This window comes from Tasmannia lanceolata, unplaced genomic scaffold, assembly GCF_043159265.1.
Source record: "Tasmannia lanceolata isolate RefF3 unplaced genomic scaffold, GAP_Taslan_0.1 ptg000016l, whole genome shotgun sequence".
Classification (NCBI taxonomy): domain Eukaryota; kingdom Viridiplantae; phylum Streptophyta; class Magnoliopsida; order Canellales; family Winteraceae; genus Tasmannia; species Tasmannia lanceolata.
Genome location: NW_027518693.1, coordinates 18,169,173 through 18,227,444, shown reverse-complemented (window position 1 = coordinate 18,227,444; position 58,272 = coordinate 18,169,173). Strand labels below are relative to the sequence as shown.

At 39.6% G+C, this 58,272-nt stretch overlaps 3 protein-coding genes and 1 long non-coding RNA gene across 7 annotated transcripts; 1 reads left to right on the top strand and 3 right to left on the bottom strand.

Moving 5' to 3' along the window:
- Nucleotides 1-16,129: 16,129 nt before the first annotated feature.
- LOC143849094 (protein SODIUM POTASSIUM ROOT DEFECTIVE 2-like) lies at nt 16,130-21,395 on the top strand. The gene is made up of 3 exons (XM_077358147.1): nt 16,130-20,000; nt 20,137-20,212; nt 21,010-21,395. Exons 1-3 carry the CDS (start codon nt 19,506-19,508, stop codon nt 21,171-21,173), a joined length of 735 nt encoding a protein of 244 aa, XP_077214262.1. The 5' UTR covers nt 16,130-19,505; the 3' UTR covers nt 21,174-21,395.
- A 6,946-nt stretch (nt 21,396-28,341) lies between these two features.
- LOC143849143 (dirigent protein 25-like) lies at nt 28,342-29,292 on the bottom strand. The gene has a single exon (XM_077358197.1). The coding sequence runs from the start codon at nt 29,290-29,292 to the stop codon at nt 28,342-28,344; it is 951 nt and encodes a 316-aa protein (XP_077214312.1).
- Nucleotides 29,293-33,700: 4,408 nt separating this feature from the next.
- On the bottom strand, nt 33,701-40,178 carry LOC143848155 (uncharacterized). Of its 4 annotated transcripts, none has more exons than XM_077357003.1 (6): nt 39,696-39,822; nt 39,078-39,123; nt 38,637-38,725; nt 36,426-38,447; nt 35,104-35,278; nt 33,701-35,018 (listed from the first exon to the last, which is right to left on the bottom strand). In XM_077357003.1, the coding sequence occupies exons 3-6, from the start codon at nt 38,700-38,702 to the stop codon at nt 34,366-34,368; spliced, it is 2,916 nt and encodes a 971-aa protein (XP_077213118.1). In that variant the 5' UTR covers nt 38,703-38,725; nt 39,078-39,123; nt 39,696-39,822; the 3' UTR covers nt 33,701-34,365. The 4 variants fall into 4 exon arrangements, with proteins under 4 accessions (XP_077213118.1, XP_077213119.1, XP_077213117.1 ...); XM_077357004.1 differs by having other exon boundaries at nt 36,426-38,430; XM_077357002.1 differs by lacking the exon at nt 39,078-39,123 and having other exon boundaries at nt 39,696-40,178.
- Nucleotides 40,179-45,376: 5,198 nt separating this feature from the next.
- LOC143848253 (uncharacterized) lies at nt 45,377-53,967 on the bottom strand. Its single transcript, XR_013235347.1, has 2 exons — nt 51,776-53,967; nt 45,377-51,667 (listed from the first exon to the last, which is right to left on the bottom strand). It is a non-coding gene; the product is annotated as an uncharacterized LOC143848253 (long non-coding RNA).
- Between the last annotated feature and the right edge of the window lie 4,305 nt (nt 53,968-58,272).

Below are 58,272 nucleotides of genomic sequence, written 5' to 3'. Positions count from 1 at the left end.
TACCAGATTCGCATCCGCTAAGAGCCGGATATCTCATAAACAGAATCGGATAATATCCGCTTGAGACGGATTCAGATAATATTCGCTTTAAACGGATTCGGATGCGAACGGTAATCGAATTTCCGAATATCCATTTACACCCCTAATCATTACATCTCTCTCTCTCTCATACTATCTATTTTGGTAATGACACCCCTACATTTTCCACATGGTTTGAGACCCAACCAAACAGGTAAACACTCTACCACTCTTCCCCTATTCTCCTCTAGATAACTTTACACATCTCCCATCCTTGTCACCTCTCTCTTGACTACTACCTCCACTACTCTCCCAGCAAACCAAACAGGGCCAACGGTTTGATGAATAAATAGGCAACTTGATCAGTTGCTGAGAGAGGTGGTTTTGACAAGACCGCTCTCAATTTTCTTCCTAATTAAATGATTATATTTTGTTCTTTCATGGAAGATTGGATTGACTGCATATGTGAAATGCAACTTTATTACCACAAAAAGTGTGATAGGTTGACAATGTATGATGCCGAGATCATTCATAAACTGGCTTTGATTATAAATCGAATAGAGAATATTGAGTCTTGTGATAGTGACATAAATGAGTCTCCCAACCAATCTCTTGTAGGACGTTGGATCAGCAAGCAGGCCTCCATCACCATAAGATAGCTTGATATGTTGTTTAGTTGGAAAATCAGAAACATGAGATCCTAACATCCTTATATCTTGTAAAATATCAAGAGTATATTCCTTTGAGTGAGGAATATGCTTTGTTTAGAGCATGCATCTCGTCAGGTTATTCTCAATCTAAAAGACCCGCACAAAGAAAGTGGCGTGGAATTGTTGCTTTGTCCATTGATGCATGAGTCTACATATAAAGTGAAACATTGAGATTTATTCCCTTTACACAATCTATACGACGGTGTATGTACAAAGAAAGAAATAAAGAAGGCAGGAACATCCAATTCATTCTTTCCTTTCATAAGATGAGTCACATAAGGCAATAGCATCAATCTTTCCTCTATTAGAAAAGAGAGTCCTCACGGAGGGTGAGTGTTGAAGTATAAATGATTAAATAACACCAACTCTAACATCTTAAGCTTCTGCAGTAATGGGTTGTTTCACACTTTTTTTCTTTCTTTCTGAGGGATGTGTTTATTGACGAATAATCACGTACAAATCTATAGAAGGGTGATTAATCAAGTGAAAAGATTCACCAATAATCCTATTACCTTTATGAGAGCATAGTGGTTGAGATAACCAGTCTCAAGACATCTACGATTTATTATTATTTTTTAGATATTTCCTCTTCACTATAGGTATTAAAGGATCTTGAATTTCCATATGGTGGGTGATAATATAGATGGGCCATGATACAAATTAATCAGACAATCTTAACCATCCAACTGATGCCGAAGGCCTATCCCTTAGATGTAACCCTCTTCCTTCTATTCACTCTCCGGATTCCGATCGATGCTTCTTTCATAACAATGAAGAAAGACAGACTTTCACCTCTTGAATGCGGGGAATTGACAGTTCTTTTCGTTTCTAGCCTTCCCTTAGAAGGTCATTTTTCATAAGATGAGGATACCATGAATGGTGCAGTTTTTATGGAGGGTTCAGATTGGCCATTACAGGTGTAAATACTAGAGACGATGCTGCAAATAAAAATATATTTACAACAATGACAATTGATTAGATAGTTAGGATCATTTGATCCAATACTTGAGCTGGGGTCAATACACTAGGAGCATATCGTAGTTACTTGACTCATCAGTGGGCGTTGAACGTAGTTACGTGACTCATCGTTAGGCGTTGAACGAATACAAGTTCATGGTGCGCAAGTTCATTACTCAAGGATTAGAACCAAAAATTGTATAAGCTTAGTTGGTTCTATCGAACTAGATCAGAGTAACTAGATTGGGGTTTGCATAAACAAAATTCTAAGTTAACCTAAATGATCTAGTTATAAAATAATTAGATCTTAATTACATAGAATTGCAAGAGCACAAAACAGGATTGAAAACTTAATCTGGGCTGGATCTTCTACCGCCTCTCCGATGACTTATATCTGATGGCGAAGATCATCTTATGGTCAGTTAGATGACATCATAGACTAGGGCTGCAACAGGGTCGGGTTGGGTCGAGTTTTGCAAAACCCTAGCCCAACCCTAGCTGCCATTATCTTAGCCCTGACCCACCCTGACCCTGAGTCAGGGCTGAAAATCCTCAACCCAAAGCCCGCCCTACAGGGTTCAGCCCAACCCTTGCCCGCCCTGATTGGCCATGATTGGACAGGGCCAGGCCGGGCCGTCCCTGATTGGGCCGGGCTGGCCCTGCTTGGTTCAGACCGAGCCGGGCAATTTTACATGTTTTCGGTCTGTTTTATTGTCAAAAGTCAAAATACTTCCACACAATCTATTATTCTAATTGATATATGATTTTTGGTGATAAATACATAACCAAAACCCAATAGATGGAGAAATGAAAAACAGAAAGGCTCAAGGGTGGGCCGCGGGTAAAGTGTAAACAGGGTCGGGTCGGTCAGGGCGGGCCGGGGTAAAGTGTAAAGGGGTCGGGTCGGGTCGGCCCGGGGTATCAACCCTGAACCCGACTTGACCCTGAGTCAGGGCCAACAAAATGTACCCAAACCAGCCCTCAGGGTCAGATTTTCCAACCCTGACCCTGCTCGGGCTCAGGGCGGGTCAGGGCTCACATGGCCAAACTTGCACCCCTAGACCAACCCCTCACATTTATAGAAAAAAGACATGCTAGTTTTTCATAATTTTACTAATAAGAACTCTAACAAGTTTAATCGATTTAATTAACCATTAATCTTGATGTAGTTGATTTAGGACTATACTTAAACCCCCCTGTCTAACTAGGAAAAGATGCAGTTGAGAGACACTGGGGAAGCTCTAATACCAAGCTTGATGCAGTATAAGTTACAGCGGATGGCATAAATGTCCAACGCCCCTGCCAATCGCCCTTCATTTGGATATTTCTTTATTTTTATTTTTATTTTTGTAAATTGTTGATTTACAATAAGCATTAGATCATTTTATAACTCCATTTCCCAACGCATAAAAAAATAGTATGTCATATGATTTCAATTATAAGTGGGGGTCGTACAGTGGGGGATAGTAAGCCAGGCTTTATTACCCTCTCGGTACCATCCTATGATTTTTTTGGATAAAATATTGCCAAAATAAAGATGATGAATAATGGAAAAGATAAGTTTATTAAAATATTATAGCCAATCCCAAGAATAGCTTATCCAAGGACTAAAAAGGTCGACGGAGTTCACAACACCAGAATATCCGCTCCTTGGGTAGGAAAACCAAAGTTCACTCAAGATCCACAACCAAAAGTGAAGAAGAATAATCACTCAAGAAGATATATATATATATATATATATATAGGGGAAAGTGATTGTGAGCGGCCCCTCATATAAGCTTATATGAGGTGACCGCTAAAAACATGGTGGGCCCACATTTTTTGGGTGATCCGAACCGGTCATTTGATAGGCCCTGACTTAGATAGGGGGTGCCCAAAAAATCAGCTACATAGGATCATCCCAACCCTTCAAACTGTGGAGGTGAAAGAGGGGGAAATGGGCGGGTATAAATTTGCCCACTTACCCGTCCATTTTCCCCCTCTTTCACCTCCACAGTACGAAGGGTTGGGATGATTCTATGGAGCTGATTTTTTGGGCACCCCTTATCTACGTCCGGGCCTATCAAATGACCGGCTCGGATCACCCCAAAAATGTGGGCCCGTCATGTTTTTAGCGGTCACCTCATATAAGCTTACATGAGGGGCCGCTCACAATCACTTTCTCCATATATATATATATATATATGAGGAAACTGTTGGTGATCCTATAATGGAGGGGTTAGGATGATCCTATGAAGCTGATTTTTGGTACACCCCCCATCTATGTAAAGGACTTTCAAATGAATGGTTTGGATCATCCTAACAAAGTGGGCCCCCATGTGATTGGGCAAGCTAGCTCACCATAAGTTTGGTGAGCTTAATATACACACACACACTAGTAAAAAACCCCGTGCGATGCACGGGCCGACAAAGAACTGTACGGACCACATCATAGGTTGATCCAAACTGTCTATGTGATGGAACACAACATCAATAGGTTGTGCCCATAAAATCATTTCCATAGGCTGATCCTAGCCCTCCAATCTATAGAGGTTTCCATAATTAAAAAAGCATAAAGGAGGAGGGTAAGATTAAAATTATGTGGCTTGAATGGGTGTCTTTGTTAAAAAGCATAAATGAGGGGGTATGATTGAAAATATGTGGGTTGAATGGGTGCCTTTGTTTAAAAAAATCAAAACAAGTTTTTGCCGAAATTTCGGTGGTCCGAAACGGGTACCGAAACCAGAATTTTAAACCATGGTCACTACCATATTTTGATAATGGCACGAAATCACATACTGGTTCCATTGCCTGATTGTGGCAATCCAAACAAAGGCATAAATCATTTTGTATTTCTTGAATAGCGTGGGAACATCCAAGCAAGATTTAAAATTTCGGTTTCGGACCTGGAAATTTTGAAATTTCGACCGAAATCTGGTACAAAAATCGAAACCAATATTTTATTCAATATTAAATTTCAGTGAAATATTAAATTAATTAAAAATACAGATTTTTTGGGTCAAATTTCAGAAAAATCGAAATTTCGACCGAAATTCCAAAATTTTGGCCGAAATAAATGACCATTTCGGTTTTTGGTGGTTTCGGTGTCGGTCTCCACCGAAATCCGAAATCCAAAATTTCGGTTCGAAATTTAAAACCATGCATCCAAGTAACAACGATGGTTTCAAAATATATATAGTGCTAATGTCCTCACTACCATATTTTATAATGGCATTACTCACCGTATTTTTATGATCGCACTCCTCACTTTATTAAAATGTACGGTATGGCCCGTACCATAGGATGATCCAAACCGTTCATTAGATGGGCCACTGCCTAAATAGGTTGTGCCCCAAAAAGAATTTTCATAGGTTGATCCTAACCCTCCGATCTATAGAGGGTTATAGGTTGATCCAAACCGTCCATGCGATGGAACACAACATCAATCGGTTGTGCCCGTAAAATCATTTCCATAGATTGATCCTAGCCCTCCAATCGATAGAGGTTCCAATAATTGTTGTTCCTCTTCAGGTGCCCGGAATTTGTCAATATTTTGCAAGTTGTCCGAAATGCGAAATATCAAGTAGTTTTGTCGTCATTGTCATATGTCTATACCTCTTTTTGGTAGTTTTTTCCGTAATTGTCATAGACAGGTACCCTGTGTCGGTACTTTTCGTATGTATAAGACAAAAAAATTGTGAGAAAAGCGTAGAGACGTAAAATATCAGGAATATATTGACGATTTTACCCTCAACTAATTTCTCATAGATATAGATGTTAGATAGCAGCAAAGGGGTTAGTGGTAAAAGAGTAATGCTGACGTGTAAATCTCAGATAAAAAGAAAAGAAATTTCTTTTTCCTCCCGCTATATTGTAGTAGATATAGCACTAGAGAAAATGAGAGAATTATTTGAATTTCTCTCAAAATTTTATGAGAATTACACATAACTTTTTTTTACTTTTTTAACAAAGACACCCATTCAACCCACATATTTTCAATCCTACCCCCTCCTTTATGCTTTTTCACAAAGGCACCCATTAAAGCCACATAATCTCAATCCTACGCCCCTCCTTTATGCTTTTTTAATTATGGAAACCTCTATAGATTAGAGGTTTCCGTGCGATGCACGAGCCAACAAAGAACTGTCCGGACCACATCATAGGTTGATGCAAACCGTCCATGTGATGGAACACAACATAAATAGGTTGTGCCCGTAAAATCATTTCCATAGGCTGATCCTAGTCCTCCAATCTATAGAGGTTTCCATAATATGTTGTTCCTCTTAAATCGGATGGTTAAGATCACCTTATAGATTTTTTATTAAAAAATCATAAAGGAGGGGCGTAAGATTGAAATTATGTGGCTTTAATGGGTGCCTTTGTTAAAAAGTATAAATGAGGGGGTAGGATTGAAAATATGTGGGTTGAATGGGTGCCTTTGTTAAAAAAAGTAAAAAAAAAGTGAAGTGTAATTCTCATAGAATTTTCAAATAATTCTCTCCTTTTCTCTTCTGTTATATATAGTGCTAATGTTCTCACTACCATATTTTATAATGACACTACTCACCGTATTTTGATGATCACACTCCTCACTTTATTAAAATGTACGGTATGGCCCGTACCATAGGATGATCCAAACCATCCATTAGATGGGACACTGCCTACATAGGTTCTGCCCTAAAAATAATTTTCATAGGTTGATCTGAACCCTCCGATCTATAGAGGGTTATAGGTTGATCCAAACCGTCCATGTGATGGAACACAACATCCATCGGTTGTGCCCGTAAAATCATTTCCATAGGTTGATCCTAGCCCTCCAATCGATATAAGCTGATCCATAATTGTTGTTCCTCTTCAGGTGCCTGGGATCCGTCATTATTTTGCAAGTGTCCTAGTGTCCTGCATGAGTAATATAAAGTAATTCTTTCGTCATTGTCATATGTCTTTACCTCTTCTTGGTAGTTTTTTTTCGTAATTGTCATAGACAGGTACCTTGTGTCGGTACTTTTCGTATGTAGATTAAGATTTTACCCTTAAATAATTTCTCATAGAGATAGATGTTAGATATCAGCAAAGGGGTTAATGGTAAAAGAGTAATGCTGACGTGTAAATCCCAGATAAAATGAAAAGAAATTTCTTTTTCCTCCCGCTATATATATATATATATATATATATATATATATATATATATATATATATATATATATATATATATATATATATATATATATATATATAGAGAGAGAGAGAGAGAGAGAGAGACAGAGAGAGGGAGAGAGAATAGAGTTCCTAAGGTGTCACCTCATATAGCTTATATGAGGTGGCGCTCACAAAACATAAAGGGCCCACATTTTTTAGGTGATCCAAACCACTCATTTGAAAGGCCCTTAGATGGATATGGTACCTACAAAAAATCAGGTCCATAGGATCATCCTAACCCTTTCATTTATGGAGGTTAAAAATGGGCAGATTTATGGAGGTTTATACCCATCCATTTCAACCTCCACAAATGAAGGGTTAGGATGATCCTATGAAGTTGATTTTTTGGGCACACCCTATCTATGTGAGGGCGTATCAAATGAATGCTTTGGATCATCCAAACAAAGTGGGTCCCTTATGTTTTTAAGCGCCACCTCATATAAGCTATATGAGGTGACACCTTAGGAACTCTATTCTCATATATATATATAGTCTTATCTTATCTTCTTATATAATAAAGAGGGAGGGAGATTTACTATTCACTGCTGATGTGGCAGCCCTCCCTTTTTTTGAATTTCTCCCAAAATTCTAATAGAATTACACATCACTTTCTTTGACTATTTTTTAACAAAGGCACCCATTCAAGGGGGTTTACTAGTCACTGCTCGTGTGGCAGCCCTCCCCTTTTTCTGAATTTCTCCCAAAATTCTAATAGAATTACACATCACTTTTTTTGACTTCTTTTTAACAAAGGCACCTATTCCACCCCCATATTTTTAATCCTACCTCCTCATTTATGCTTTTTAACAAAAGCACCCATTAAAGCCATATCATTTCAATCCTACCCCCCTCCTTTGTGCTTTTTTAATAAAAAATCTAGAGGGTAATCTTAACCATCCGATTTAAGAGGAACAACATATTATGGAAACCTCTATAGATTGGACAGCTAGGATCAGACTATGGGAATGATTTTTGGGGCACAACCTGTTTATGTTGTGTTCCATCACATGGACGGTTTGGATCAACCTATAATGTGGTCCGTACAGTTCTTTTTGGCCCGTGCATCGCACGGGATTTGTTACTAGAATACTATATAGCAGAAGAGAAAATGAGAGAATTATTTGAATTTTTTCCAAAATTTTATGAGAATTACACATCACCTTTTTTGACTTTTTTTTAACAAAGGCACCCATTCAACCCACATATTTTCAATCCTACCCCTCCTTTTTGCTTTTTAACAAAGCACCCTTTAAAGCCACATAATTTCAATCCTACCCATTTTCGGAATTATTTGAAAAAACAAATCATTATTTGCTAGCCACCTTCTCCAAAGGCTACGTCTCGCCCATCCTTTGCAATTGTATGTGGTCAGAGATTTGTATTATTAGACGTGGTTAAAAATTGCACGGAAATACTATTTCTTGAAAGGTGGCTAGCAATAATAAGTACCGAAAGAAGCTAGCAATAATAATCATTACGTTGTAAAGTTTTGTAGGGAAACTACGGATAACAACGGGTACCTGTATATGACAATTACAGAAAAACTACAAACAAGAGGTATCGAAATATGACAATTATGAAAAAACTACTTTTTCTTAGTAATTTTTTGAGGATATTACGAATTCTGCACACCTTTAAAAATATTTACAAATTCCGGGCACCTTAAGAGGAACAACATATTATGAAAACCTCTATAGATTGGAGGGTTAGGATCAACTTATGGAAATGATTTTACTGGCACCACGTATTGATGTTGTGTTCCATCACATGATATATATATATATATATATATATATATATATATATATATATATATATATATGGGGCAAGTTGGTCAATCACAAGCTTGCATGCAAGAAAAGTTTCAATGGAGGTCTTCCTAGTTGAGAATCTCTATAAAAATGAGTAAAATGAGTAAATGAGAATAGGCTTAGTCAATGAAAAGTGGAGACTTAAATGCTTTTGGAAGTGGTGGTGGGTTTAGAGTTTTTGAATTTGAAATAGGTGCGTAGTGGGAAAAGATGGAGCAAACATGTGAATGTGTGAGTCACACATATGCAAGCTAGGCCAACAAAATGACCAAAATGCCCTTGGACGTAAAATTACAATATTATCCTCACTACATCTTTCAAAAGTAAAAATAAAATAAAACTAAGCTAAACAAAATTAGCTTCCGAAAAATACACTTTAAATTTTAATATTTAGGTGGGCCGCCCATTTTTTTATCCATGTGGTGAACAGCCCTGATATGGTTTCAACTTGGGTTGATTATTGAGTATTTTGTTGAGGAATTTGTCTTGAAATCCGGTCAGGTTCGGGTTGAATCAAATTCATTTTTCAGAGAAAACCTTTATCAGACAACCCAAGTTCCACCCCTACTTGCAAGTTGGGCTGCACTTCTCTAGAAAATTTTATAAAACCAACACCAAGCTTTAGAACTCCAGATCTCTCCTACATCAACAAAAGATTCTAAGAATGTGTGGGGAGTTCTTGATTTTCTCCCTCAATCAACTTCTAAGTTATGAAAGGAGAAAGATTATTTTTGTATACTTTGTTCTTTTCCTCACTGGTAGTTTAAGCTAGATCGATCTCATATTTTGGTGTCTAATGTGTATTTGTCTAAGGACCTGTTCTGCTTGCTCTCAACTTTCTTTGTTTCATGATCCAAACTGTTCATCCCTTAATTGGGTTGTTTATGATAGAAATCTCCCCAGTTAGATGATCCTAGCCCTTCAATTTGTGGCCTATAAATGAACAGTTAAAAATCAGAAGGCAGGGTTAGACATTAATTAGGAAAATTGCCCTAAATTATAGGGAAGACTTTCAGTCTGGTTTTGTTTTTCGTTTAGTGTGAGATTGTTTTGTAATAGTATTGAGTCCCATGGGTTTTTCAAGATCAGTGTATTGCCCTTTTAAGTATTAATAAAATTAAATTTTAGGTCGGCACCGGGTCTCTGTGCACAATTCCTGGTTGAAAAAAAAGGAAAAAGAAAAAGGCAAAGCACAAAACGCCAAAGCCAAAATAGACCCACAAGATTTGCTCACAAGCATTGGCTGCTAGCTTGCATTATGATTTCATTATCCCAATAATCTTGTACAAAACTTTCAAATCGTGAATATTAGAAAATAGAATAGAATTTTACAATTTTTTCCTAATGAAGCCAAAAGGCAACTTAGACCAAAGTGCCTTCTCATTTTGTAAATTTCTATACCTACCCTCTCATGAAACTTTTACATGAGAAATAATTAACTTCCTTATACCTGCCCCTTAGTTTACTTTCCATGAGAAATATCTCTTCAAAAGCAAAGCCACTGATAGTGGCAATGTAAAGTGTCTAAGGGGTGTACAAAAGAAAAAGACATCCTTAATATGTGGGCTATGTTCAACAAAACAAGGGGCAAAGAGAAAAAAAATGAAGATAAAAGAGACTGAAGACTAATCCATCCACTAACAAAAGCAGTCTCTCTTTAAACCCGTGATTGAGATATAATTTTGTTTCTTTGTTAGACCCACAAGACATTAAAGTTAAATAAGCAAAGAGTAGTCTTAGAAAAGTTAGAAGATTTATGGTTGTGAAGAGGTTATGTTTTGCATGAGACCCACAAACCATTAGAAATGAAGGGAGTTGAAAAAGGTGCTAAAAATATGGGTGATGGAGAAATTATGGTTTTGAAGATCGAAGTCCCACAAAAGAATAGAGATGGTAATGGAGAAGTGTTAGAAAAGTTTGGAAGAGTTATATAGATAGATAGCTGATGTAGATGTCGTGGTTATGATGAGACCCACTGAAGATTAGAAAAGGCTGAGAAGAGAGGAGTTTTTGGAAAAGTTGAGAAGGTAGTAGAGGTGCTGAAGAGACCCACAAAGCAATATAAATGAGTAAGGAGAAAGGAGTCTTTGAGTTATTTAGAGAGAGGGTTGGTCAAGAGAAAGATGAGTAAAGAATTTGGATACTGTGAGTAGTGTCAAAATAGAAGGGATATAAAGGAAAAAGAAGCTATGAAAGGCATCAGATTCTATCCATTTGAGGTTGAGAACAAAGAGATAATGGGGGAAGGAAAGTGGGTTCCTGTCTCCATCTAGAAACTTCAAGTCTCCTATCTAGAGGGGATTTGTTCTCAAAGAATCTAATTAAGTGTTGTTATTTTTCACTGATACACATATTTGGCTTTTGAGATTGAAGAATTTTCTTTCTTATCCAAATTTAAAAAAGAGTTCAGGGTTTGGCAACATGTTTTAGATTAAATTAAACTGTGAGAAGGAATCATCTAATGTGAGATAAGCAAATTTGTCTCTCTCCCGACATCGTGATGTTCTAATCTTGATAAGATGTTACTATGTACGGGGATTAATATTTGAAAGACGCCATGTGTGACCAGGGGCGATGCCAGAAATTTTGCACAAGGGGGGCAAAAATTATAGTAATTTTTTTTCTATCTTAAAATTAAGATAGAAAAAATTTCTATCTGAAATTTTGCACAAGAGGGCAAAAATTATAGTAAATTTTGCACAAGGAAGGGAGATAAAAATAGTAAAATTAAAATTTTAAACTTATTTTCTATCTTAGGGATGATCGAAAAAGGGGGCATATTTTTTTAAAAAAGAGGTAAGTATAAAAAAATATTAAAAAATAAAGGCGTATCTTTTTTTTTTCCAAAAAATTAAGGGGGGCAATTGTCCCCCTTTCCTTTCAAGTGCCATCGCCCCTGCATGTGACGACTTGGGGTAACCCGACATGACCCAAAAATTGCACCCTCACCTATATATTTGATAGTTTAAAACTCTGAAAACTCGACTAGGAAGAGGGTCTATTCGAGCCAACTCGATTGAGTCAAGACTAGGTGCATTTTTTTAATTTAAGTTAGATAAAATTATTTCTTATAGCATAACTATAGCAATAAAAGGCATAGTGCTTAAGGAGATTTTATACGGTGCCCTTCTCATGGTTATGAATGTCTGGCATATAGATTTTTAGCCAGCGTAATTCAACTCTTTTGTATTTCCATTACATTATGATTCATGAAGGTTACAAATTAGACGAGAGCTCATTTGTTTTCTGAGTTAATTAAGTCAACTTGGGAGAGTCTTTGTGTCGACTCAGTGAGTTTCAACAACCTTGGCGCACCCAACTCAATATTGAGCTCATCTCAACCTACTATTTTGTAATGTGCACGAGAAAAAAAGGAAATATTATCAGCACTACTGTATTTTGATGAGCGCACTCCTCACTTTATTAAAAGTATGGCATGGCCCGCACCACAGGATAATCCAAACCGTCCATTAGATGGACCACAGCCTAAAAAGGTTGTGCCCCAAAAATCATTTCCATAGGTTGATCCTAACCCTCCGATCTATAGAGGGTTAGGATAAACCCTCAAACATACAGATCGGAGGGCTAGGATCAACCTATGGAAATGATTTTTGGGGCCCAACCTATTTAGGCTGTGGCCCATCTAATGGATGGTTTGGATCATCCTGTTGTGCGGGCCGTACCATACTTTTAATAAAGTGAGAGTGCCCGCATCAAAATACAGTAGTGCTGATAACATTTCCCAGAAAAAATTATCAAAACACACGTATATACGATTAGGTGGATTTGTTTGACTGTCTTTTCATTGTACGATCAAGATAGAAGGGAAGTGGAGCCCACATCTTTTGAATTTTTTATTAGACAATGACGTGGTTAACCTAAAATAAACATTAACTTTAGGGGTCACAAAACCAAGAGAAATTTTAATTTTTGTTTCTTAACTTTTAAGCATATCTTTAGATACAAAAATACCAATTATTTGAGTTGATCGTTTCTTTATCAAGTAAGCTGATTCTAATTTTCTGGTTCATCAAACACTTGCCCTCGTGCCGCCTCATATTATATTAGGGATTTATTAGGCAATTTTGCATAAAGCCATTTCGCGGCTCGCTGCTGCGGGTGAGAACAGTTACCTCAGATGAATTAAATGAATAGGACAATCCGCTAAAAAGTGAGCCTGTGTGGATGTTCTCTCCGGCAAAAGTGTTCCATGAAATAGCTTTCCGCAAAATTGCCTAGCAAATCCCATTATATTAGTTAGACTATATTTACCTTGTCTGCGGTGAACAGGAATATTTAAAAGATAAGATAGCAATTAATAAATAATTAATCTTAAAGACATGAGCTTTTTAATTTTAAAATCTTAATCTATGTTTCATGTGAGAGAATCAATTTTCAATTAAAATAAAATATAACTTTATTGTTGCCAACTCTCTTTTTGAGGTCGATCCTGAAACTAATCCCTGAAGGGGGCCCAATTCTTTAACTTTATTATTATTTAGTAAATAAATAGAATTGATATCTGCACTCGCTTGTTTTGATAATGGCACTCTAATCTTTAGTTTAACTTCTCTTACTTTGCTTTAATGCTGTTTTATAGTTCTCAAGAACTTTCAATGGCCAATCACAAAATTGGTCAATAAAGAGTCGAGCGCCATAATAAAAAATGAAAGTATGGATATCATTTTAATAAATAAAATAAGGATATAACATTTTCCTAAATTAAATAAGGATATTAATTTTGTTTATTTTATGGAGCTCTCATTTCCACACCCATTTTAGAATCTCGCAAACCTAGAGATAGTAAATTTAGACCAGACCCAAGGACAAAAATCCAGCCCCCTTAGGGCCTTAACTACATAAAATATGACTAAAGGCCAAGAACAAAGATATAGTTATAATTTCATCTCTCTCTCTCTAGATAGATATAGATATAGATATACATTCCGGTTCCGCGGCCCCTTTTTTTGGGGAGAGAAGACCCACGTAATAGCAGGTTTTACGTAACTCATTTAGAGTCCACATGATGTAAAAAGGGCACTGATAAATCGACTCCCAAATATCTTAAATCGACTCCCATGTGTCTTTCTCTCTCCTCTGGGCTAGAGAGAGAAAGTGGAGAGAGAAAGACACATGGGGAGTCGATTTAAGAATATGGGAGTCGATTTATCAGTCCCCTATAAAAATGATCAAAATATACGATATTGGGTAAAAATGAACCGATTAGCTTATTGCCATGGAAACTGACTAAAATACCCTTATATCATGTGAAAATGACCAAAATACTCATAAGTCATGGAAAATGAGTAAAATATCCTTATGAAGAAAAAATGATCAAAATACCCCATATAGGGTAAAAGTGACCGGAATTCCCCAAGTCATGGAAAATGACTTAAATACCTCTATATTGAGTGAAATGGCCCAAATACCCCTAAGTCTTGGAAAATGACTAAAATACCCTTATGACATAAAATGATCAAAATACCCCATTTAGGTAAAATTGACTGGAATACTCTCGAGTCATGGAAAATAACCGGAATACCCCTATGTTGGGTAAAAACGACAAAAATACAATTGAGTCCTGGAAAATAAATAAAATAAATTCATGATACAAAATGATCAAAATACGATAAAAATGATCAGAATACCGTTAAGTTATGAAAAACGACCAAAATACCACTAGTCGTGGAAAATGACTAAAATAACCCCATGACATAAAATGATTCAATTACCATATATAAGGTAAAAATGACTGATGATGCCAAAATCCGGATCTGGTCGTCGGGCGAGCGCTATCGGCAAAACCAGCAGCTTAGGTTGGTAGAGCTCCTATTCATGGGTGCCTGTGCTAATAGAAAACAACGTTAGAAGGGCCCCAGAGTGGGGACTCGGGGGCACCCTCCGACACTCAAGTCAGGTATCGGTATCACAGATATCTAAGCAAGACTAATAGAGATAAACGTGCTTATGGGGGGAAGAAGAGTCCTCTACCATTGAGCAAGGGGGTGCCTTTTATAGGCTTAGAGTTCTTACACCATGTTTTGGTGTATAAGCCATGTGTCCTTGTGCATGGCAAGCTTTTAGCATGTTTGCCACTTGTCGTAGTGCTTGCCATGCATTAGCATGTATGCCATGTGTCCAAAGTAAAAGGGGAATTTATTTAGTTTTCCCCCAACACTTGTCTTTATACTTTTTTTTATCATAATTAGATTCCTTTGGTATAAGGGTGACACGTGGCAGGCTCTAACGGTCCTACCGTATTTTCTCCCTATCATATAAAGGGTGGCGCGCGGACCTTTTCATCATTATGGAGGGAAAACCTTCCTTGGCGGGATTGGGCCATTCCCCTGCCTGGACGGCGTGCGGACCTTTCATCATTGTAGAGAGAAAACCTTCAATGGCGGGATTGGGCCGTTCCCCTGTCTGGACGGCGCGCGCGGCTTCGCTGGATAATCCCTTTCATGATTTGTGATGATGAGGTTCGGGCGGCGAGAAGTGACACATGTCGTGCTCGTACGGTCTTGCCGTTTCCCATCGCCTTTCTTCATGACGGTTAGGCGCTATTGGTGCATGGGCGACACATGGCGAGATTTGAGAACAGCACCGTATTTACGTCCCATCATAGCACCCCCTTACTCCTTTGGTCCATTGAATGGGCCAAGGGAGTAATGTCTGGCCAAGCGACGCCATGGTGAGGGCATTTATGGAGGCTCCGTAGTACGAGGAGACGTGCCGTTTCATCCGGCAGTTATCCCTGGGAAATGGTAGCGTTATTATGAGTCGCCTTGTTTCAAGATACAAGGTTTTCTTCCTTGAGCTTGAAAATGAGGACTACCCCGGCGCTCTGTCATTGCCTCTTTTTTTTTCTGAGATAGGTGTTTCTTCGCGCCTTTTTCCAACAGTATGTCCGGTTCCCCTGCGCGAGTTAGGGGCAAAGCCCCTCTTTCCTAGGAATCGTCGAGTGACTCCGACCTGTCTTCTGACTCGGAGGGGGACCTTACGGCCCGCCGGAAAAGGGCTAGGACGGATTCGGGCCCTTCCTCGGGCCTTCCCCCCTTCGTCATTCCTCCTTGCCTAGGAAGGACAAGTCGTCTCGTTCCCGTGTTGCCAGGGAGTGGTCTTTTTTCTCCCGGGCCTATCACCAGGGGATGGAACTGCGCGGCCGGGTTTCGAAGATGGGTAAGGAGATCGAGGATTTGAAGCGGGAGAATGAGGCGTTGCAGGGAAAGTTTCACTCTCTCAACGAGCAGCTGCTTGAGTACGAGGTGGACCCCTTGCTGGAGAGTTCCTAAGAGGAGGAGGGGAACCCTTCGGGAGAGGAGTCTTCTTCCGATTAGTTTCTGGTTTCTTCTGTTTTCCTTTTTTTTTTCCCCCTTTTTTGTCAGGGATTTTTGGGGCCTGCGCTCCCTACGTTTGGTTTCTCATCCCCCCTTTTTTGTAGGCCCGCGGGCCAAGAGGATGTGAATGGATGGTTTTTATGAACTTGTGCCGTGTTTCTTATGTTGCTTTTTCCATCTGTTTGGTTGCTTTTCCACTGTGTTTGGCGTAAATTATCTTTGTTGCGAGGAATTGTGGCGTTTTGTTCGAACTTGTGCGGGATTCCGAGCCTTTTCTTAGCGCGTTTAGTTTCCTCCGCCTGTTGTGTTTGTGCGTCGTGGTCTCGTGCCGGGGCTCTGGGCCTGGGCGCTCGTTTTTCCTCTAGTGGAATTCCGGTGGAGACAAATATCTCCGACGCATTGATCGTAGCCCCGTTCATGTTCGGGTCAAAACCTCCGGGTTTGTGTACAACTCACCTGATCTTCACGCCCACTATGTTGTCCTATGCCTCGGTATCTTTGAGAAGTCCAACACCGGTTTTGTTGAAACCTCAATGTTTCATGACCTCCATGAAAACAACGTTAACTTGGTTGCAAGATGGGTTGGGATTCGATTGTTGGTGAAAGGAGTGCCACCGGCAGCGATCACTATGAGAAAACCAAGGAGTTGCCGATCACTTGCCCTCCAGTGCTTTTCAGAATGGAGATTTGAGAGAGAGCTCTGGTCTTTGCCCCCAGTGCTTTTCTGAATGGAGATTTGAGAGAGAGGTCCAATCTCTTCTCCCAGTGCTTTTCTGGGTGGAGATTTGAGAGAGAGAGAGGTCCGATCTCTCCCCCCCCCCACACACCCTTCTTTAGAACTAGTATGATGCTTGATTTAATTTTTCTTTCGTGTCCCACGGATGACGCCAATCTGATGATGCCAAAATCCGGATCCGGGCGTCGGGCGAGCGCTATCGGCAAAACCAGCAGCTTGGGTTGGTAGAGCTCCTATTCATGGGTGCCTGCGCTAATAGAAAACAACGTTAGAAGGGCCCCGGAGTGGGGATTCGGGGGCACCCTCCCACGCTCAAGTCAGGTATCGGTATCACAGATATCTAAGCAAGACTAATAGAGATAAACATGCTTATGGGGGGAAGAAGAGTCCTCTACCATTGAGCAAGGGGGTGCCTTTTATAGGCTTAGAGTTCTTATACCATGTTTTGGTGTATAAGCCATGTGTCCTTGTGCATGGCAGGCTTTTAGCATGTTTGCCACTTGTCGTAATGCTTGACATGCATTAGCATGTATGCCATGTGTCCAAAGTAAAAGGGGAATTTATTTAGTTTTCCCCCAACACTTGTCTTTACACTTTTTTTTATCATAATTAGATTCCTTTAGTATAAGGGTGACACGTGGCGGGCTCTAACGGTCCTACCGTATTTTCTCCCTATCATATAAAGGGTGGCGCGCGGACCTTTTCATCATTATGGAGGGAAAACCTTCCTTGGCGAGATTGGGCCGTTCCCCTGCCTGGACGGCGCGCGGACCTTTCATCATTATGGAGAGAAAACCTTCCTTGGCGGGATTGGGCCGTTCCCCTGTCTGGATAGCGCGCGTGGCTTCGCTGGATAATCCCTTTCATGATTTGTGATGATGAGGTTCGGGCGGCGAGAAGTGACACGTGTCGTGCTCGTATGGTCTTGCCGTTTCCCATCGCCTTTCTTCATGATGGTTAGGCGCTATTGGTGCATAGGCGACACGTGGCGAGATTTGAGAGCAGCGTCGTATTTACGTCCCATCAATGACAAAATAACCCTAAGTTGTGAAAAATGACAGAAATACCCTTATATTGGGTAAAATGACCAAAATACCCTTCCGTCGTGTAAAATGACTAAAATACCCCATAACACAAAAATGATCAAATTACCACATATTAGGTAGAAACGGGAAGAATACCCTAGGTCGTGGAACATTGCTAAAATAACACTATGGTATAAAATAATCGAAACAAACAATATCAGGTAAAAATGACCAACATACCACTGATGATGAAAAATGACTAAAATACCCTCATGACATAAAGATCAAAATACCACATATCGGGTAAAATCACTAGACTACCGAGTTATGTAAAATAACTCAAATACCCCTATAACTGGTAAAAATGAGAAAAATACCCGACTCAAGGAAAAGGACTAAAATATCCCATGACATAAAAATTATCATATCCTGTAAAAATAAATGACCAGAATACCACTGAGTCATGAAAATGACCAAAATACCCCATAGTCATGGAAAATGACTAAACCAACCTTATGACATAAAAATTGATAAAAAAATGGGGTAAAAATGAGCAATGAACCTAACCTTCTGATCTATAGAGGGACTAGACATTATGGAAACCTCTATAGATTCATTTTTGGGGCACAACCAATTTATGTTGTGGCCCAACAAATGAACGATTTGGATCATTTCAAGAAAAAAAAAATGTACTGCAGATATATATTGCCAACCACCATAACCACTGTAACAACTGGTCATTCAAACATGGGATTTGGACTTACTGGAATTCTAGAGCTGAAGGCTACTGATAGTTGTACTACCATGTTTTGATAATGAGACAAACTCACCTTGTCTTTTCCTTTTTAATCGGCTGCTGAAAGCTTTTAAATTCGGGAATTGTAGTAGCTTTTTACAGCTGATTAAACAATAAAAGAAAAGATGAGTTGGTCTCATCATCAAAATTTGGTTGTGAGAATAGCAGTTGACTATATTTACAATTGGAAATTTCAATTGTTTTAGGCTTTTCTTATTGGATGTTGATAGCATCTTGAGAATTTTAACAGCCACTAAAAGCTAATTATAAAGCGTAAAACAAAGTGAATACCGGTGATATCAAATAATGGTAGTGCTCCTCTATGAGTATGTACATGTGTTTAGTGAAGTGATATATTGACTCCCTTTTCTTTCCCTGGGCACCCCTTTACTGTAATTATGACTGCTCTTTTACACTACAAGGGGTGGTCCAAAGAAGAAAAGGGACTGAATATATCATTTCCCTTCTCTAAAACCTATCAACAACTCATAACAAGGCGTTTATAAAAGTAAAGAGTGCCATTATCAAAAGAACTGAGGAGTGCAGATATCATTTCCCTATATACATTATAAACTAATGATCAATGTAATGATAACCCATCAAAGCAAAAAGATAATGGTAATGATAACCCCAAGACTAACGTTTGTGGTCGTAATAATAGCAATACAATGAAAAGTTGTAGTGTGTGAACATTTGGGTGTTAAATACTCAAAATGCGAAGTGGGATGAGATTTATCATGTCTGTGTCCTATTCTTTAATTCTGTGGGACAACCCATTTTTTACTTTTCCTTCTCTTTTCATCTCTTACTCCAAGCTTAAAAGCACACTATGTAACCTCTCTTGGAAGTTCTTCTTCTTCTCCCCCTCTCTATCTTTGTAACAAATGCAATTTTATTAGACAATATACACCCCTTAGTTCAATCTTACTCAAGAAGAATGAAAGGAATAGATCTCTTTTGTACATCTCAAGCCTCAACTGCCATATGTGTGAGCATGGATCATAAGTCCATGGTTCGCCACGGCAATCGAGCCCTTGATCGCCAGACCCCTCGCCTGATCGACCGACGAAGAACCAAAGCTCCCCACCCATGTTCTCAATCCCCTTCAAAACCAAAATCTACTAGGAAAAGCTCAGCAAAACAAACTGACCTAATTAGCCCCCCAGGTTCCTCTAGATATCTCTTGACTGATACGCCTTTCTTCGATGTGCTGTCGGATTTTGATCCCATCTCGGCATTGGTTCCGGCAGAGGCACCGGTGAGGTCTAGATCCGTTAAGGCAGTTGAATCAAGTGGTTGGTCTCGATCTATCATTCCTGCGGAGCCCACAAGGTCTAGATCTCTCAAGGCAGATGAATCTACTTTTCGATCTCGCCCTATGAGGGCTGGACAATCTGCAATTTTAAAGCCTTCTCTTAGATCACATGAACAGGTCTCTCTCTTTCTCTCAAATAATATATATGTATATTGTCTGTTTTGGCTGACCCCAACTAGTTTGGGACAAAGGCTTTGTTGAGTTGAGATTGTTTGTTTTGGTTTTGATGTTGAATTGATTATTTTTTTTGCAGGTTGTGGTTTTGAAAGTGTCTTTACACTGCAAGGGTTGTGAAGGAAAAGTGAGGAAACATATCTCTAGAATGGAAGGTAAAAAAAAAAAAGAATTAGCTAGCACTGAACTAACATGCTTTCTTCATTCATAATTTCCAGGTTTTAAGCTACTGTTTATGGAAGAAATTGAGATAAAACAATAATTCTTTTTCAAAAACTGTTTAGTTCTGTGGGTTTTTTTAAGAGTGTAGGATAGAATTTGCATCTATACCCAAAAACCAGGGGCATAAATGGAATTTTATCCAAGGAGCTGTCAATACTTTGTGAAAAACAAAAGGGTTGCTTTAAAAAAAATTCTTTAATTTTATGCAAGGAGCTGTCAATCCCAAAGAGGACCTGAGTTTTCAATTGCAGATTATTTATTTGACAGTAAGGACAACTCTCTCTCTCTCTATGTGTGTATGTTGTGGCTCCTATTAGTGTGCAAGGTTCACATGGCGTATAAATATTGATGATTTGTTTGTGTGAATGGGTCGAATTACTTATCTCTCGGTCTATTAGTGAACTATCTCTTTAGAGATTGTGAAAGATGTTTCACTAGAAATATTCCTATTAGGGAAATGGTATATTTCCCCCTTTTCTTCCCCGGGCCACCTCTTGTCATGTAAAATGAGTAGTCATAATTATACAAGAGGGGGCGGGCCACGGAAGAAAAGGGAACGAATGTATCACTTCCGAACTTTGACTCTTGTTCGAAAAAAAGTGATTCCCTCTCCAATATCTCCGAATAAGTTTAAATATATGCATTAAGATATGAAGGCTTCTTATTCCACACAAACAAAAGCATTTTTTTCATATAGATTACTGAAAAAAAGGCTTGTCGTGGTGAGCAGGGGTGACATCTTTCAATATAGATTTCTCGACGAAGAAGGTGACGGTAATCGGAGACGTGACACCTTTGGGGGTTCTCACAAGCATTTCAAAGGTAAAGAAAGCAGAGTTCTGGCCGCCATCATCCCCGTCGTCGTCGTCATCATCCTTGTCTTCTATTTCTTGATAAATTAAGAGTAAAAATAAATGTATCCTTAAAACAATTGTAAATTAGAGTGTGAAAGATTAAAATCTCTCTCTCTCTCTCCCTCTCTCTGTGTATATGTGTGTGTCTGTGTGATCTTTTTTCGAGAAGAAGCGATGCTTGTCTTTTTGGGTGTTTCCTAAAAACCTCTGTTGGACCATTAGATTGCAAATTAAATGGCTTTGTTTTGAGCCTTTACTATTATTACAAGGTATCTGAGCACATGAGGTGCACATCAAAGCGAAGAGTACTATAGAGTTATAGAAGTGGGGGTAAAATATTTCATTTTCAAATTGTGGGTTTGTTTGCTTGTATCTTTTGCTTAGCAAATTTGTAATCTAGAAATTAAGGGCACTTCGGTAATCTGAAGACTGATCTAATGTCTACTTGAATCTAATTCTGAGAAATAATCACCCCAGACCCATTACCAAACCACTCATTTTTTTTAATATCTGTACCATTTGTTACCAAATTACCCCCAACCCATTACATTACAATCTTAAACACCTCATTTAAATCACCATTTATCCTTAAACATACTGTCCTGTGAATAGAGAATGTTTCCACTTTGCACCTTCTTGTTTTAAAAGCCTTTGATAGATTCTCTATTTTGTTTTGGTTCTGGGTCATCTTTGTCAACCTTCAATGAAATTGGCGACAGCAAAGGACTGTTATTTAAAACCTCTTTCATAACAACACCACGTGTCTTAAAGGCTTGGGGGTCAGGGTAGGCCCCACCTATTTTCTACCAAAAGCAACCGACCTGAGAACTTTAGTGCATTGATGAGGACCATTGGCCAGCTTGTCTTTTGCCTCTTATGTGCCTTTTTTCTTCCTTTACAACCTTCAAATGGAGAAGACAAGAAATGGATAGGACATGGTCGACTGGTGAGGGAGAAGAAGTGGCCTTTGTAGGGTCTAGAAGTTGGTCTGATAGATCTGCTTTTCTCTTTTGAGATGAAAAACCCAGACTTGTGGGTCTTTCTTTATTTTCAAGTTAGTTTAGACTTTTCCAATCACATGCTATTAGAATTGAGTAGCTGAGGTCTGGGGGTTTCAATGGTAATCTAAGCTACCTGGAATGCACACAACCTAGAGGGGTAATTTGGGAAGGGGGCATTTTAGGAAGGAAAATGTTATTTCCACCCATGTAAGGATAATTTAGTCATACCAAGATTAGTAAGGGCATTGGTTAAAAAAATCCAATTTGGAGGAAAAGGTTGGGTGGGCCCGCAGAGGGGCCCATCAAGAGAACCAATAGGGAGTAATTGTTGCAACAAGTATACATAGTAGAAGTAGGCATCTAAGCTTGGAACTAGACCCAGATTGAGACTCAATTAGTCACTGGGTCGAGTCGGCTGGGGTGACTCAGTGGGTCAAGTAATGAGCCAATTAAATAAATTTTAAATCAATTTCTATTACAAAGGTTACGAAATAGTTGGAAATAATAATCAGACACTTTTCTGAACAAGGTTGACTCAGCCTGAGAATCACCGAGTCAACTCAGTTGAGTTGAGGAAGATCCACAAGGTGAAATTTTAGGGTTTTCTTGATCTGTCACCAGATTAATGACTAAGTCATGTTGTGATAGATGTGTTGTGTTCTATTGGTGAGTGATCACATATTGTAGCAACCACAGTTTTCTGATGTCCCACAACTGGTTTTGAATTGGATTTAAGGAAAGTAGTAAAATTTCACTTGGTTAACAGTTCATTAAGATTATTGAGCCTACTATGCAGAATTTCATTCTGTGAAGAGTGCCTAGGTGATTAAATATTTGTAGACACCCCAATTTGCCTAGATTCAAGTGATTATAGTCCGACTACAACAATAATATGAGTCCCGGCCCTTTGTAGCCTCCAAACCCTGGGCATTTTTTGCATGAAACTTGAAACCCACAGCCTACCCGGAGAAAATCCATAATCAAAAGACCTCAAATCCCAAAAATAACACATAAATGAAAATCCATGTGATTATATGTTGGTGGGCTGTTTGGATGCATGGAAAATGAATTTTCTAGCATTTGGTAAATTCGTTTTCAAGGAATGCCTCTTCCAAAAAAAAAAAAAAAATTCTTTGTTTTCTGGCAATATTGCAAACCTATATAAGACCATTGAATTTTTTTCATGATTTTTTTTTTGTCATAATTATTTTCCCTAAATCCAAAAGGTCCCTATATGGGTCTCAACAGTCTTCTCTGAGCAAATGTTTATCTTGTAATTGGGCTGGGCCTGGACTTGGGATATTTTTCATTTCCTTCTTTTATTTTTATTTTATTCTCTTCATTTGTCATTGCTTGTGAAGTTAATCGGCCTGGATGAGGCTCATTTCGGCCTCTAACCAAATGCTAAACAGAAAATTGTACAAGAGAAGATGATTAATGATCTCTCCAAGAAACAAATGCAATGACATTTTCACCAACCTTTCAGAATTTCCACCCCCTTTTACTTGTCTTTTCATAAAAATGACTGCACTTCCACTCCCTTTTGTTGTGCTTTTCAGGAAAAGGCAAACAAAAGGGAGTGAAAATTCTGTGAAATGGGTGGCATTTACATCCACATTTCCAGCATTTTCACTCCATTTTCTTGTCTTTTGTTCATAAAAAATAAACAAAAAGAGAAATATTTCAGTATCATGGGCAGTCATCACCATACATGACATAAATTTTTTTTTAAAAATGATACCCAACCATATTCAGAAATTAATCAAAGCACTAGTACAATAGATTTTCATAATAACAACTGGAGAGAGAGAGAGAGAGTTATGTGAAATGATATATTCGCCCTATTTTCTTCCCAGGGCCACTCCCTTGTAGGTAAAGTGTGTACTCATAAATACACTAGAGGGGTGGCCCTGGGAAGAAAAGGGGGTGAATATATCACTTCACTTATATATATATATATATATATATATATATATATATGTTATTTGCTAGGGACCATCGCAGAAGGCAGTTCTCGGACGGGCTGTTGCATGAGAGAGCAGCCACTTCAGATGAATAAGACAAAATCTGAGCTATGTGGCTGCTCTCTCATATGGAAAAGTCAGTCTGCGAAATGCCTTCTGTGATGGTCCCTAGCAAATCCCTTGTTTATATAGTAGTCAATGGAGGCGGAGAATGGCCAGAAGGACCAGATGGGGGAACAGGTGTTCCCTTGGGCAACATTCCATATATCAACCCTCCTCTTGTGTTTCCTCCAAAACCCACAAAAGATGAAGCCTTGCTACCACCAGACGCGACTGGATTAAAAGATCTCAACATCATCCTATGGTGCCTTGCCAAGCTACTCTGAAACAAGAGGACCAACACTAGTACTACTAGCAACGGCTTTTGTAGAGCCTTAAAACCCACTCCTCCCATTTCTAAAACCCTTCTTAATATTCTTCTTCTTCTTCTTCTTTAAATACTTGAGCTGGGTATTTAATTCCTTTCACTATTTTAAGCTGCATGCAATAGAGGTTGCCATTTGGAGATTGGAGTTGCCACCTTGCCACAATGAATTTGGATGAAATGCTACACCCTCTTGTTTTTATAGGTAACCCCCTCTATTTTAACCAAACGCCTGGTAAGTGGGAAATGGGGACAGAAATACTGACTGGATGTCAATATCAAAATGGGATATAATATCAATAAATAAGGTCGGACAAAAGTATAGATAGTGTGATCTAGATCGTTGAGCAATGCTTTCTAAAGCTTTCATTTAAGGGATTTACATTTTGCTTTCCTCCGTACCAAGCTTCACAACCTGAGCCCGCACAAATCTTTGGGTGCCATTCTCTTAACATAGGTCTTGCAGTTGAAACTAGTGTTTAAAAATGTAGAATGCGGCTCAAGAAAATCTTAGTTGACTCGGCAAGACGTGGTTGAGTACTTGATTGACACGGCTGAGTACTTAGTTGGCACAATCATCATTCAGGAGTGTCAACTGAGTCTTTATTGGAGAAATTATATGATGCCCAACCGTGATTTCCCGTCAAGGTGGTACGTCAGAGGTACCACCCTTGATATTTGATCCAACAGCATCCTCTTAAAAAGTGGTCTGCTGTTGGATCAAATATCAAGGGTGGTACCGATTTGACGGTACTTCACGGTCGGGCATCATATAAAAACTCGTCTTTATTGAATCTGTAGGGCAAAATGCAGAACGCAGCTAGGGTAAAAGGGAGTCGACTCAGGGAGTTTTAAAACTATGATTTCAACAATTCTCTTGTTCTCCTGTCTACAACTCCATTTTGTTGTGGTCAACAACTCCCTTTTGTTGTGGAATGATTCTTATTGTGAGTTCTATATGTATTCCTACAATTTTAAAAAGAGTACAAAGTTTATTAAAAGTGAATTCAAAACCTCCATCAGTACGCAATGTTTTGAGAGAATAATCACTTTGATTCTCACCAAAAGCCTTTGATTATTAAGGCCATGTTCGTTTTAGGTTTTTAGAGTGTGAACCGATTGTGAGGGCCCTAGTTGCGGAGCTCCATCTCGAAAAAAGTGGGTTTTGGTCTTTTCAACTACAACCCTTTATTAGAAGTTGATCGATGGTTGTGCTTGATTTTACAATAATAAGGCTGATCTCATATGATCTCAAGAATTTAGCCTTTTACATGCATATATGAAAACAATTTTTCCAAAACCTAATGTTTGAAACAATTCTCTCCATACAATTTTAGACTTCATATCTCGTGATCCTATGGAGCTGATTTTTTATGGACACCCTATCTATGTGAGAGCCAATCAAATGAATGGTTTGGATCACCCAAACAATATGCCCTCCACTGTATTTTAAGTTAGTGTATATATATATATATATATATATATATATATATATAGAGAGAGAGAGAGAGAGAGAGAGAGAGAGAGAAAACGGTTCCTACACACGTGTAGATAAGTTATCTACACACTAGCTTAAAATACAGTGGGGGCCACATTATTTGGGTGATCCAAACCATTCATTTTTAAGGCCCTCACATAGATAGGGTGTCCACAAAAACTCAGATCCAGAGGATCATCCTAACCATTCGAACTGTGGAGGCAAAAATTGGACTAATTTGTGAAGGTTTAAAGACATCCATTTTACCTCCACAAATCGTAGAGTTGGGATGATCCTATGGATTTTATTTTTTGTAAACACCCTATCTATGTGAGGGCCTTTAAAATGGATGGCTTGGATCACCCAAACAATGTGGGCCCCCACTGTATTTTAAGCTAGTGTGTAGAGAACTCTCTGGACATATGTGTAGGAACTGTTTTATATATATATATATATATATATATATATATATATATATATATATATATATATATATATATATAGAGGAAAGTGAAGCTACACCACCGATGTAGCTAACTTAGCTACACCGCCGGCTTAAAATACAATGGGCCCACATTGTTTTGGTGATCCAAAGAATTCATTTGATTGGCCCTCACATAGATAGGGTGTCCACCAAAAATCAGCTCCATAGGATCATCCCAACCCTACGATTTGTGGAGGCAAAAATGGACGTGTAAAAACCTTCACAAATTTGTCCATTTTTGCCTCCACAGTTTGAAGGGTTGGGATGATCCTATGGAGCTGATTTTTGGTGGACACCCTATCTATGTGAGGGCCAATCAAATGAATTCTTTGGATCACCAAAACAATGTGGGCCCATTGTATTTTAAGCCGGCGGTGTAGCTAAGTTAGCTACACCGGTGGTGTAGCTTCACTTTCCTCATATATATATATATATATATATATATATATATATATATATATATATATATATATATATATATATATATAGAGAGAGAGAGAGAGAGAGAGAGAGAGAGAAGGTTTCCTACACACTTGTGTAGGTAAGTTACCTACACACTAGCTTAAAATACAGTGGGGGCCATATTATTTGGGTGATCCAAACCATTTATTTGAAAGATCCTCACATAGATAGGGTGTCCACAAAAAATCAGATCCATAGGATCATCCTAACCATTCAAACTATGGAGGCAAAAAATGGACTAATTTGTGAAGGTTTATACACGTCCATTTTACCTCCACAAATCGTAGGGTTGGGATGATCCTATGGATCTGATTTTTTGTGGACACCCTATCTCTGTGAGGACCATTCAAATGAATGGTTTGGATCACCCAAACAATGTGGGCCCCCACTGTATTTTAAGCTAGTATGTAGGTAACTTACCTACACAAGTGTGTAGGAAATGTTCTCTCATATATATATATATATATATATATATATATATATATATATATATATATATATATAGACACACACTAAGAGTTGCAATCAGTGAGGTATTAGACTTTTAATCCAATACTCCCATATGAGTATTTTGTTATTCTAAAACATTACTTAATGATCCCTTTGGATCGCAAATAAAAAACAACAAAAAATTTGAATTTAATAAGATAGGTTAGAAGTACCTTTCACCGTGGTAGCTTTGCAATGCGACAATCCTTTGATCTTTTCTGAGCACAGCGACAGCCCAGAAACGCCCCTTACTCTTCTCTTTTCTCGCACAACATTAGGTTCAATGGTAGGCCTCTCTCAATGTGAATTCTCTCTAAAATAGAGCTCACGTTTTGTGATGGTGAAAAAAGGGACAAGGGTCTCCTTAAATAAGCAAAGAAGGTCCCATAGAACTTCTAAATTCTAAATTGGTGCAAATTCGTTTGAATCCTTTAGGGAAATTGGCAAGTGTTAATTTAGTCAATTTCCTTCCAAACATTTCCAAACTTAGGAAAATACCATATTTCATCGAAAGGTTGCTTAATATGCAAGGCCATACACTTTAGAAACTCCAAAATATGGCAACAACCAAGATTATAAACTCTAATCTTAGAATATGTCTAACATATTTATCTTCCATTTCCATACCAGGCCAGTGATTTATGATTTTTGCATCCGATATTTTGTTTGGGCTGAGGTTTTTATGTTTAAGAACTAAGAAATAATCTATTTTAAAGAGAATTCAAGTACACACCTGCAAATACTTGAACAAGACACAAAGCAAAGTTCCTTAGATGCGTAGAATCAAACCATCACACATTTTCAGTTGCATTAAACACCCTTTTTTTTTTCTTTCACAGTTCTAGTCATGGGATCTTCTTTCGTACAAAGACCAACACATGAAGACCCTCGTCTGATTTTTAACTCACTAGTAAGAAAGATAGACTGTGAGCTCTAAGAGAGTCTCCACACCGTCAGTTGTATGCTGGTCGACCGGATGGACGGTCTTAACAGTGGCATAGCCCTTAGCATTCACGTATTTTCCGGTCCCACCGATGACTGCAACCTGACATTCAGAGGACACGGTGCGGTGGACCCCAAAGAAACTGAGGCTATTTGCATAACTTCCATTCTCAAACATAGTGGTGAATGCCATGGTCTGGCTGCTGCCATCTTCTGAGCTCGCCACATAGAACCCCTGTGCCTTTCCTAGCACAGCGGACCCCGTCTCATGTCCTTCGGTCAATTCATCGTCAATCACCGTCATTGTCCCAAACAAAAGCTTTTGGAGATTCGTCCCTGCTGGAAGTTGACCGGAGGTGACAAAGGGTAGACCATTTCCGCCATTGTTGCCGTTGTTTTGAGTCATAGTTGATGTTGTTTGGCCGCCGAGGCCCGTGAGGAAGGGAATGTTGTTATTATTTGTAATGCCATTGTTGTTATTGGCAAGGGGAACACCACCGTTGATAGGGAAGACGGCTCCGTTGGGCTTGCCAAATGGGAGTTGGCCGTTGACGGCCGAATTGGATACTATTCCGGTCACGACACGGGCCGAGGGGTTCGACCCACCGAGGATATCGTGCATGAAGAACGATAATGGAGGGTGGGGATCAGTAGTTGGCAATGTTGCACTAGTAGTGGCGGCCCCACCGACGGTTGGTTGAACGGTGGCCGTGGAAGTGGATGGTGTTGGAGCGGTGGCAACGGGGACAGGTGTCACAATTGGGTTGGATGAGTCTGGTGTGACAACAGCCTGATCAGCGGCCGGTAGCTCCTCGAGAATTCGAGCTGAGCTAACACAAGTCATGACCATGGCTATTAACAATAGTAAGGTTGTTGCCTCGAGTGGTGGAGACATGAGTTGTATGTGGTTTTTCATGTTATGGTGAGTTTGTGAGGAGGAGGATTGAGAAGAGGTGATTTGACAAGTATCTTTGTTCTCTTTGTTTCTTTCTCTGTTGGGATGTTGATGGAAGGAGGAGGAATTGTCTCTATTTATAGAGGGGGATAGACAGAGAAGGCTACTGAAGGATGCAAGTTCTGAATATGGAGTTGATAAGATGGAGTGGTTGTGTGTGCTTTGCTTCTGTTATGTTTGTGATTTTGGTGAGAGTTAGAGACCTAAACTTTGTGTAAAGCAGATTGAGGAAACTTTGTGTAAAGCAAATTGAGGAATGGTTGGGGTAACAGTTATCACCGAATAAGAATGGCTTGATGACCCACCATGATAAAAATCATATTCCTACAGTCCGAGATTTAATCCTAAAGATCAACTTATCATGAGCTGCCACATTTGATTTCTTTTTTCCTCCTTTTTTCGCAAGTGAGGGAAAATATCTCAACGTATGTTCACCCATCAATGCAAGAAATAACTTGTGATGAACCTTAACCAAAACCAACTAATTAATTCCGCATGAAAATTGGGTTTAAAATGGAGCAAAAAATTGGCTGAAATTGCTTAATATTTGTTAAGGGAAATGATTTCATCACAAACATGTTTTGATACATGACGCACATGTTTCTTGTCTTTTATATTTAAAGAGCTGTAAAAGGGATTTTACGGTCCCCAAAAAGAACTTACGTGACAATTAAATGCTCAAAGTTACAGTCCCCAAAGAATGGAATGTCTGTTCTGTAACAAGAAGGTTGCTTGATTTGATTATTACTTTTCAAGAGCAAGCCATAAGGACTCTGTAGATCGTGAGAATGCATGTTCTGATGCTTGCATGGGTGAGAGCTCATCTGCTTCCTTAAAAGTTAGTTTCACAGAAGGGAGGTTAGCGAGATTCCTTATCTGTGGAAATAAAAGAAGCTCGACCATGAAAAGGAGTGGAAACTCTAGCAATAAGGATGACTCTCGAAGGCTTGGCCCATATTACATTAGTGGGACTACGGCTGGCTCTTTCTCCTCAATCGGGAGAATTCCATTCTTAAAGATACGAGTGCATGTATCAAAACATAGTTGTGCTGAAATCATTTCCCTATTTGTAAATATAAACAAAGTTATAAATCAATTGAGTCTGACTACCGGGGTGAGTAAGACTGAGACATGGACTATTTGATCGGCATTGAAAAGTAAAGAGCCGATCATGTCATCCCGTTGTTTATTGGAGTTTTTATATGGTGTATGAACAGGGGCGGAGCCCGAAATTTGCCGCTAAATGTATATTTGCCTTTAAGTGGGGTTTGTGAACGCCAGTAAAACCCTTTTAGTTGTAGTGTAAAAGGGATTTTGCACAAGTCATTGGGGCCGTGGCCAACCCCAAGCTATATGCGGCTCCGCCCTTGTGTATGAGCATTGCTGCATGTTATCAGGGCGCCACCATTATTGATATTTGATTCAACAACTGCCAATTTTATAAAGAGAGGTTGTAAAACAAATAAGCAAAGACAGAGATAGAAAAGAGAGAGGTTAATTCGAGGCAAACTGACCTTCTAGAAGAACGAGGACTTTTCTGAAACAAAAGTTTCTTGTTTGGTTACAAAATTCTCTATACATTTTTATTGAAGAATAGTTGAATAAAAGTACCAAGGTAGTGCCACGTTATTAGTCTATTTACACATCTACATGCACATAATTAATAACTCATTACATAACCATAAGATAACTTTACACCACAACATCTCTCTCTCTCTCTCTCTCTCTCTCTCTCTCTCTTTCTGCTGGGAAGATGAAATCTGAATGCAAATTTTCCGGGAGGAAAGAACCATCAAGGGTTTTCAACCAGGGTTGCTTTAATGGAATTCAAGATGACCGGAGCGTTCGCAGATTTTATCTGAGGTAATAATGGAAGAAGGGATGAAAGAAAAAGATGGGGCTCTAGCGTTGATCAAAACCAGGTACAAAAAAAGAACAAAATTCCTTGATGGTTGGCCATTTGAGTCATGGGGGAGAAAGGGGAAATCTCTATGGCGAATAGTTCTAGTTGCATTGTTATGGGTAATATGGAAGGGAAGAAATGACAGAGTTTTCAAAGGACTGGCCAAAAGCTCACATTATTTGTTTATAAAAGTTCTCTTTCAATAGCATTGGTCAAAATTCTTCCTTCAAATTTGTTTCTTGTGCTGATCTATAGAGGGGTTGGCGTGAGACTTGTGCTAGCAGTGTCAATAAGGAGGCGTTTTCCCCTCAGTAAGTGCTCCTGGTCAAGGTATCATAAAACTAAATTTTGATGACTCGAGTTTTGGAAACTTGAGTCTAACAGGGGTTGGGTTGGAGGAGTTCTCAGGGATGATCAGGGATTGACCAGGTGGGCTTATTCTGAGCCGATCAAAATAGTAGATTCTTAGGAAGCAGAATTGAGAGCAGTCCTTCAAGGTATTAGAATCTCATATGAGAGTATCCTTAGTATGTTGATTGTATAGGGAAATTCACTTAATATGATTAGGAGGATGGATGATCACCACTCCCATCCTTTGAAATTTGCCAATCTCATTGATGAGATTCAAGAGATTAGCATGCTCCCATGTTAGGTTTCAGCATGTAAAAAGATCGGCAAATAGCGATGCAGATAGGCTTGCCCGATCTGGTGTAAGCATGGCTGCTCTGGATATTTTGTATTTCTTACCTCCTTGATTTTTGCTGTTTTTTTTCTATTATTGTATCTGTGTTTTCGTTGTAGGCTCGGTCATCTCAGTCGTGTGCCTTCTTTTTTTCTAATATAATCTCTACTTGCCAACAAAATTAAAAAAGACGTTTCGATCAAAATGCAGATTGATTGGCCTTCAAGAAAATTTAATAAAAAAAAGTAAGCAAATAGAAGTGAACCCTTGCTGAAGAAAGGTAAATGGGTCTTGATGGAAATGTTGATAGAAGCCTAATACAAGGACAAAAGTGGGAAAATGATATGTAGATAGTTGAAGCTTTACTCCAACGGGCGTACTCTGCTTGATCGGCACAGGGAAGAAGCTACAATGAAAATGAAGAGCAATGGATAAGAGATGCACAAAATCTTCAATAGTTATTGCAAGTGTGGGTGAAGAAACTGGCAGGGAAAAGGCTGAAATGTCCTATATGGGAGGTGATTATTTTAAAAAGAATGAAATTATGCATGGAGGGTGAGAATAGGAAGTGATACAAAGAAGAGAAGATGTTTTTAGTCTCCACAAAAAAAAAAGAAAAAAAAAAAAAGAAGAGAGAGAGATGTGATGTGGGAGAAGATGACACAAATACCTATATCTCATGAAAAATAACAAGTGATAAGGTTATGAGAGACAAACATCTGACATCAGTAGGAGAGAAAGCTATACAATTTGAAGGAACTGGGAATTGATTTATAGGAAAGATACAAAAATAGAGACCAAAAATTAAAAAGCAAAATCAAGAAATTGGGGCAAATCAGGCCACATAAGACTCTATCTTTAAGACTTCATTTTCAACTCTCTTTTTTAATGAAAATTTTTATTGCCAAAAACAAGAACAAGGCTACAGACCAGATGATATGATCTGGCTCAGAGTTAGCTGATCGGCACAAACTGACAGACCAGAAAATGACCCTCCACTCTATCCATCACTTCCTCAAGTGCGCCTGCAAAGCGCCGTGAATAACTGCCCAATTCTTTCACCCACCTAACTACATTGAGAGAGTCGCATTGCCACAGATAACTAACCCCTTCTATTTCCCACTATTACAATTAGACCAAGGCAAAAACAAAGTCCCCAGAATACATCGCCCAAGCACACCCTCTAACACCCAAGTGTTACATCCTAATAGCAATAACAAACTGCTAATGCCCACAGAACGCCCAAAAAAAAAAAAAAAACGGCAAATTCCCATGACTTAGACGGAGGAACGTACAGAATTCCTAGGCAATTCTAGAGCCTCTTTCGATAGAAAGTGAAAAGACCAGGCACCTCAACCCCCCTTCACAAAGAAGTGATATTTGAATCATAAAAAATAATTTTAATAATTTTTAAAAATAACAATAATATTTTGGAAATACACAACAGAACATTGGACAAGGTTTGTGCCATGAACTGTTGTTGGCCCACCTGTTTGTTTCTCCGGCGGGGCCATCGCAGCCACCAGCTAGCTAATAGCAGGAAAGAAAGCAGCTCTTTTAATCCCTGCTATAAACTATAGAAAGTGAGCTATGGTGTGTGCATAAAAGTATCGGATCGTTGTACGACTCGTGTAATCTGAAATTCACAAAACTAGTATTGTACTCAGCGATTGGATTCATGAGTGATGTGTTTTTGGCAGAGTTCTGAGAACTTCAGATGCAAATCAATCTCACTCATGAATCGAATCACTCATCAACAGCCAATTTTAACAACCATAGAAATGTGCAGAAGCAGTTTTTGGGAAGAAACAACCATGTTAGAGATCACATCAGATTAGGTTTCTAGCCACACCATTTTTCAGCAGACCAATTCTCAACACAAGCACTTTGTAGCAAGAATGATGGCAGATAGCTAAAAGGGAGATTAGAAAATTGGCTACAAGAGGAGAAGAGGCCCAACCTTTTCTGGGCTAGTTGATTCTATTGCTTTCCATCATTCTCTTCCACTTAGCTTTTTCCTTCCAACCGCGCCAATATTCACGGTTTCCCTGAATTTAATCACCAGAAAATGGTAGATGTTCCATTGAGAAACAAGTTTCTTCTAATGCCATCCCAAAGATCCAAGCAAGTTCATAACTCCAAAATGATGTCCTCATGTTTTTAAATAGCAGGAAGTGCTGAACTTCAACTGCACAGGCTGCCATCCCAAAATCGTTGACCCCATAATTATTTATTTCAGACCAATCGATGCTAAGAAATGGTAAATGACGGAAGAGAACACTTTTTCAGCACATTTCGTCTGGGCAGTAAAATCATCATGCAAGGAGAAGTTAGGGTCATTTCTCAGAACAGTAGGGATATTGGCAGCAATTTTTTCGCATTCCCATTTGATTTCCAGTCAAGCGTGAAGCTTTTCCTTGTAAAGTGATCATATCATTTCCACACATCTTTACATTTCACCACAAGAAGAGAGCTCCAACATAACTTCTTCCATTAGATCATCTATCAACAATCTCTCTATGTCCATACCGAGTGTATCAACATCCTCTTCCAACTCTATCCATCCCACTTCCCTCCCTATGATCTTCTCTGGCGAGTTCCCAGACACTTCCTTACTCTGCCTAACCAGCCACTGCCACGCCTCTTCCGCAAGTGCTTCGCCACTTGACACGACCCAAGTCCTTCTCCGTTTCGGCATCACCCATGGGTGTCGTTCCATGCACGGCCGGAGTATCTCCACAAGCCCTGAATTTATGCGGTCGAACAGTAGTTTCCTTTCTGATCTTAACCATCCCACATGCTTGCCATATTTATTCTCTAGCTTCTCGAATAGGACCGGGTCCACAGGAAATTCTGAAGAGTACCATGTTGGAAAGAGCATTTTGCTTTCAGCACCATGAAAACCTGAGGTCACGAGCACATCGAGTAGGAAGGAGAAGGGTCTATTCTCATCTTTAAATATTCCCGAGAGTTCTTCCTTCTCTTCGAGAAGACCATCACATCCTTCTCCAGTGTCTTCATCGCTTGAGGCAGTGATTTCTGATCCATCAGTGAATGGTTCTGTTGACTCCAACTTGAGAAGTTGCAGTTGCATACGGAGCCCTGGAACAGAGAAAGTTATGTAGAGCTTAAAATAGAAGTAATAGGTGAATAGAGGGAATGAGTTATATTAGTTTCATTCACCAACCATGAAGATCTGCACTGAGTCTTTCAAAGCATTCAGGACTGGATACTTCTACTTCAAACAGTGGTTCTAGAACAGAGACTGGACTAGGCTGTTCAGTTTCCTTGGAGCTTTGAGGAGACTCTGGCTCTGTTACATGGCAATGGGACCCTACCTCAAGGTCATCTACTGATGTTTCCTGAAAATGAAAACGTATCTCGTCAAATGTCAACTTTATTGAAGGGAATCATTCAAGAAAAATCTAATTTTAATACCACTGAAGAGGACAGAAATTGAAATATTTAAAACGGAAGAAAAGTATGATAAAAGAGCAACCAAATCATACCACTAAAGCAAACACAAATGCAGAAGCAGAAAAGGTAGAATGCTCTAAGAAGTTACAAGGGAATTCTTTTTTTACAAAGGAATTTTTGTAAAGAAATGTTTTAGGGGAAAAAAATGAGTACAATTTTGGTACAAAGATTCTACCAAGAAACAGACTGAACGAGATGAAAGATCTTTTCATGGTCCAGTTGGAGTATAAAACACAAATTTTACTTTAAAATTTTCCATTTCAAGAAAAAAACACAATTTTTTCTGCAAACATTGAACGCACCGGGATTCATGATAGAACCCAGAATTATTTTTTTGAAAGGTAATAGAACCCAGAAAATTAATGAGGGTTTGTTTCTTAGATGCAAGCACAAAACAGGGTATGTATTTGCACACCATGCATGCGCTGGTGTTCCCATAATACAAAAAAAAGCGAGCTACTCCAACACCCAAAATAAAAAATAAAAAGGAAAGAAAAGAAAGAAACTATGGTATTCTACTGTGATAAACAAGCCTACATGGTGTTTGATGGGGGAATCCCAATGAAGTAACTCTTTGTTCTAAGTTTTGAATATCTACGTGAACAAGTGGTTCCCAGGTACTGAAACACCACATACTGCATTCCCTAAACACGAAAATTGAAAAAACACCGACAAGTGATAATAAGCTGTCTGAGGAATACAAATTAATCGTTGAACTTACAAATCATGCATAACTTGATGGAAAAATACACAAAATATATCAGAGATACAAATCAAAAACAAATTAGATATACAGAAAAACATACAAAATGTAAGCAAGTAAAAGTAAAATTGCATGAAAAAGGTAAGTTGGGTATTCCTGGATTGCTGGCATGCAATTTTTTTTAAAATAGTAGTTAATACTGTTTGATTCTTACAAGATAATATAAAAGCACTAAGAACTAGAAATAAGAATTAACCAAGCCCATCAAAACGGAAGAGGAACCAATTAAATCTTCAGTGTACTGCCAAAGAAAGTAAAAGGTAACATACCTCCATTATTAAATCATTCTTATCAGAAGCAGTGGAGTCTCTGTCATTTGCCAACATCATACATGAAGGTTCTGGAAGCTTCTCTTCATGGGTTTCGAGAGACATTTTTGAATCTTCACACTCAGCAACTATGACTTGGTCAGTAAGCTTTGCATGGTCACCAATCCCACCAGAACTCAGAGGCCTCTGCTCAGATTGATCCCTCGCCTCAAGCTCATTCTTCAGGGCATCGGGACTCACATGAATATCCCGTATAGTGCTATCCTCCATATCAGTAGAGAGGAAACATTGAGATTTCTTAGTGCCGTATTTTATGCTTCTAGAGGACAGAGTTTCTTTCTGTTTGGAGAAGTTTTCCTTGAATGACTTGTTGGGGCCCAGATTGTTCGCCTCTTTGAACATTAAACGAGTGTCATTGCTGAGAGCTCCACGTTTGATGCTCGTTTTTGGACTTTCGCGAACATCAGATGACGCTGGAAGAGATCTGGACCTTGATAAATTTTTGGGGAATTCATCCTTCCAGCCATCCCTGCTACTAATACCCAAAGGACAATCCCATCTTTCAAGTGCCTCATTTCTCACCGATTTGTCAACTGAGCCATCCTGACCAATTACAGAATCCAAACCTGGACTTGTTTCTGTATCAGGCAGAGCAAGCATTTCCCCCAAGGTACTCATCGAGCCCCTATCAGCCACTCCCACTTCTCGAAATCTGTGGGTCATCTTCCACCGCTCAGAGAGTTGTTTCTTGGCCTCTCTGCTCACAGATGACTCAGTTGAGCGAGACGATGAGGGGCTGTACCGATTACTCCAATCATATAAGTACCCAGAAGTGGGTGTCAACTCCTCAGAGAGATTTGGGGAGTCCTTTGCTGACATGTTATATGAGCTTCCATTCGAAGCACGCCCTCCCCTTCCTGAGGTCAATACATGTATGGAGTCACTACCTACAGTCTGTCTCATTTGTCGAGTAATTTCCCTAGCAATTTCTCGCGAATCCTTTGATTGCCTTATAAGCTCCACATTATTGGCCAATGTTGGCTGATGCCTTAATTCTGGGAATAATTCACGATTTCCCAACCTTCGTCGGTATTCTCTACGCTTTATGTTAACAGAATGAGAACTTTCTGAAGAGCTTGGTGACGAAATAGCTCTATCCATATTTTGTGCCTTTCCAAAACTCGGCTTCAGAACGACAATCCTAGTAGGGAGAAAGCATTCCTCAGAATTGACTTCAAATCCTGATTTCATTGACTTATGTGAGCGAGTAACACTGTGCTTGCTGTGAGTAACATTACCATTTTCATGTTTCTGAAGGGAATTCATGGCAACCTTCTGCATCTGCACATAGCCTTCAGTTTTTCTCTCTGGATTCCAGCATATGTCGCCAGTTTCAGGTACAGCTTTTGATGATTTCAGGGATTTTACATGGCTTGGTTGGGGAGGGATTGGAACTGTTTGTAGATCATGGAGATGCTTTGTGAATAATGAATTTGGTTCTTGTAGAAATTTCAGGAAGAGATCTTTATTGGAATCTAGGACTTCCAAAGCGTCAAGAAATTCTTTGGATTGGCGAAGGTTTTTGTCAGTTGAAAGTCGTTTTGCATCCATGAACTTCTGCCGGATGAAATTCACTTTTGCCTCACTTAGCTTTGAGCTCATCATTTCCTTTTGAACCGGACGGGTAATGTGCTTCTCAACCTTTGATGTTTTCATGACTTCAAAAACATCCTTGAATTCTTCTTGCTCCATAAAATTGTTCCTCCCAAATGAATGGTCCTCATGTGAAACACATTTCTCTTGGAGCCCAGCTGTTCGGTGAAAATAATCTTCGGACATCTTCTTCTGTTGCTTATGAACATGTTGCTGAATTGGCAGGGCATCAAGGCCCATCAACCTCGCAATAACATTAGGTGAACGCCGTCTAAACTCCTTTTCTTTTGACATTTCTTCAGCTAGTAGCATTTTCATTGGTGTCCCACAAGCTTCCTTAGAAGAACTCCTCCTAAACTCAAATGCAAACTAGAAAACATGTAAATGTATAAATCTCGTCAATATTAGCATGGAAAGGCATACGAGCCATGTTTTGGTAAAATCATAAAAAAAGTTAACTATTTACAGTAATAAATGAGCAAAATTTTCATATATCCAATTAAGAATACAAAGAGTTTCTTGATCCAAAATTTTCCCGATAAGAGAAAGACCACTTACTGAATTTTCCTCAGTAGGAATGCTGCTACGAAGACAAGAATCCATTACCACCTTCGATTCATCCATTTGATTTTTAATGTGTCCACTGCCTGGAATAAATCCCTCTATGTTAAGCGAGTCAAAAGAAACATTTCTTTAACAAACGGTTTAAAAACATCGTATACAAGAGTTCCCCGACCAGAAAATTTTAGAAAATTTCCCCAGCATAACATGGAAACTCAAGAAATACGTATAAACAGTGAGAAAGATGCTCCAAACATATCATACATGCAGTTAAGAGTCTGAGAGAGCATTATCAAACTCTAGAGTGAGAGAAAATGCAAAGAAATCGCATAAAAAACCCTAGAAACTCACGGAAACAAGAAACTATTCGCATTAATATAACCATAAAGATCTTGAGAAAAGCCATTTCAAAACCATCACTCAAACGAAAAAATTCACCTTAAGCCTCATCAAAACCCTAGAATTGTGACAAATATCAGATCACCTAATTCAGCAAAAAAGAAGAATCAATTTCCATTCCAAGTAAAAAAACAGATTCTTTGAAGATAACTTTGAATAAATAGCATGCCGAAATGAATACAGAAAACAGTGCTAAAACAACATACACGGAAGGAAAGATCATCATGAAAAAAATAAATTCTAAACCCTATGCCTTCATAACATCACTCACAAGAAAGAAACTCACTACAAGTTTCATAAAAACCCTAGACTTGATCACTATCAGAACACCGAATTCAGCAAAAAAATAGGAGAATCCATTTCCATTCCAAGTACAGAGAAAACCTAAAATCCATATCACTAATTGGCCGTTTGGAAACAAGGATTTTATAATCTAGGATTGTAAAATCCTGGATTTTATAAGTTAAAACTTGGATTTTATAAGCTGAAACCCTAGATTTTACAATCCTGAAAATGTACAATCCAGGTTTTAGCTTATAAAATCCAGATTTTAGCTTGTGGAATGTCCTGTATTATAAAATCCATGTATCCAAACAGCATTTAATAATTCTACAAACATGATCAGAGAAAAAAAAACGTAAAATAGAACTAAATCACCTTCTTTGCGATCTCTCTCCGCGAGAAATCTATTTCCACCGTTGGATTTCAAATCCGAAGGGTTCAAGATCTTATCTCTACCGTTCGATGATCTCTTCCTCTGAAACCGATCCATTCTCTCATCCGCCAAAAACAAAAATCAAGAAAGAAAAATGTCAGAACACAAATCTTGAACTAAAATCCGTGAGAAAATCGGGCGGATCTGAAGAAATCATAGTCGGAAACCCTAAATTTTGAAGCTCGTTCGAATCTGAAGAAGAAAGGAAAAGCGAATCTGGAAACAGATATTAAAAATAGAAGAATCAAAGAGCAGAGAAGTAGTGAGAAAGAGATGGGGGGTAATTGGAAAGAGGGGGGGAAAAGGGGGTGGGGAAAGGGAAAAAGGGGGTGGGGTCTTTTTTGTTTTGGGAAGGGTTTAGGAACAGCGACGTGCAACAACGGGCAATGGCTGATATTAATGGCAGTGGTCCTTCTTTCCGTCGTCGACAACAGTTTTTGAACTTTCAAATACCGATATATTCTGACACGGGCATACTGTAGGGCGGGCAAATTTGTATAGGGCTGAACCCTAATACCTTCACGTGTAGCACGTCGAAGGTGAGGGTCAGATTCTTAGGGTAGGTGTGGGTCCTACATTGGCCCGTTTTGAGAAAGACCGGTGGACCGTTTGATTAAAGTGTAATCTTTAGGGCTACTTTGCAAACGGACATTTTACCAGAGAGACTGAGAGAGCATGACGACGGAACTACCTAATAAGTGCAACTCGTGTTGGGTTCAACCCGAAAAAGTCGGGCCGGGCTGGCCGAGTTCCGATCGGGTTCTGGTGGTTCGGGTTGAGTTTTTCCAACCCTAGTTGAGTTTGGGTCGGATTCGGATTGAGGGTTTGGGCAACCCCGACCCGAGTGAAACCCGACATTTTTTAGGACTTTTTTTAACAAGCTTAAAAACTCGGATCGGGCTTGGGTTGGAAAATATGGGTTCCTCTCTCTCTCTCTCTCCAACTAAAGTTACTCACTTCTTCCCCTAGAAAAGTCGACACTACTTCGTCTTGAACATCAGTCTCGTAGTAATCTGATTGGTTTTACTGAGATGAAAAGTAAACGCAAATGGGAAAAAATTGGACATGTGAGGGAGATTGGTTTTCTTCCAAAAAGAAACCAATTGTGCTATGTTCGGAGGAGGGGTTATTCCTAGGCAGTTACCCACATGCATGGTCATTCGGCCATCATGGCCTTTCGCCATGGCAGATTGTTGCACCCATTTGTTGTTTTTAGATTCTCAAACAAAGGTTATTTGCCCATTCATTGCTTCTTGATCTTCCAATGAAGGTTATTTGCAATGTTTCTCTCCGATCAAATAATAATTTGCCAATCAATCCCGCATCATGATTTTATCCTACAATTAAGGTTATTTATCTAGAGATTTTATATGGTGTAAGGCCTTACAACAATAAGGCCTTTGTACCGCCCTTGATATTTGATCCAACAGCAGCTCACTTTTTGAGCTTTTTGAGGAGCTGCTGTTGGATCAAATGTCAAGGGTGGTACTTCTACCGTACAAAGGCCTTATTGTTGTAAGGCCTTACACCGTATAATTTCCCATTTATCTATTCATTGTGTTTTTACCCTACAGCTAAGGTTATTTCCCCATTCGTTGTGCTTTTCCAATCGTAAATCAATCCTTCATGGGAAATTATCCTATAATGAAAGTTATTTTTCCATTCACTGCTATTTTGTCTTACAATGAAGATTATTTGCTCATTTGTTGTAGCTTTATGATCGAAGACAACTTGCCACACGAACCGTTTTCCACCTATGACTGTCCGTGATGTAACCCTTAATCATCTTTCAACTCTATGAGATCATCTATCCCAATAGGTTTTGTTAGTGGGATGCCGATCATCAACTTAGTATGCAGATATTCCACTAAATCACCTCCCAAGTCTTAGCTCTATAGAATCATCTATTCCAATAAGTTTCGTCACCGGATCGACGATCATCTCTTTAGTAGGCAGATATCCCACCGAATCCCTCTCAAGTACTCTATGGAATCAACTATTCCAATAAGTTTTGTCGGTGAATCGACATTCATTTCCTTAGTAGGCAAATATCCCACTCAAATCTCATTTCTCTCGCATATATATCTTATATATAACGAAAGTGGTGTTCGACATGTTTTCTTACGGTGACAATCTCACCATATTTATGATGGATATTGCTATTTAATTATCACAGTAAATGTCATGACTGTTGGATATTTGTAATAGTTTATCCTACAAGAAGCGTCTTATCCATACAGCTGCAGACGTAGTTGCATTATATGCTACGAACTCAACTTCCATAGAAAATTTATCAAAACAACCTCGCTTCTTACAAAAGAGCAAAGAAAAGAATTCATCTCCATGAAAAAAAAGAAAAAAAAAAACATTATCCACACGATTTGATAGTGTTTAGCAAGGAAATTGACAACGGCTTGAAGATTAAGTTGTGCTACATGTAGGGAAGATTCGATCGGGAAAAGTTTTGGGTCAAGGAGATGTGTCCAAGTAAACTCAACGACAAATAGGCGAAGATTACAAAGGATGGGTTGCCAAATAAGATAAGCGTTGTAGGCACAACAGTTGCACCCCCAAGGATGCCACTCTTGGGGAAAGTGGTAAAGTAAAGAACACTTTACCTACACACTTCACTGTCAAAGAAGGAAAGACTCGGGAGAGGGTAAAGAACTGTGAAAAACTCGAGATTAAGGTTAACCATGAAAAATACGAGTCTAACTCGAAAGATTAGTAAAATAAATTTTGAGCTTTTGCTCAGATAACTTATCTAAGATATCGTGCGGAAAACATTTCGCTCTATGTAGAGTAAAAAACACGGCAAAGAAAACAAGACGTTCTTTGTTAGTTTTACGTTACAATTCCCAAGTCAATAAAAAACAAGGGTTTCCCAAATATCAAGACAGTTTGAAACAAAGATGAGTACAAAATATCATCAATCTTGAAGGTACAAAAGACAAAGCCACTGGGGAATGATAAATTCTCCCCCTTTTCTTCACCGGGCCAGCTCCTCGTAGTGTAAAGAGAGAATCATAGATCCACTAGAGGGGGGTTAGCCCGGGAAAGAAAAGGGGAGCAATCTATCAATTACTTTATCTTTTTGTCAGTGTGGGCCTCAGCGGAAAATATGGCTAAAAGACAAAAAAAGAAAAGCTAAAGACCGGAAAATCCGGAATCCATGCAACCTGACCAGCGTACAAGTATCCGAAAAGTACGTTTCACTGAATAACATACAAAACGACAAAATAAATGTTTGTTTCTTTATTTCTTTTTCTGTAGCCTTACTTACCAAATAGTAAAGGGTAGTGATAGACTGATAGTATTACTCTAGATGGGGCTGTCCCAAGTAAAAATATAGGGGCGAATATATCATTTCCCAATGGAATATAAGATTTAGACCGGAGGGTTGGCCCACCATACGTGTACAAATTTGCACCGTCGGATCAGCGGATGAGTTTTCTGAACAGGTTCTCAACGGCCTTTGCTAGGAAATTGGGAAGGGGTGTAAGTAACATTTTTGAGCTCCGTTCTTTGATTGTTTATTTATTGGAGAATTACGATGGGGCCCATGCAATAGGAGGAAGAGAAGGGACTCCATGTCTCGTCATTTCTATCCTGCTTTTTGTGATTCTCGTTGTTGGTGATAAGGATTCTATGAGATTATGGGACGGGCTTGTCCTCTGGTGGGCCCCTTCTTGGAGGTGTCAATAGGAAATGATATATTCGCCTCTTTTTCTACTTGGGACAGCCCCATCTAATATAAAAGAGTAGTCCTAAATACACTAGAGGGGGAAGTCCCAAGTCAAAAACATGGGGCGAATATATCAGTTCCCACAACAATCAGTTATCTTAACCCTCCTGTGAAATGACTTTTGAGGAATGCAAATGAACGGTTGCGGAAAAAGCTGACTAATATTCAGCTTATAAGAGAGTCCAATCAATTTTTGTGGCCACCATCCAAAATAATTTTGTACCTTAATGTTCGGGTCCCAGAGGGCGAGCCTTAGCACAAGAGTAAGGTTTTGCTCCATTGAGACATGATGGTCATGGGTTCGAGTCACGGAAACAGCCTCTCTGAAAAGCAGGAATAAGGCTGCGTACATCTAGCTCTCCCCAGACCCCGCAATGACAGGAGCCTCGTGCTGTAGGCCACCCTTACTTAATGTTCGGATCCTCTGGATCCATTGGAGCATCTCGGCCCATTGACACCCCTATAAGAGACCCCAAACTCGACGATCAGGATTCATCAACAAAGTACAAATGAGCCTCATCTTATCCATTCGTTTGCCCTCATATCCTCGAGCATTAGCCACTAAAAAGTTATGCATGTTCCGAAAAGTGAGAAACTATCAATAGATGGCCCTCAAATCCTCATCCTCAGCCATTTATCAACAACAAGAAGGATATCCCATGCCTAAGATTGGATTACAAAAAGTTATGCATCATGAGGTATTCTACCCTACACCGAATTAATTCTATTTATTTTGAAGTAAAAGAATTTTGTCTGTTCAAGGATATCCAGCCGAGAAGGATATCCCATGCTTAAGATTGGACTACAAAAATCAGCAGCTTATTTTTTTTTTCTTTGCGGAACCAAAAACAAAGGCAAATGTAAGGGCCTAGAGGATCATCCTAACAAAAGGGTTATCATTCAAAGATCCAGATCACTCCTTCGGTGAGCTCCACATCCCATGCATCAAAATCTCAGCCATCCAATTTGGGTCTGCAAATGTACACACAAGTAAGACCGTGTGTGCCATGAATTCTGTCTAACAATTTGCATTGTACTTCATTCACTTGGATCTGTAATCATGGTGGTAACACTCGTGAAAAAAAGTTGAGGCCGATACATTAAGTAGAAGCAAAATCAAGACCTCTTGAAGCTCTCACTTCATGCTTGCTTGATTCTATTTGGACTTGTTCCTCCCTGGTTTAAAGTTTAAACTATTCCCTCGTCATAGTTTCCCTCTCATTTGCAATACTTGTAGCTATTGGCCTATTGCACAGTCAAAAGGATCAGAGATTTTGAGCTCCAGTCAAGACATTTTTTACCCTGCTTATCATTTAGAGAATGAAGATTTATGGTGTCCAGATCAAGTTCCATAACGTTTGGACATGAGAGAAATGTAGCAGGGTGATCTTTGGCCATTCTTGAAACAACCAATTCCTGACAATCTTTATTTCTAATATCTTGAAAGCCATAGCCTTTTTGCTCTGCTGTTTTTTTAGATTGACATTCATTAACCGCCATCAAAACAGGTTACAATAAAAGGAATGGGGGACAAGAAGTCCCCCACAGCACAGCCCGGATTTCAAATCCATTTAGAGCCCGTTTGGATACCTCATATTTTGAATTTGGATTTGGAATTGTGTTTTGAATACATAAGGAATAGATCTGCCAGCTCAAGTAGAAGGAGACAGAGGGAAGGGGGTACTTCCTAGTGGAGGGGAGAGATTGAGGAGCCAAGAGGGTGAAGGAAACTGCCAGATCTGTGGATTTTCAATTTCTTATTTCCACAGCTTATTTGAAAATTTGCTTTTTTCAATTGTCAGTAGCTAATTTGGAAACTGAAGGATTTGATCTGGATCCGGATCCAAATCACAGTGCAAAAACGGCTGCAGATATGAGAAATCCAAATCAAATTCTTTTGGGCATCCAAACGTGTCCTTACATAATACCAGTGAATTACAAGATACGCAACGTGATATTCAAGCCCTATCCCACCACTGTATCCACGTCCACAGGGTGAATCTGGATAACCATCGAATTCAACATCACCCCTTTTTTTAGCTAAGTCATCCGCCGAGTGATTTGCAGATCTTCGTCTATGTTGTATTTTAGGGCCCAACCTCCGTACCAGATCTTTGACGTCCGCAATATAATTCTGAAGCCTCGAGGGCCCTTTTGAGCATTCTGCGGCCCATGCAATGGAGTTTGTTGAATCGCCTTCAATGATAAGCGATTTTGATAAATTAGTGGCATACCATTTAAGACCGAATAATAAGGCTCGCAATTCTGCTTCGTTTGCGTCGCAATTTCCAATCGAGCCAGAGTAAGACATGACTACCGTTCCTTCCGCATCCCGTCGCAATTTCCAATCGAGCCAGAGTAAGACATGAATACTGTTCCTTCCGCATCCCATATTACACCACCTATCCCCGCCTTGCCTGGGTTTCCAATTGAGCAACCGTCAAAGTTATATTCAATCATCAGTATCAGTATCAAGATCTCTCTTCCAGCCATGAAAATGGTTTCCGATCAGCCAATGATGGACAAACATCATCACATTCTAATCCTTTCCTTTCCAAATACTCCACAAATAGGTATGTTATCTATCGAAGGAATGCTAAACTGAAGGGCGCCCATGCAATAACCCAGCCGCAAGGGTGCCCCATTGGATCCACGCCATCCCATTGCATTTATAATGGCACTGAAAAATGACAAATTAAAGGACTTATAAATGCAATGAGAGATGCTGATCCAATGATATACCAAAAAGACCCAATAAGTAGTTCTTTACTCCCTCTGAGGATTAACAAGTGAAATAGGGCTGGGAATTTTCTGAGGATTAACAAGTGAAATAGGGCTGGGAATTTTGTGTATCGCTACCAACATTCCTCAAACCTCACAATACATTGACGTTCATATAGTCAAAATTTCTGAACCTTCTCCAAAGCCAAAGATGAACATCAACACTTCCAACCTATCAAATCTCAAAATCTCTTGCAAGACACTTTTTTTGAATTCCCACCTCACCAAAACAATTCTTATGTCATCCCTTCATCTTAACTTCAACTGGTTGAAACTTCCCTAAAACCAATAACCCGTCCCACCTTTAAATTCAAAAAGAGTACAAACACCCCAGTGCATTTCTCAAGCCAAAACCTTGGCACAGCCTTGTTTTGGTTCTCTCTTCACAAAGCTGCATGGTTGATTAAGGAAAGAAGGCAACTAATTATTATCTGATAAGGGCACACGCTTTTGCATCTGGTATCCCGACTTTAAGCTATCACAATTTCCAAAAACAACAAATCCAACTCTAAAAAGTCCGGAGTCCAGAGACAAGTATTCACACCTAAAAGAAGCTGATCAACTAACCAGCCCAGCAGGTTCAAACAACGTTGAGACTTGGTCAGATGCCAAAGAAAGAAAGATCACTTGCCTATCACCCAAGGACTCTGTCTCCAATCTCATAAGAATAGAAATGATTCCAATCTACACATCACGGAATCTCCAAGCTCCACATAACAGATCCACCAATCAACTACTGTAGGGTGAGCAATTTCATTAAAGAGAGACTAAATATACAAGGGCCGAAAAGCCCGGAAGAGGAAAAAAATACAAATGGGGCAGAGATTGTCCCTCAAAAAGAAACGCATGCCTCACAGTTGCCCCTCCCCTTAACATGTGGCTAAACGTGATGTTGCCAGCCCTCACTACCAGATTACAGTTGGGAGTCATCTTCCACCATGAGAGAGGACCTTCAAACCTATCTCTAAAAATCCTCAACCCCATCAGCAAGGCCTTGGCTTCTCATTAGTGCTGGAATCAACAGTGCCAATAGGGACTGAAAATTTCCACAGTTGATAGCCATTTCTATCTCCACAACTCCAACCGGACCTGGATTAACTTATGAGCTTACATCAAAGTTAAGTTTGAGAACATTGATGGTTGGAGGGGTCCAACAAGCCAACCTTCACTTCCTACCTTTTCGATCATCAAGCACTTCTCTCCTATGATTTAGCCGACACTTTGAATTTATTGCTGACACGTGTGTCCTGCCGTGTCCGACACAACACACGTGTCGACACTCCTTGGGACACTTTTAAATGCTCTGATAGGAGTGTTGCAGTTATGTGGGCGTCTGGATACATATTTGCGTGAAAATCAATAATTTTATGTGTATGTACGTGCCACATTTCTAGATTTTTATATGTTGCCATGTTAGACAACTCATTTCCGCAAGAACCCCTTGAGGGTTTGCCATGTCCGACACTCCGTGTCAGTGTCGATATGCAAAATTCGTGTCCGTGTCCACGAATCATAGCTTCTCTCCAATTTTGAGAAGGTAAAAAAACAGAGACAGAAACACCTCTGAAAATCTATGTGCCAACAACAGCACTTGCTGTGAATTTATTTATTTTTTTGAAAAGTAAAATACATACCATGAGAAATTTTGACTCCCAAATTAAATCTTCCACTAGATATTTGGTCGCCATCTAATCAGCTCACAAGGAGTTCTTAGAGCATAGAAGGGAACTCCTAGACAACCCCAAACCAACTAAACAGAGCCCCCCTAACCTGCTAGCTAGCATGCAATGGAGGAAGATATGCGCTGCCATCTCCTCCATCCGGTAACAAAGGGAGCATCTAGTAGCCAGGATGTTGGTCTTCTTGAGAATAGTTGTTCACATCAAAGCATTGAATTCCATATAGGATCGTTGACTTCCACATCCTTTTCCAAAAGGCCTTCACCGTCCCTTCGCCCACAAGAGCGCCAAAAAGATAGTTCGTGGAAAAGTCACCATTACATTCAGCAGCCCAAACCCAACTTTCCTCTATGGATATCGAAGCAGAAGTCTACTCCAACAAACTAAAGAGATGCATAACAATCTTGGACTTGTAATCTTTTAAATTTCTACAAAAAACCAAACTCTACACTACACGTTCCCTCAACCTCACTCTCTTCCCTTTCCCCAACTGATTTTTTTTTTTTTTTTGAAATGGCAAGATACTATCATTAAAAAGGGAGAGGGCCGAGATGGACCATTCCAAAGAATACAAGAAACAACAATAATACAAAGAAAACAAGAGAACCCTCCTCAAGGAGGTAAGAAATCAAACCACTCCAAACCCAAATGACTAACACCTGCCCTAGCCAAGGAATCAGCTTCCCCATTAGAGGATTTCCTCACATGATTAAAAACAAAATTAGATCCCAATATAAGATCATCTATTTCATCAAAAAGGGAAGAAAATCTCCAAGGAGGCAACACCGATCCACGCAACCACCGAATCACATTAAGTGAATCACCCTCCACAATAGTGCAATCCAAAACACCTCTATCAAGCCGTTTTATACCTGATATACCGTCTTAACCTCCGCCTCTGAAGCATCACATACCCCTAATGGGCCAGAATAAGCCGAAACAACATCGCCACAATCACCACAACAAAGACCACCAATCCCAACAGGGCCCGGGTTCCCAAAACTCGGCCCATCAAAGTTTAATTTAAACATCCACTTACGGGGAGCCTCCCATCGTTGAGCAATCTGGGGCCGATCCTCCCTACTCTGCCTAGTGATCAGCTCATAACATCTAAGGGAGGATGTCATATTCATCACTTGATTCACAACCGGAGCATAGAAAAGGAGTGTGGAGCATAGAAAATGAGTGTATTATCTGCAAACTGAAGATGAGACACCTCAGCCTGATCACTACCAATTTTGAAGCCATTGAAAAACCCAACCCACTCCCTCTAACCATCAGTCTACTAAGGGTCTCAGCCATAATAACAAAAAAGAAAAGGGGATAGAGAATCACCCTACCTAAGGTCGAGATGACTTGAAAAAGCCTTTAGGTGACCCATTAATCAAAATTGAGAACCAGGCAAAAGAAACACATCTCCTCGTCCACTCTCTCCATCGACTCCCAAACCCCATTCTTCCAAGCAGGTAATCCAAACAACCCCACTCCACCCTATCATAGGCCTTTTCCATATCCAATTTACACAAAATACCACCCTCGTCGAATCTAAGGTATGAGTCAATAGCCTCAGTAGCAATTAATGAGCAATCTAAAATCTGCCTATTGCTTACAAAAGCACTTTGGCAATCCGAAATAATATATGAAAGTACCACCTTTAATCGATCCGCCAAAACTTTTGCCAATATTTTATATAAACATCCCACCTACTAATAGGACGGAACTCAGTTATCTTAGAAGCACCAGAGATCTTAGGAATAAGAGTTATAAAAGTAGCACAGGTGCCTTTATCCAACACCAATCCATTATAGAACTCTGCAAAGAATTTCATGATATCCCCTTTAACAAACAACCAACAAGATTGAAAGAAAGCTAAACAGAAACCATCGGGGCCAGGGGCGTTATCCCTTCTAATCGAGGAAACTCCTTTCTCGATCTCCTCCTCCCCAATGCGTTTCTCTCAATCACACTAAGCTTACTAAATTCTAACTCCTCCGGAATCGGGCGAATGATACCATCAGAAGAATACAGGGACGAATAAAAATCCATAATCACTTTAGTAACCTCCTCCTTCCCAGACACCATAGAACCAATCTTATTCCTTCGTCTTCGGGCACTAGCCATGGCATGAAAATAAGCCATATCTTTATCCCCTTCTTTCAATCACTTCACTCTTGACTCCTGCCTCCATGTAATTTCCTCATGGAGCAACAACCCTTTATGCTCTTCCTTAGCTCTACCCAATTCCTCCTTGGAGAGTGCGCTCCCAAGCCCAGACTCTTCCAACACAGTTAAGTCACTAATTCTATTTTCCAGCCATTTTTTGCTTCCAAATCAGCTAATCTCCTTTCCGCCACCCATTCTTTTAGTTTTTTCTTTACATGCCTTAGCTTCTGCCCGATTACCACATCCGTTGGGCCCTGAGCCATATGCGATTCCCACCAACCTCCCAATCTATCCGCCATATGGGGAATTCGAAGCCACGCAATCTCAAATCTAAAAGGTGGAGGACTCCCAGGACTCCAATCTTGGGTCCAACAAGAGGGGGCAGTGATCAAATACCGAGTGGATAAGAGCCTTTTGACAAACCTCAGGTACCAGATTTAACCACCCGGGGCAAATGAGGAAGCGGTCAATCCGACAGCATCTCTTCTAGACCACTTGAACCTAGCGCCTGATAGGGGAAGGTCAATTAAATCATGCTTAGCAATAAAATCCGCAAAAGCTAACATGTTTTTATTTGCTCTCCAGCAACCTGATCTTTCGCAAACATTCCTAATTTCATTAAAATCACCCCCAATACACCAAGGATGAGGCCAAATATCCCTAACTCGATTAAGTTCCTCCCAAAACAAACTCTTATCCGCCCAAAGAGTAGGACCATAAACTCCAGAAAAAAGCCACAAAGACGAGTCCTCCACCCTACGGATGACGATGGACACCAAAAATCTTCCCTTCCATTCCTCGGTCATAACCCAGATAGATTCATCCCATACAATCAACATACCCCCCGAAGTGCCGATAGCTTCCACAAAAGAGAAGCCCCATTCCGGTATAGGCCCCAAGACTTCTAATAACATTCCTATCAATAACCTCCAATTTTGTTTTCAGAATACAAACAAGATCTGGTTTATTCTTCTTCACCAGCTCCTTCACTTGAGGCCTCTTTGCCAAAGATCTCAAACCATTTATGTTCCAAAATATAATCTTCATAAGGAAATCATTTTAGTAGACGCTCTTTTTCCTTCCTGAAAAAGACCAGGATATCTCCTCAACAACCGAACTCCCATCATAGTTAACCTCAGATTTAAACCTTTTCAGCTCCCTCAATTTTTTTGGGGGGTTTCAAACAGAATAGAAGGCATATTACACGTCTCAACATCCCTAATCTCCGAGGATCTAATCATGTCTCTAAAATCCTCCTCAGGACCAGAATAGACCAAACCAAGTATTTTACTAACCTCTACAGTATGGTTCACTAACAAATCAAGAGCATCCTCACTCGACCTCTCCCTGACTCGATTTATACTCTCCTCCTCCATAATAGGACCATCACAGCTAAAGAATTCAACCCCCTCATCCACCGTCACGACTTTAAATCGGATACTACACATTGAAGAACAGGTGCTGATACAAGAGAGTATGGACCAGGGTGTCTAACAGATTGAATGGCAAAAGAACTGAGAGAAGGGTTGGTGCCCAATGATGTATCCTGAATATCAACACAAGAATACAAAAACACATTACCATTAATATTATTGAACAATTTTTTTACCATTCAAAAATAAATAAAAATTAATATTATTGAACAAATTCATACCTTCAGCGAACATGTCACGAGGGCAGTTAAGTCCCAACTCCATATGTGGTAGGCAACCATAGACCATTTTTGAACTATCCCCCGATGCAATGGAGGACAGCTTGTGGTTAATTCTCCTCGAGATCCCCTTCCGATTAATTGATTTACCCACTCGAGCAGCACATCTGGAACCACCACCCTAACCTCCCAAGGGCAAGACGGCTTAAAATAACCCTTCCTGCAGTTTTCTTCCGAGGAATTTATCAAAGACCATCCAGAATCAACTTTAGAAGCTCTTCCTTCAACACGACGGGAAAGGCGTAAGATCCGTAGATTGCGCACCACCATCAACAACAACATCGTTTGAATTAAGTACCTCCTTGAAAGAGAAATCCAGGTTAAGAGCTACCTCCCCCAGTACTTCACGATCACACCTCCATGACCGTCGACTAGTGCGGATACTCAATCTGCTCTCGGATCCCCCATCCAAAGAAACACTCTCAGAGAATGTCCCAGAAGCCACCCACCTTTCATGTCGGCCAGAGGAAAATCCATTCGAACCCAGCAAAGTCACAGAGCCCATCCCAAGATAATCACCGCCAGTAGAACCGACCTTTAAAGCACCTTTTAATCTTCTCGGCGTAATCGCCTCTAATATATCATCAAAACTATTAATGATGGTCGCAGGAACCACCACGTCAGTACACGAGCCCTCCACTCCACACAGACTTCGCCATCTACTACTGGCGAAGTTGACACCTTAACTTCATCCAAGTCTAGCAATTGCAAGGATCCAGGCCCAATAGAGAGAACCTTATGATGGGCCAAGATGGTAGGAGTCCAGCTCACACTCGTTAAATTTGTTCCCAAAAGACCACTTGGGCCCCTTCTACTTAACAACTTAGTTTCTTGAACAGAAAAAAAAAACTATTGATGAGGACCGTGGGGTCCACTGTACCATTATTACTGGATGTGCCCCTCATGCTACGCCACCTGTATGCGTGAGGAGACCTCTCAATTCGAAATTCGAAATGGCCGCCAAGTGCTATATTGTTATCATGCACTCCATGCAGCTCACGATAGTCTCTGCTGCTATCGTGAGCCAGAAACATTGTCTCTACCAACTGGTTCCATGCACCATCATCTCCGACCTCCGCCGCTATCAGAGAATCATCCTCACCCATAAAAGACTCCCCATTATCTTCCTCATCACCTCTAGAAGCATGCTCATCCCCTATAAGACAATCTTCTTCAAAACTATCAACATTCCCCGTTTCACTATTTGAATTTAGATCTAAGGTTTCATCTTCCTTTCGCAGATAAACCCACCTTACCGACCCATCAATAGATGATTGGATAGATATTTCAGAGCCGATTTCCCTATTAGTACTTATCAGTGCTCTTGCCGAATTATATCCTTTGCCAACAGAGCAAGAGGAATCAAGCTCCACAACTCTGCCAATCTTTTCCCCAATTCTTTTAAAGTTATCCTCACACCAGGCTTCAGGAGGAACACCATATATTCGTCACCAGAGAATCTTGCCTTCTATAGGGAATTTTGACCCCCATGGTAGGAGCTCAACAAAGGGAGAATTTGTTGCAGCAATCCAAGCTGAGATTAGGTTGGATCGATTGAAACCCGGAGGGGGGGAGATAAGCACTTCCAATTGGGCAATTTTATACACCACAACTTCAAAAGACCCTCCATTTTTACGAGTAAGCCAATTTTCAAGTGCCGGCAGATTCACAGACCATCCCTCTTTAATGCTCCCCCCATATACCAATATCAGCGTTGCAGATGGCTTTCAAATGTACTGCCTCAATATTGAAGGCAATACCTTCCGATGTTGCATGCTGAGCAACTCTCGGAATCGCAGAAACTTACAACCTTCTCAGCACCGCCTCATGTGGGTTTGAATCATTAATGGAAGATATGGGAAAGTTGAAATCCAAGTTCGACCATATCTTCCTGCACTTCCAGCATTTCAATCTTTTCCGAAAGTTTCTAAAGTTACAACGACAGAATCTCCAATCCCCAAGATCTCCTTTTCTTCGTCTAAGTTTGACCCTCTCAATTCTTTTATCTCTCTTATTCCTAGCTTTATTCCAACCAAGACCCGAGATATCACCCCTAGCATACGCTCTACCCGCCATTGCTCTCAAACTAGGACCTAAGGGCTGACAAGGGTTCCTCAAAGAAAATCTAAGCCCTTGAATTCAGTATCCTTTTATCTTACACATGTCATGTTCGATTGAGATGAGACCGACATCATGTGAGTCATGTCATGTCATGAAGTTCTACAATATCAACTGTCTTGATTTCATATACAATTTTGCCCTTGACTGAAACCGAAATTTTAGTCGAAATCCTGAAATTTCAGGATGAAATCTGATAATAAAAAAACATACTATTCTATTAATTCCGAAATTTCGACTGAAACTAACTGATAATAATATTTAAAAAAGTCAATTTTTTGAAATTTTGGCCGAAATTGCTGAAATTTGGGATTTCGGCAAATTTCAATTTCAGACGAAATTTAAAACCAAGCCCATAGGACCCAAAAAATGCTTTTGCATTATTTAGCATAAAAATGACTTTCTGCATAGCCGTTCTCTTTAAGCAAATAAGAGAACTGATCTCATCTCTGTTGCACAACATCTCATGGGCTTAAAATCTCATCACCTGCACTAGACAAGACAAAACGTGATAGAAAATGTCAACTATCAGATATCACCATCCGAGATCAACAATGAGATTCACACGTGCCTGTGGAAAGTGACCCGGGAAATTATTAGATCACATGAAAATAAGTTAGCACTTATTATCATGTGCTAACACTGTGTTTGATATTTTTGTTAGGCATGACAGGAGAATGGTTTATGGCACGGGATATAACATTCGAGAATATAGCCGGACCAGCAAACGGGCAAGCAGTTGCAATGATGTGCAAGGCCAACTATTCAGTATTTTATAGGTGTAGTTTTATAGATTACCAAGATACCTCTATGTTAGACATATATATAAGTTTGATAGAGTGACATTTACGACGCTATAGACTTTATCTTTAGGGATACCACAGTAGTTTTTCAAATGTGCAATATTTATGTTAGGATGTCCCCTCTTGGTAGTGTAAATACCATAACTGTCCAAGGAAGAAAATACCCCAAAAAATCGTAATATATCAATCCAAAACTGTACAATAATGGAGGCGACCGATTTTACACCAGCCCTTAATGAGAGGCGATGAGCCAGAGGTAACCACAGAGGTGTCGAGTCTAATGAAAACCTACTCGTAGTCACTGCGCGGATGACTTGACCTATTACGCCCATGCCGGAGTTCCCATTGCTTCACCTCCGACTGATTCAGCACAAAAACCCAAATTCTGAATCTACCCATGAAGTTAAGTCTTCTTTTTGCTAACTTGAGTTCAGAAGGGAAGCAACTGATTTCTAATTCTTCTTTGCTAGCACTTGACTCCGACTCGGTCGCCCTCGTTAGTGTACAATTTTGGATTGATATCACACAATTTTTTAGGGGTGCTTTCTTCCCTTGGCAGTTATAGTGTTTACACTACCAAGAAGGGAGCCCTAACATAAATATTGCACATTTGAAAAACTAATGTGGCATCCCCAAAGATAAAGTCGATGGACCCGTAAATGTCACTCTCTATAAAACTGATATCTATCTCTAACATAGAAGGTATCATAGTAACCTATAAAACTACACCTATAAAATATTGAATAGTTGGCCTCGCACATATTCACAATGCAACCGCTTCCCCGTTTGTTGGTCTGGCTGTATTCTCGAATGTTATATCTTGTACCATAAATCATTCTCCTGTTATGCCTAACAAAAATATCAAACATAGTGTTACTACATGATAATAAGTGGTAACTTATTATCATGTGATCTAATAATCTCCGTGGCCACTTTCCAAGTGCACGTGTGAATCTCATCGTTGATCCCCTTTCCCCAACTGATGCCTAACATATGATAAGACATCCTTAACAAACCAATTGACATGCTCCCGACACATTATTTTGGCCTCTCTACATTCCCATGCACCCCACCCCTGCCCATTTTTCCCAACAATGACCTTTCTCCAAGGAGCCTCCTTTACCTCTCCAAACCTCCATCACCATTACCCCAACAATGCCAAATGTCTCACAATAGTGCTTCCAAATCCTAAACCTCCTTCCTCATTTCTCTTGCACACTTTCCTCCAATCAACAAGTGTTTAATCTTTTTTTCCTACCTCTTTGCCTTTCCATAAAAAATCCCTTTGAAACTTCTCCACCTTTTGCCACTTCCTTTGACATATTGAATACGGGCATACAGTATGTAGGAAAACTTGAGAGGACAACCTTGGTGGGTGTCACTCTCTCCCGAAACGATAGGTTATCCTTCTCCAGCCATCTAGTTTCTTCTCCCCCCTTTCGATCATCAAGGCCCCAAAAGTTCTAACCAGCATGCCCAGCCCTAATGATAGCCCAAGGTATCAATAGGGGGACAACTTTAAATCCCATGATTCACACCAATATCCGCACTTTTTTTTCATTTGAATATTGCCAATATCCACACTCTCCATCAGAATATTGACCCCCGCTATCGTGGTTTTCTTTACATTGACCTTTAAGGCTAGACACTAGCCCAAACCATCACAACCCCATCTTCAAATTACCAACTTGATCGACGGGATGTACTAAACAACGTACTAAACAACGATATTGTCGAATAGAAAGTGAGAGAGGATTGCCTTGCCTAATACCCTTTAAGCTAATGAAAAAAAACTGATAGGTCTCTCATTAATAATGATTTAAGAAAAATGGATCTGAAATGTCCTTGGTCGGCCTTCTCTATATAGCCCCAACGCCCATTTTCTCATACCCAAAAGAAAAAAAAAACTCCAATCAAATGGTCATAAACTTTATCCATGTCAATCTTACGAATAATTTCTATTTACCACTCCCGCATCCATATGTCAAGACAATAGTTGCAAGACTAGGAAGTGAATGCAATAAGTGAAGCAAGAAGTGGGATGAGAGGGGCCTAGAATAGAGAAAATGCAGGATGTGAAAAGCTCTAATGATTGAAAAGAAGAAACGTGCGGGAAGTAGCTAGTGGTGCTTCACTAGTTTGTGATTGTGCTGCCTTCATGTGGAGTAAGTGAGTAACTAGTATACTGCCCTAATTATTATTTTTAATGATTATGCTGCCCTAATATGTTGACTATGTTTCCAGCTCGGGAAATGACCAGTGTGTTATCCTTATCTGTGATTGTGCATGACCTATGCTTGTGAGAATTCGGCTGTTGTGTTGCTTTGTATAGACTGTAGAGCTGCCTCGTATGGGCTGCCTTGCACTGTTGTTCAGCCTTTTATGTGGGTTGTTGCACAGTTTTTTTTTTTTTTTTTTTGGGTGGACTGTTGTGCCTCTATATGGGTTGTTGTCCCTTCAAGTTTTTTTACTGTTGAGCCTTGTGAATTGTTGTGCTCTTTTGTAGATCGGCGTGCCTTCATGTAGGTTGTTGTACCTCCTTCTGGACTGTAATGCCTTTGTGTGGGTTGATATGCTTCCTTGTGGACTGCTATGCAGTCTTGTGGATTGTTGTGCATGCTTTTTGCTTGCTGTGCTTTCATGAGTCATTGTACTACCTTTGTGCGGACTAAGGTGTCCTTGTATGAACTGTGTTGCCTTTGGGTGGATTGTCGTGTCCTCATGTGGATTCTACAAGCTTTGTATGCAATGTGCTGCCTTCGTTGAGGATTGTGTTACCTAGTTGTCCTTTTACTTCACAGAGGGTTTCAAGTTGATATGGTTTAGTTTCTATTCTATTTGTGACTCTCCATAATGAGGGAAAATAGGGTAAATTCTCAAAGATCATGAAAATGCAAAGGATGTAACTTACTTCTGTTAAGCTAATTGGGCCCAATTACTTTATGTGGGCTAAACCTATGAAGGTAGCCCAAGGGACAACTTAAGTTTCTGATAGTAATTACAAAGTTTGGCTCAAAACAACTATCACATTATGACTACGCTTTGGAATAATATGGAACCAGAAGTTATTGCAACTGTGATTTTCCTTGACATGACCAGAGAGGTATGGGAAACAATGCGCAGCACAATTTTCGGACGAAAACATCTCCTGTGTGTGAAGTGTGAGAATATATTCTCATTTCAATGAAGAAACAAATTTTGAGTGAGTATATAATACGCTCTGTTGTATGTGGGAAGAGTTGAATGTGTATCAACCTCATGCACATGACTTGGAGCTACTGCAAAAGGCAAGGAGAAGAGTTTAAGGTTGCTAATTTTCTTTCTTGGCCAGATCCAAAATATCATTCAATTTGAAGGCAGATATTGACCAGAAATGAGCTAGTATATAGATCTTGAAAGATGTGACCGTTGGATTGTTTGGGTGTTAGATTAGGTAGTTGGATAGATTAACCAACTAAGTTAACTCTTTGAATAGCCTTAATTTGCAACTTTAGCACGTTGAGATGTCTAAGCCTTCTT

What these genes read in the sequence shown, in the direction of transcription:
- LOC143848155 (XM_077357002.1), bottom strand. Translation starts at nt 39,810, where the DNA reads ATGGATCGGTTTCAGAGGAAGAGATCATCGAACGGTAGAGATAAGATC. An exon ending in AGAATGATTTAATAATGGAG is followed by an intron (nt 35,279 to 36,425) that starts GTATGTTACCTT and finishes TTTCATTTTCAG; the next exon opens with GAAACATCAGTAGATGACCT. An exon ending in ACTCAGTGCAGATCTTCATG is followed by an intron (nt 35,019 to 35,103) that starts GTTGGTGAATGA and finishes TCTCTGTTCCAG; the next exon opens with GGCTCCGTATGCAACTGCAA.
- LOC143849094 (XM_077358147.1), top strand. Translation starts at nt 19,506, where the DNA reads ATGAAAGGAATAGATCTCTTTTGTACATCTCAAGCCTCAACTGCCATA. An exon ending in CTCTTAGATCACATGAACAG is followed by an intron (nt 20,001 to 20,136) that starts GTCTCTCTCTTT and finishes TTTTTTTTGCAG; the next exon opens with GTTGTGGTTTTGAAAGTGTC. An exon ending in ACATATCTCTAGAATGGAAG is followed by an intron (nt 20,213 to 21,009) that starts GTAAAAAAAAAA and finishes CGTGGTGAGCAG; the next exon opens with GGGTGACATCTTTCAATATA.
- LOC143849143 (XM_077358197.1), bottom strand. Translation starts at nt 29,292, where the DNA reads ATGAAAAACCACATACAACTCATGTCTCCACCACTCGAGGCAACAACC.